This window comes from Elephas maximus, chromosome 16 (genome assembly GCF_024166365.1).
Source record: "Elephas maximus indicus isolate mEleMax1 chromosome 16, mEleMax1 primary haplotype, whole genome shotgun sequence".
Lineage (NCBI taxonomy): Eukaryota > Metazoa > Chordata > Mammalia > Proboscidea > Elephantidae > Elephas > Elephas maximus.
In genome coordinates this window covers 2925036-2996151 of record NC_064834.1, presented here as the reverse complement: position 1 = coordinate 2996151, position 71116 = coordinate 2925036, and the positions used below count along the sequence as shown (strand labels likewise).

Below are 71116 nucleotides of genomic sequence, written 5' to 3'. Positions count from 1 at the left end.
TTAAAGAGATAATACTAACACGGATAAAAATGTCAATTGGTGTAGGAAAAAAAAAAAAAATTACTGAACCAGAATAGAGCCCAGTAAGAGCCCAGGCATACACAAGGGAAATTGGTATACACTTGATGTGGCCAAAAAAAAAAAAAAATGAATTACTTCATAAATGGTGCTGGAAACCTAGATGAACATTTAAAAATAATAGATAATCATGTAAAACAAAATTTCAAATTAAAGAACCAAATGTTAAAAAAAAAAGGGCCTTAGGAGAAATCATTGAATGATTAATGTATAAACTTAGAATAGGAAAGGCTTTCAAAAGCACGACATACCCACTTACACAAAAGAAAATATAAAACACAGAAGACATAAAAGAAAAGATGGATAAATGTGACTGTTGAAATCTTAGAACTTCTGGACAACAACAGACACTAGGAGCAGAGAGAAGAAGAGGCGAGGTTGGGAAAACCTCTGCAACACCTACAACCCAGGATCTGTGTCCAAAATACGGAAACCCAGTGACGGAACGAGAAGAAAAAGACTAACAGCAGAGTGGGAAAAGGTTAGGTGCAGGCACTTCACCAACAGGAAAGTCCACATGGCTGGGTGCCTGAAAAGAGGCCCAATCTCGGCAGAGCAGAGACCACCGCAGTTGTGCGGATCTCCACGTGTTAGCTGCTACGTGGAGAAAGAGCAAAAGGTCGACAATTTCCACCACGTGGGGAAGAGGTGTGCTCGCTATCTGTTGAAAAAAAAAAAAAAAAATTTTTTTTTTTTTATTTGAGGGAAGCGTAAATTACACAGCATTTAGAATATAATTTTGCTATGTCTGTTTAGATTAAAAATGAACATGCCCTTTGGCCCAGCGGTTCTAAATCTAGGTTTCTGTTCTTGGTAATCACACAGACAAGTAATCAAAGAAGCATGTACAAGGGCGTTTATTTGAAAATTGTTGCAACCTACAGCTTACCAGTGTGGGAGCGATCAAACGACGGTTTGGTCGTGCTACTGAATGCTGTAACCAGCGACCAGCTGCTACGGAGTCGAATCTGACTCACGGTGACCCCGTGCGTGTCTGGTAAAACCGTGCTCCTTAGGGTTCTCAGTGGCTGATTTTCCAGAAGTAGACCACGAGGACTTTCTTTCTCTGGATGGACTTGAACTGGCAAATGTCGGTTAGCAGCACGTGAACTGTGTGCACCCCCCAGGGACTGCAGGACTGAATGCTATGCAGCAGTTTAAAGAAGACTGTGGTGGATTGTATCTGTTGTTGTCGTGTGCTGTCGAGTTGGTTCTGACTCATAGTGATCCGACAGGACAGAGTAGAACTGCCCCCTAGAGTTCCCTAGGCTGTAATCTTTAAAAGGGGGCCCTGGTGATGCACTGGTTAAAGCGCTCAGCTGCTAACCAAAGGGTCGGCTGTTTGAACCCACCATTTTGCTCCGTGATTTGGTTTGGTTTTAATCTTTACAGGAGCAGGTCGCCAGGTCTTTTCTCCTGTGAAGCTCCTGGAGGATCCAAACTTCCAGCCTTTAGGTCAGCAGCTGAATGCTAAACCATTGTTCCACCATCGCTCCTTAAACTGCTATTTACTGATGTGGAAATATCTCGAAAATATACAGCTAAGTGGAAATAAGCTTGTTGTGAAACAGTACCTGCAATATAAAACCATTTCTGTTATAAATAAATAAATAAAAACACTTTCTAAAAAAAATCTGTTCTGGGTGCTTCAAAAATATCGATCTCATGAAAGACAGAAAGACTGAATAACTGTTCTAGATGGGAGAAGACTAAGAAGACACAGGACTAAATGTCATGCAGGACCCAGGGGCGAAGGGAAACTTAACACTCAGATTTGAACACAGGCTGGACACTAGATATCAACGTCATGCCACTGTTAAATTTTCTGAATTTGACAGCTGGACTGTGAAACGTGTGCTGAACTGTTTCGGGGAGGCAGGTCACCTTCATGTCCACAGCTCCTTCTTAAATGACTGAGGAAAACATGGTGTGTGTGGAGAGAACAGGATTGAGTGACTTCTCCAAGTGGTGGCTTTGGGTGGGGGGTGGGTGGCAGCTTCGCGTACTTTTCTGGCAGCTCTTCCGTTGAGATTGAAATTGTTTCAAGATAAAACATTAAAAACTATCCACGTGCATGCACACAGAACTCCCTTCTTCCTTACGTACTTACGCGTGTGTGGCTGAGTCTGGAGAGTCCTCACCAAGCAACAACAGTGTTTACTTATCAGGAACAAAATGGAATTAGGACTGAGGGTTAGCAGACAAACATTTGTTTTATCTGTAAGGTTTGAATGCGTACATATAGATGTATGTATATTATTTAAAAAAAATTTTAAAGCAAAGACTGTTTGTATAGCAGCTGCCAGCTCTGGAGGAGGGAGCAGCTGTTATGACCATTGGTTTCCTGGTCAATACCACCAGGGGAAGGTTAGGTCACTGGGAATGCTGGTTGGGCATGTCCCAACCGACTATGGGAGAGAGGACAGTGCAGCGTTGTCCGCGCCACGTGCCAGACCACTCCTGTAACCACAGAGGCCTATGGATGAAGTCACCTGTCTGCTTGCCTGGCTGCTGTGAGCCTTCGTGGACTTGACCGTGAGTGCCAGGTACATACAGAAGTCAGTAGTGGTTGCTGCTAAGGGCAAGACATGGACTCGGAGAGCTCGGCTTCAAATTCTTGCTCTGCCTTGTATTTACGTTCAATTTTTGGCATGTGACTCACCTTACCATCCTCAGGTGCCGCGTGATGATGGTGGCAGGAGGTGGCCGTGTGTCTTTTCCTAATAGGACAGTCCTGGATTTGGAGATTTTGACCGGCCTGACTTTTGGTGTTAACATGGTCTTGCTTTTACAAAACAACAGTAATCATCCTCACACGCATTAGGAAGGAGGGGTTTCTCGTTGGTTCTTTCAAATTCCCTGACTTGGCAACATAAAAGTTTGGCAGACCTCGTTGGTCCTCAGTGTCTTTTAAACTGGCCGATAAAATCAAAGTCTAGCCCTCGCTGACTCAGGGGAAATATGGAAACTGTGCTGTGACTCTTGAGCTAATTTGGTTGAGTAAACAGAACGAGGTTTGGCGTCAGACAGACATACCTTCCTGTAAATTCGGGCACATGATCTGAGCTCAAACTCATCGTCTGCAAAAAGGAACGATAATGCTCTTATGAGGATTCATGGCCGCATTTGCCTTGTCCATCGCTCAAACGTGTTCTCTGTCAAGCACCTACCCTGTGAGGGTCTGGCGCTAGATTGGGCTGGGGAAATACCCAGGGTGAACGGTGGGCTCTGGACTCTCCTCCAAGCGACTGCCCCCAGGGCCAGGTAGGACTTCAGAGGCCCCAAGGACAGGACTGAAAATGGACCCCCCCCATAAAAAAAAAATATATATGGGACTTCAAATGCTAAGCCGTATTGTAATACAAGGAGGTGCAGGTTTTTTTTCTCAGGATGACAGCTCCATAGCTTTTTTAGAATACCAAAGTCATTCAGAACCTTTTCCTCTGGCAGGGCTTTGAGTGGCTGACTGGGAACAGGAGCTAGAGGTTCACTAGAAGCACCAGGAAACCTCTGTTGGTTGGTCTGGCTTCTGCCCTAATGTCCTGGGGCTGTCTGGCGCCTTAACCAACTGCAAGCCTCGGCAGTGACTTCATCCCGGAAGAGCTCCCGGCGGGGTTAGAGCCCTCGCCCCACTACTCACCACCGGCTGCACCTTGCCGGCTGTGGCTCTGAGGCATGGGCATTAGGCACTGGCCACTCCCAGCAGCTCCAGGCTCCACCCAGGACAGTCAATGCCCAGGGCTAAGAGGATGCTGGGCAAATGCCTCAGGGTGTGTGGGGTGGTGACAGGTTCCTCCTCCTGCCTCAGTGGTGAGGGTGGGATGAGGGCCCTGCTAACCCTGCGTGTTGAATCCTCTCTACAGCTCGGTGGTGTCTGCACTGCCCCAGGCCCAGGCCTCTTCCAGCTGAACTTTCAGAGGTTCTCTGGAAACAAGAGGCTGTTTCAGGCGATTTCCTCATGGCAAGAGCCAAAGCTGGGGTAGGACCAAGCCTCTTAGCAGAGCTGTAGACAAACCCTGCTGGCCTAATGCCCCTGGCAGACAGCTCCATCCCCACACAGCTGGACTTTGTCAAGTGGGTGGAGGAATGTGTTGTATGGCAGGCCTGGAAGTGAACAACTAGTCCCCATTTGGAAATGGAGAAACTAAGGCACAGCAAAGAGGGGTGACTTGCCCTCCACTGGTGGGTGGCAGAGCCAGGGTTTGAGAACTGATTTTGGTCACCAAGTCTGGACCCAGGACCCTCACCCCAGTTCTGCCTGTAGGGGTGACTCCTGTGGGCACTCCACTAATGCCTCCACGAGGGGTACCAAGACCCAGGGATTTTTCCGACAAGGCCCATAAGGACCCATAATGCCCCTTCCCTGCAATTAACTTCAAGATAAAAATGCCACTTAATGGAAGCATGGAGAGGCCCACACAGAACTAACCTGCCCTTATTCACTTTGGAATTTGTTTTGAAATATCCAATCTGAAATACTTTCAACTAGTTAATATTTGGTGCTTGTGTTTTGCTGGCATCCTGCTCACAGCCTCAGACTGCCCATCAGATACCTTCTGTAGCTAGCTTCAAGGGGCTCTTTGCCGAAGGGGAAACTGAGGTCCAGACACAGGAAGAGCCAAGGCCTCAGAGCATGCCCATCCCCACCCTGTCCCTAAACGAGGCAGATTCGCTTCTTCCTGCCAGGGATGGGTGGCCTGGCCCCTGGGCGTGGCTGGGTCTGCTTCTCTTGGGCCTGGGGGTGCTTGCCGCCAGGGACCAGGCCTGGAAGGAGGAGAAGCTGGCGCAGGAGATGGAGCACCTATTCATGATGGAGGAGCTTGGCCATGCTCAGGGCCTGCCCCAATGCCCGCCAGGCTTTATGCTTGACTTCTTCCAGAGGGTAGCTGACCCCAACGGGATCACCAAGGACCCAGACATCCTCATAGGCAACATGGCATGACGCTTCCAGGAGAAGGGTGAACTAGGTTGCAGGGGGGAAGGGGATTAGGGGGGTAGGGAAGCTGGGAAGCCAGGCCTCCCCATCTGTAGGGCCTGTAGCTACCCCTGGACCTAGCTCTTCTCTGCCCCTGGCTCACCACCGTGTATCTTATCCTTCTTCCCAAGCCACTATGCAAGGATGAGGCAAGGGCCATGGGCTCTCCCTGCCCTTCCTGTCTTCTGCAGTGCACAGAAACCATTCCCATTTTTTCTTCAACGTCTCTTCAGTGGGCAAGCAGGAGAAGGTTCTGAGAGCGGAGCTCCACGTGTTCAAACTCCAGCATGTGCGAAAGACCCCCACCCTCGACCGGGCTCACTGTACCACAGAGTGAGTGGGGCTGCAGAGTGGTCATGCCCGCCAGGGGCAGGTAGATGGGTGGGGAGACCACTCCTCACCTGCGTTGTCCCCAGGTGGCCAGAGAGAAAGTGTCTGGGAAGGGAACTGGCTTTAGCCTGTCTGAACGCATCTTCCTTGGAGTTTCCGCTTGGTCAGAGGGGGAGAGAACCACAGAGGGAAGTTTCTCTGGGTTTAGGGCCTCCTTCCAAAGTAGATGAAGGAGATGGGTGGGCTGGCCAGGGGTCTGGAGTAGGGCCTATGCTGTCTTCTGCAGTCTCCTCATAGAGCCACTCAGGGTGGGTGTCCGGGGTTTCTGGGGTGAATTTAAAAACCAGAAAACCAAGGTCGTTGCTGTCAAGGCTATTCTGACTCACGGCAACCCCATGTGTGTGGAGTAGGACTGTGCTCCGTAGGGTTTTCAAGGCTGTGACCTTCTGAAAGCAGATCACCAGGCCTTTGTTTTGAGGTGTTCCTGGGTGAGTTCCAAATGACGACCTTTTGGTTAGTAGCTGAGTGCTTAACCGTTCGCACCACCCACGGGTGAATTTAACTGGTCTCAAAATACACCCTTTCATTTCCCTCCCTCGTCCTCCGCCTCTCTCTGTTTATTGACTGTCAGCTGAACATATCATTAATCTATTCTCTGAGGATGAATAAATGAGAGGCTCTGTCCTCAGAGAAGTCCTAATCTGGGGTGGGAGGAGAGACAGGCTCAAAATGAACTATCGGGAGGCAGAACGAACCAAAGCTCTGGTGAGGGTCTCAGTGACAGAGGGATGAATCCCAGCAGGGGTTCCGAGGAGGCCTGAGGAGAAGGCAGTGTTTCACTCATTCATTTCACTGCCATCTCCCAAGCACCTGCTGTAAGTTAGGTATCGCCTGATGCTGGGAATACCAGCGAGCTGGAGCAGAGGTGTTCCTGCCTTTGGGGTCGAGCCTGATAGAGAGATGGTATTCTAGGAGTCCCTGAGTGGTGCAAACGGTTAACGTGCTTGGCTCTAACCTAAAGGTTGTTGGTTTGAGTCCACCTAGAGGCACCTAGGAAGACAGTCCTGGTGACCTACTTCCAAAAATTAGCCATAAAAAATGCTACAGAGCACAGTTCTGGTGACACACACACGGGGTCACCATGGGGTCACCATGAGTGGGAGTCGGCTCAGCGGCCAGGAGAGGGAGCAGCAGGAACAGGGCAGGTCGTGTTTCCAGGTGAGCTGTGGGCGGTGGTAGCCAGAGAAGGTCTCGGATGGCAGCTGAAGAGCTGGATTTTATTCTCTGGGGAAAGAGGAGACAGGACACATGCCCGCGGGAGTGTAAAGAATGAGTAAAAATGCTCATGATCGTACACCCCGTGTGCAACCCCGATTGACCTCTCCATTATTTCCTTCCAGTCTTTTATTCTTGTGAATATTTTTCACAGTAGATCATACTATATGCATTATTTTTTTTCACTTGGTGTCCTAGCTCAGTCATTTCTCACATTAGGAATGTTATTGGTCAGTAAGAGTGCATCATGCAGATGAACCGTAATTAACATCTCTGTCTCCCCCCTCTGCTGTGCATACAGTGCCTGTGGACATTCCTGGCATGAGGAGTTTCTTCCCTCTCTCGTCTTGGGTCAGTTTTTTGGAAGGATTCCCAGGTCAGAGATCCTTATCCTTCTCCAGAAAGGAGGAGGAGGCCAGGTCTCTGGTTGGCGGGTAGTAAATGGCTGTGACACCTCTTGGCATCTGGGTCTTAATGGCATTGTGGGCTGGTTCTCTCCTTCTCCCTGGGACCGTGAGCTCAATCTCGGCCAGTGGTTGTGTTCCTAGGTGGAAATGCACAAGGTTCTGAGCTCCACCGTTGAGTCCAAACGAGGGAGCCTCCTCTCCACCAGGTAAGGGGGGGGCGGCTCAGTGGTCCAGCTGGAGGCGCCTGGGGGTGAGGGAAGTGGCTGTCAAGGGCCTGCTATGTGCAGGCGCTCTCTTCTCTGTCATGTACATGGCCTTATGCGAGCCTCCGCAGACTCTCCACAACCTCAGGCCCAGGCTGACAGGCTCCAGTTAGCTCTGCTGGAAGCTCAGACCTGGAGAGCACAATCATGACCTGCCATGGGATTTGGCTCCGGGTGGGATTTGGCTCCTGGCTGTTTGCCATATCGTTTTCACTCTGTCAGGGTTTCCCAAAGCAGAGGAGCTGGGTAAGCACACAGTTAAAAACAAACAAACAAATAAACTCGTGGCCTTCAAGCTGATTCCTACTCATAGCGACCCTATAGGACAGAGTAGTACTGCCCCACAGAGTTTCCAAGGAGCGCCTGGTGGATTCGAGCTGCTGACCTTTTGGTTAGCAGCCATAGCTCTTAACTACTACACCACCAGGGTTTCCCAGCACACAGATAAACAGTAATAATTTTCTAAATCTTTTTATTTGACATAATTCCAAGTTTACAGGAAAGTTGTGGGAGAGGTAGAGAGAACTCTCCTCTGCCCTGGACCCAGATTCACCACCTGTTTATATTTCTACCAAATTTACTCTATCATTTGTTGTCAATTCCTCGCTCTATTTTTCGCCCCCCCCCCCTTGCCCTGGTGGCGCAGGGGTTAAGAGCTCAGGCTACTAACCAAAAGTTTGACAGTTTAAGCCCACCAGCCACTCCTTGGAAACCCTATGGGGCAGTGCTACTCTGTCCTGTAGGGACACTATAGTCGGAGTCGACTCAATGGCACACAACGACAACCCTTGCCTCTCTCTGTACACGCACATGTTTTTCCTAAACGTTTGAGTAAGTTGCACACATCATGCCTGTTTTCCCCTAAGTATTTCCTTATGTATTTCTTAAGGACGAGGACAGTCTCTTAGGTACCCACAGGGCAATTATCACCATCGGGAAGTTTAGCATTGGTACTGGTATCCAATACACAGTCCGTACTGGGACTACATACTGCATTCAGTCCCAAGGCTGTTGGTCTCCTTTAATCTGGGACAGCTCCCCAGTCTTTCCTCGGCCTTCATGGCCTTCTCAGTGTAGAAGACTATGCCAGATATTTTACAGAATGGCCCTCTGTTTGGGCCTGTCTAATGTTTCCTTGTGATTAGGTTTAGGTAGGGCATTTGTAGCCGGCTTGGTGGTGTACCCTTCCCAGGGCATGTATCAGGAGGCACGTGATATGGGCTTGTCCCATTGTTGGTGATGCTGACTTTGATCACCTGGGTAAGGCAGGCTCCACCAGGCTTCTCTGTAAGTTACTCTTTCCCCGTTTCAACTCAGTAAGTAATTTATGGGGAAATACATTTGAGATTACGTAAACAACATGTTCCTCATCAAACTGTCACCCACTGGGTTTAGCCTTCATTAATGATTTTTGCCTGAATCAATTATTGCTATGTTGTTTGCCAAATGATTTTCTAACTTAGTAATTCCTTCTACATTTATTATTGGCATTTACTGTCAGAAAGAGCCATCTCTGCGTGTTTACTTATTTATGTCAGAATGGACTCCTGCATTTTATTTTATTCAACAGATTATAATTCATTAGTGTAATCATTCACTTTGATGCTCAGATGTTCCCAGACTCAGCCAGGACCTCCACGAAGCTCTCTTGTGGACTTCCGACACGTTCCCGTCATTTTTTGGCCCCTTCCTTACCTTCTGGCACAAGAAGGATCAGGTTCATCTAGTACTTTCCCTGCCCCAGCTGGAATCAACCATTTCTCTCAGAAGTCCTTATTCCTTTTTTTTAACTCTGAAATAATGTCAAACCTACATAAAAATTTCAAGTCAGCCTCCTATTTTGGTGGGAAATGGCATTTGGAGACTAAGTTCTGAGTGTGCTCCTTGTAATGGAGTATCATTTTAATTATGTATTTATTTTAACTTTATCTTCATGGACACAAGGATACTGTTTTATGTTAGTGTTATAAAGTATGCATTTAAAATAAAATTTTGGTTACAAATGTGAGGTATTTATAGGAAAATGTTCCGTCAGTATAGAACCTGGATAAAACACTGAAGGTGCGATGAAGGTGAATGGAGTCGCGGAAACCCTGTGCTGTATCTGTAGGCTTGGGGCTGAATACCACGGGGCACTTTGACATCCCCCAAATGCTGATGCCGATACAGCCCAGCTGGGGGGAAGTTGGCTTGGATTAGGAAAGATGACTCATCCATTCTACATGATCTCATTTAATGCTCTCAGCAAGGCTACAAGGTTTATATCACTATTATTGCTATCGTACAGATGAGAAAACTGAGGCACAAAAAGGCCACTCTGCTAGTAAGAACCAGAGCCTGGGTCTGAGTCACGGCAGCGTGGCTGCAGGGCCATCCTGTTTAACTCCTCCTGGTTTGGACCCTGGTACTCAGATGTTGTTCACAGGTGGCCTCCTGGATCCAGGGCAGGGACTTGGCCAGGAGCTTTTTGGTGCTGACCACAAAGAACGTGGGTGAGCTGCTGACTTATGGCTATGATGGAATCGACCGGAGGCGGAATGGGAAAGACAACAGAAACTCCTTATTGGTCATCTATACCAAGAACCAGGACAAAGACCCCCCCACCCCGCAAGGACTACTCCCCCTGCCCACTGGTTAGGTGACTCCATGCTCAGCCTGAGTGGGAAGGGGCCCCAGGTAAGGCTGGGAAAAGCTCTGTTCACAGTGGGCTCCCCAGGCTCCTGGACAAACAGGGAAGGCATCAGACACAGGGTGCATGGTGGGGGTGTGGGGGGTAGGGTGGCAGCCTGGTCAGCGAGACCCAGGGTACCTACCTGAGCAACAGCCCTGCGATGCTGCCAGTTCACAGCCCACAAGGCAGCACCCACCATATTCCTTCTCTGAAGACATCAGCAACTAAATCCTACCAAGTAGGTAGTGCTGTCTGCATTTCACAAGTGAGGAAACTGAGGCACAGACAATTCAGGAGGAGACAGGACTTTGTAGGGTTAAGAACATAAACTATAAAGCAAGACTGCCCGGGCTCAGATCCTAGCTCTGCCCTTTGCCCCCTGATGACATGGTTAACCTACTCAACCACTAAGCCTTCACTGCTTTTCTATATAGCGGGTCGGTCTCAGTCCCTCTCTTGGTACACTGGGTGAATTGGATGAGTCAAGGCATAGGGAACACACAGACTGGTGTCTGGCCCACAAGTGCTATTGCCTGCAGCCACTCAGCACAGAGCAGTGGGGCCAGCACCCACGAAGCTGTAGATGTGCTTGGTCATTGGTCATGTCCTGCTCGTGGTCACTTCCCCCTTGAGGGCAGAGGTGACATGTGTGGGCTGGGAGACAGGGTGTGGGGAGAAGGGCTCAGACTACGGTTCAGTGCAGACAACCATGCTGAGCAGCCTTCTGGGTGCCCCCACAGTTCCTTGGCTGCACTCAGAGCAAGAGCATCTGTCACTGGAGGATCCGTCTTAAAACTACGCTGTTGGCCACCTCGGGCGGCCACGAAGCGTGAGACACAGGTCCAGGAGGCCTGTGGGCTGCCAGAGGTACCCGCCGTACGTGGACTTCCAGACCACTGGCTGGAGGAACTGGGTCATCTCACCTCCCAGCTGCCAGGTCAACTACTGCAAGGGCCAATGCCTGTACCCACTGGGCCACAGGAGCAACGCCTCCAATTATGCCTCCTTCATGTCCTTCCTCTGCCACGTCAGGGTGAACCCCAACATCTCCAGACCCTCCTGTGTCCCCAACCAGCTCAACTCCATCAATCTCCTGTACTTCAACGAGCAGGAGGTGGTGGTATTGCGGCAGTACACAGACATGACTGTGGACAGTTGTGGCTGCCACTGTGGGCAGCGGCTCCCTGGCTCCGCTGCCCAGGGGAGAAGGTGGGGACAGTGGGAAGAAGCAGTCTCCACGGGCTCTGATTTTAACAGGACGGCAAGCTCCTTACGGGCGGGACCTGGGGCAAGGCGAAGGCTCTGTCTGTGGGGCCTACGATGCTCATAGCAAGACGTGCGCCACGTATTGTTGGACTAAACAAACAAACAAGCAAACTGGTTACAGAAGGCTTCAAAGGGTGATCCTAGCTTTGTTTACAAATATTGCATAGAAAAAAACTCCGGAAGGAAATGCGTCCCAGTTAACAGTTGTTTTTCTCTGGCTAGTGAGATCAAGTGTGGTTTTTTTTTTTTTTTTTTCCCTCACTTAACTATGCTTCTAAATTTTCTAAAAATGAAGGCATGTTGATTTTATATAGGAAAATAAATAATTAAAATTACTTTTAAAAGAAAGCATAGTGGTGATCGTTGCACAATATAGTGAAGGTAACTAATGTCATTAAATCGTACACGTGAAAATGATTAAAATGGCAAATGTTTTGTTATATGTATTTCGCCAGAATAAAAAGTTAAAAAATACATACTCTCAGCCAATCCGCCTCACTCATAGCCACCACCCGTCTGTCAGCGGGGGCTCAGTGTCGCTATGATGCTGAACAGGCTTCAGTGGAGCTTCCAGACCAAGATAGATTGGGAAGAAAGACCTGGCGATCTATCTCTGAAAATCAGCCATGAAAGCCTGTGGTCCACAATGGAACACTATCTGGTCTTCAGATGACCACGGGGATTACCTCTGAAAATCAGCCATGAAAGCCTGTGGTCCACAGTGGAACACTGTCTGGTCTTCAGATGACCACGGGGATTACCTCTGAAAATCAGCCATGAAAGCCTGTGGTCCACAGTGGAACACTGTCTGGTCTTCAGATGACCACGGGGATTACCTCTGAAAATCAGCCATGAAAGCCTGTGGTCCACAGTGGAACACTGTCTGGTCTTCAGATGACCACGGGGATTACCTCTGAGAATCAGCCATGAAAGCCTGTGGTCCACAATGGAACACTGTCTGGTCTTCAGGTGACCACGGGGATTACCTCTGAAAATCAGCCATGAAAGCCTGTGGTCCACAATGGAACACTGTCTGGTCTTCAGATGACCATGGGGATTACCTCTGAAAATCAGCCATGAAAGCCTGTGGTCCACAATGGAACACTGTCTGGTCTTCAGATGACCACGGGGATTACCTCTGAAAATCAGCCATGAAAGCCTGTGGTCCACAATGGAACACTGTCTGGTCTTCAGGTGACCACGGGGATTACCTCTGAAAATCAGCCATGAAAGCCTGTGGTCCACAATGGAACACTGTCTGGTCTTCAGGTGACCACGGGGATTACCTCTGAAAATCAGCCATGAAAGCCTGTGGTCCACAATGGAACACTGTCTGGTCTTCAGATGACCACGGGGATTACCTCTGAAAATCAGCCATGAAAGCCTGTGGTCCACAATGGAACACTGTCTGGTCTTCAGGTGACCATGGGGATTACCTCTGAAAATCAGCCATGAAAGCCTGTGGTCCACAATGGAACACTGGTCTTCAGATGACCATGGGGGTTACCTCTGAAAATCAGCCATGAAAGCCTGTGGTCCACAATGGAACATTGTCTGGTCTTCAGATGACCACGGCGATGGCTCAGGACCAGGCAATGTTTTCTTCCATTGTGTATGAGGTCAGTGCTTGACGGCAGCTAGCAACAATAAGGTAGAAAGAAGGTAAGTCATAGGGTTAAGGCAGAGATTTACACGTGGTCCTGAAAATAGAAATAGATGATTAAATTGAAAAGGCTTTAAAATCCCATTTTAAAAGATGAGTATAATTGTTGTCTATTCTGGCTCATGGAAACCCCATGTGTGTCAGAGCAGAACTTCTCCTTAGGGTTTTCAAGGCCAGAACCTTTTGGAAGTAGATCGCCAGGCCTGTCTTCCGAGGCACCTCCGGGTGGTTTTGAACTGCCAACTTTCAGCTAGTAGTCAAGTGCTTAACTGTTTGCACCACCCTGGGACCCCAAACATGGGAATACTGAGACCTAAAGAAGTTAATCAATTTCCAAAGGTCACAAATTCATAAATGGATAAATCTTACAAGAAGAGGGTAGGTGTGTCTCTGGTCTGGGTAGCACAGAACACTGGCCGGGAGAGGCGTGTGTCTGAACAGGGAAAGCACGGAGGGCTCAGGAGGGACGTTCCTGCCCAGGCTGTAGAAGTTACAGCAATGAGGTTCTGCTTGGCCGCCGAGGCCTCTCCCGACTTGTGGTTCCCAAACAGCTTAAGATTCAACTTAAAGACCATTTCTCAGTGCCCTCAAGACCCAGCGATGAAGACAGTCAGGTTCCAGCCCTCCACACACTGAGGATGTGGTCAAAGACCTGTGTTTGAGCCCCAGCTCTGACACTAGCTGCTAGCTACACGGCCCTTGGACAATTCCTTCCCCTCTGTGAGCTGCAGGCCCCTTGTCTGTAAAGAGTGGGAATACTACATCTCTCAAAGGGTTTATGGAGGAGTGGATGGTGCAATGTTATTAAGTGCAGTCAAGTTGGTTCCGACGCGTAGTGACCCTATGTAAAACAGAATGAAAGACTGCCTGGCCCTGCGCCATCCTCACAATGGTTTTTATGTTTGAGCCCATTGAATGGTACAATAAGCAAATAGAAAAGAAAGAGACATCTCTAGTGGGGGAGACAAAACCAACACTCGTTAACATAAAAGGTGGCAAGGATGTTAGTGGGAGTCCAGGCTGCCTAGCAGTGCCCAGGCTGGCACAGAGCTGGGTTGGGTACACGTCTGTGAATTAATGAGGGCCTGGGGGAGATAATGGGACAAAGAGGAGGGTCATGGAGGCATGTTAAAGAGGTGACCTTGGAGCTGGCACATAGCTGACACTCAGCAAATCCGTGTTGGATGAACAATGGATGAATGGATGAGCTGGGCCTGGAACACAGCTGACCTTTTGAGCTAGGGGATTGTTACGTGTGTGGGGCTGTCCTGTGCAGTTAGGATATTTAATGGCATCCCTGGCCTCTACCCATTAGATGCCAGTAGCACCATCTCCCAAGTCATGATAATCAAAAATGTCTCCAGACATTGCCAACATCCCCTGGGAGACAAAATCACTCTGGTTGAGAACCACAGGTCTGGGAGGATGAGTAGGAGTTCTCCCAGGTGAGGGGTTGGGGGCGAAGGGTGGAATATGTGCAGGCCTGCTGTCTGAATTGCAAGCCCACAGCCCAGGCCAGGTGCTGGATGACTGGCAGCCCTGCTCAGTAACCTCCCCTCCCAGGGCTCAGATCCTCTTCTTTCTCCTGGTGTCTCAGCAGGGTCCTGCCAGACCAGCACATCGTTGTTCTGCCCCGACTCCTGGGCCTGGAGACCTGGGTTCTAGTCCCAGCTCGGTCCACGGTGATGGGGATGGGGCAGCGTTGGTGGGCCACTCTGCAGTCCTGTGGCTTTACCTGCCTCTCTGACTGTCTTGGGGTCTGGGGCCTGCAGAGCCTGTGGCAGTCAGAGGCCCCATGGTCCCTCAGCTGCTGGCCATGGGTGTTCCCTGAGCCCACCTGAGGGAGAGGCTGCATTGTTCTGCAGTGAAAACTCAACAAAGCAGGAGCGAGGGTGCAGGAGCATGGGTTGTCCTCGTGGAAGACATGGCAGCGGGTTCCTCAGTGGACCCACACAGTCCACCACCTGTCTCGGGCCTGGCTGGGCCTCCCGGGCATATGTGGTGTTCAGGGACAGTTTTTGATTGAATAAATGGAAGCAAAATTGATACTCATTTTCTCCAGATAATTCCAGGGCTAAGTGAGGAGCCAGACAGGCCCCCCAGGGCTGGCTGCTGAGTGCAACCCCTCTCTCCCTTCCCCAGCCCAGGGCCAGCCCAGGCAGAGTCATGAAGTCCCCAGAGAGAAGGCTCTAGCCCTCCAGGGTCAGGGGAAGTTTGGGAACAGCCAGATGCAGCTCTGGAAGCCGAGGTGGTGGCTGAGGCCTCAGCTCTTTCCAGAGTCCCCCGCCTTCTCTATAGCCTGACACACCCTCCCAGGTTCCACCCTCAGTCAGGTGGTGGGGTGGGGGAAGGAGCCCCTGTTTACAGACCCGGGTGGAGATCAGCTTCTCTCTCATGCATCTGCCACTGAGATGTTTGGAAGTCTTTCTACCAAAAACACCATAAACACAAGCAAAAGTCACAACGCCACATCAGGGGTGTCTCCCAGTATTGACCTGTGTGTTTGTTCCTACATGTTCCCTTGCCCTTTAATTCTCTCACTGGTACCCCAGGGCTGTGTTTTCCTCCCCCAGTCCCCTCCTAAAGCAGAAACAAAGACGCAAAGAATCCAGGAGCCTAAATTCAGGGCTGAAATAGTCCAAGATAGACTAGGAAGAAGGGCCTGGCAATCTACTTCCAAACATCAGCCAGTGAAAACTCTATGGATTAAAAAAACTCTATGGATTACAACAGTCCAATTCACAGCCATGCAGGACCGGGCAGGAACGTTTCATTCTGTTGTGCGCTTGGTCACTGTGAGTAGGGGGCCAACCTAACCGCAGCTAACAAGGCTGGAGAAGACGGGGGCAGGGGTGTGCAGGGAGGAGGAGGGCGACTGGGGGGTAAGGCGGGTGAGAGGGGGATCCCCCTGGGGGTGGGGGAGGAGAAGGAGGCCTCCCTTCCCGGGGCCCAGAGAACACAGTGGAAGGGGCTCAGTGCCAAGGAGTGAGCGTGCCGCCTCCCTCGGCTTGTGGACTATGGCCCTGGGGCCTGTCCCCTCATGCCGTGGGACCCTGTGGTGGCACAGGGGCCATGGAGCCAGCCTCTCGGCCCACAGCAAGTGACTGGACAGACAGCCACCACCACACAGGAAACTGAGAAAAACGTTTGCAACACAGACAAAAAACAATCAAAATCTTAGCAGGCAAAGGCTCTCCCAAACCACTCAGACAAACTCTTCTAGGCGCAGAATAAGAAGTACCAAAAAACAAAGAAGAAATACAAATCATTGGTATAAAATGATAAACTGCTTAACCCATACAAATGAAAGAAATACAAGGTAAAACAACACGATACCTTCTTGTGTGGCTTTTCAGGCTGCCAGGAATTATTTTAAAAAGTTACCAGCAGCTCCATGAGAATGGGGGTGAAATCCAGATGGGGGCTATCCACTCTGCCCATGGTCCCCAGGTGCCTGGTGGCTCTCCAGGAGGGCAGACATCATGCCAGGGTGCAGGCTCAGAGCCAAAGGCAGAGGTGGATGAACAAGCGATGGGGTGATGGGAAGAGGAGCCCGCATGGGGATCTGTGCTCTGCCGCTGTCCTGGCACTGGTGGACCCTCTGAGTTATCTCCTTTTGTGCACCCTTGCCATAGTTCCATTATGGACCATTAAACATCAATAATTAAAACAAGGGATATTGAAAGTGTTTATCCTAGAGTTTGTAAGGAAATGAGGTTTGCAGTATGAAGGTGCAGAGCTGAGGAAGCCAGGACTTGCAGCTAGAAGTGTAATAAAGGAGCATTGCCTTGGTAGTGAGAAGGTGCACTTCTCAGGGGTAATGAACTCTCCTTTGGAGGGGAGTCCTGCACAGGGCCACCTGGCTGGTGACCAGGGGCTGCCGACCATGAATGAGCAGTCTGCTGTGTGCCAGGCACTGTCCAGGCACCAGGAGGCACCATGGAGCCTGCTGCCACCAGGGAGGGAGACAGGAAAACGTGCCAATAAAATACCTCAGAGGGTTTCAACAGCTAAGAAGGAACATAAAGCATGAGAGATGGAGAGTGATGGGTGTAGGGACTGGGCCGTGGTGGTGCCAGTGGGTGAAAGAATGAAGGCCAGAGTCTTGAAGGACATCTGGAGGGGGGCTTCCCAGATAGAATAGCAAGGACAAGGGTGGAAAGGTGGCTGACAGGGCTGGTCAGGCTGGGGAGGGACTGGGTACAGGAAGGAGTTTTCTCTTTGATTGCCCCAGGGTAAAAAGCAGGGTGTGAGGACACCCCAGGGACTCCCTAGCACAGAGGGTAGACCTGGTCTCCACCAATGTGTGCAGCAAAGACCCTCTCCCAGGCTCTGCACCCCAGGTGGAGTCAGAGGCAGAGGTATCTGGGAGTGTCCTTTCTTGAGGTGGAGCTCTGTGGGGGACTCTCAAGCTCTATCAGCACTGCCTACTTCAAGCACTGTGTGGGAAGTCAAATCCTCCTGTCTGTCCCACCACCCATCCATCCTCATCCTCCAACTCACAAACATTTGCACGTGTCATGCGCCCCCACTGGGCCAGGGCCTTGGTAGGAACTGGGACCTGGCCTTCAGCCTTATGTGGCTGGAGAGGAGCTGCTCCCTTTGCAGTTTGGTGCCACCTGGTGGCAGCTGCTGGCTCTGGCTTCCATACACGGGGGCTATTCTCCTTGGCGGACTTCAGGACAGCAGTAGTAATATACAGAAACCAGTGTTCTTTGGTAGTTACCGGGGATGTGTAGGTCGGGAGAGGGGGAAATCACTCTTTAGGTAGTAGACGCTTGTTATTTTTGGTGATGGAAAATGTACCACCGAATGTGGGTGAAATGTGCACAGCTTGACCAAGATAAATGCTGTCACTAAGAAGAACACACACACACGCACACACACACGCACACAAGGACTTTTTGGTAAATGCTAAAAAAAAAAAAAAAAAATGCTAGGACATATATAATTTTGCAACAGCAACCAAAAAACATATGTGTGGTGACATAAGTATGTATGCATATGTGTGTAGAGGTATGTATATGTGTGCATGTACACATGTAGCTATATGTATATGAATGTACGTGTGTGTGCATGTATGTTCACATGTATAACAAACCACATAGGGGACACAGTTACAAATACTTCTTAGACATAACTGAATACCTCATGGAATTGGTTTTCTGAGTGTGAAGACTTAGGACCATAGTCTTGTGAAACAACTTGGTCAATTGGCATAACATAGTTCACAAAGTTTACATTTTAAATACTAGTTTGGTGAGTAGCATCTGGGGTCTTCAAAGCTTGTGAGAGGCCATGTAAGAGACAACTATCGGTCACTTCTTGTCCAGTGCAGAAGAGAAAGAAGAAAACCAAAGACTCAGAGAAGAAGTTAGTCTACAAGACTAACCAAAACAAAACAAAACCCGTTGGCACTGAGTCAATTCCTACTCATAGCGACCCCGTAGGATAGAATAGAACTGCCCCATAGGGTTTCCAAGGAGTGGCTGGTGGATTCAAACTGCTGACCTTTTGGTTAGAAGCCAAACACTTAACCACTGCACCACCAGAGCCCCAAGACTAACTATCTACATAAACCATGGCCTCATCTACCCTGAGACTGGAAGAGCCAGAGGGTGCCTGGTTACCACTAATGACCGTTCTGATCAGGGCCATGGGGGAGAAAAATGTGGAGCAGAACTCAAATTCTTAAAAAGTCCAGACCTAATGAACCATTGAGACTAGAGGACTCCTTAAGGCTACTACCCTCTCTAAACCTTGAACTGAAACTACTCATTGAGATCACCTTTTAGCTAAACAACAGAGTGGCTCGCAAAATGAAGAACACTACCAGTGAGTACTGTGCACCTTTACAAAATCATCTCCATGAGACCAAATGGTCAACAAGGACTCTAAAACAAAAATGAAAGGGTAAGGGGACAGGGAAACCAGGCTATCAGAAGTGAAACATCCAGAAAGGGACTAATGAGAATGTTAACACATTGTGAAAAATGTAACCGATGTCTAAACGACTTGTGTAGTAGTTGTTAAATGGGAACCTAATCTGCTGTGTAAACTTTCACAAAAAACACAAAATATTAAAAAAAAAAAAAAGTGGCCAAGTAAGTTGGCACCCCTTTCTCAGCCCACTCCAAGACTCCCCACATCCACTTCCTGCTTCCCAAGATGGGGTTGCCTACTGTTTCTCCTACCCAGCCTCCCTCCTCCTTCCACTCTCCTCCCTTTAAGGCACCAGTTGCTAATCTGAATTTACGTTATTATGGGGTTTATCCGGGGACCCAAGAAGCATGATACATAGAAGAGAGCCCCACCTGCTAACTGCAGTTCTCTAAAACCCAGAGGAATAAACTGAGTAGACTCAAAGGAGGTCCTGAAGAAGCTGCTAGATGACCCTGCCTTGGAGAGAATTCAGCAGGAGGTCTGAGATCTTGGCTCCCTTGCTATTTGACCATGTGAATGTCTCTGATGACACCCACCACTGCCTCCCTTGCCCTGGAAGAGAAAGCCTGACTTCATACCTGTTCCAGGACCTGCCTCCACAGCATTCCAGCTCCCAACCCCAGTGTCCTGTAGTCTCGGGTTTCCTGGTTGTGGCCTCTGCCCCCAACTAGCCTCTCTCCCCAGGTGTCTGCCTGTGAAGTCAGGTGCTTCTTTCCAGACCTCTTTCCTCACCCTGTGTCCTCATCAGCAGTATCTGACATCCCAGCTGTTCCTGAGACCCTGCCTGGCTCTAACCTTGCATCCCCAGGGGTAGAGGGCACTGACACAGAGGTCTGGGGGATATGAGTTATACATGTGGTTTTCAGCTCTAGGATACAGTCACTGATGTCAACTACACGTACAGGCTGGTCCCCCTATTGAAGGATGGTGAGCAGAAAGGCGCTCAAGGTAGAAAGGAAGCCATAAGAGAAAATATTTATGTAGATACCGGCCATCAATGGGCTTTCACAGATATGGGAAGCAGTGCACATCATTGTCGAGAGCCTTAAATATGGTTGTTCTCTGAATAAATCATTTCCTTATTGAAAACTCAAGAACGTAGCAATGGATGTATTAATATCCTATAATAGTTCCCCAAATACAACATGATTGTGGCAGATAATGACAGTTTTCCTCCAATATACTTCCTCCTTCCTCTCATAATAATAAAACCAGCACCAATTGCCATCGAGTTGATTCTGACTCATGGCGACTCCACGTGTGTCAGAGCGAAATGTGCTCCACAGGGTTTTTCATGGCTGATTTGTTTTTGAAGTAGACCACCAGGCTTCTCTCTCTAGGTGCCTATGTGTGGACTCAAACCTACAACCCTTCAGTTAACAGATGAGTGCATTAATAGTTTCCACCACCCAGGAACTTCCTTATAGTAATAGACTCCGTGATATTCATCCGGGCACAAAGACATCCAGTTACAAACCATGCTTCTAAGTCTCCATAATGGCTAGTTGTGGCCATATGACTAAGTTCTGGCCAATGGGATGAGAGTAGAGTGGCCGTGTGCAAAGTCTGGGTCTTGTTCTTCAAAGGAAGGAGTGAGTCTTCCACTCTCCTTCCTAACCTCCCTGTTAGGTGCAATGCGGACATGGTGAGGGGCATCTTGGATCATGTAGATGAGGGTCACACCCTAGGACACTGGAAAAGCTTGACTGAAGGAAGCCCTGCCATTCTTATGGGGTGGAGTCACCTTGCCAGACTGGACGTTGACCTAACAGGGAAATAAATGTGTCTTATTTAAGCCACTGTTATGGATCTCTGTTACAACAACTGGACTTACAGCCTAACTATGTATAGAACCACTAAGAATACTGTAGAAGAATATTTAATGACATGGAAAGACAGTCACAATATACTAAGTGAATAAAAACTACAAAACCAGGTAACGGTGTGGTACCTTTTTCTTTCTTTAAAAAGTATGCATATAATAAATTTATATAAAACATTGGTAAGCCACATAATAAATGTTAATGGTTGTCTTAGGTAGTGTGATTATGGATGATTTTAATTTTTAAAAAAACATTTTAACATTTAATTCTTTGATTATTTTTTGTTTAGGCTGCTTTTTCCTGAAGAGCACAATAAAAAGGAAAGTCAGCCCTAAGCCAAGTGCTTTAAAAAAAAAGTCTCTTCAGGGATTGTAAATTCAGATCCCTTCAGGTGTGGCACAGGAGCCATCCTCTTAGGAAGGGGCAAGATGTCACCAAAGGGTGGGGGGTGAACTGTAGTCACTGGTGTTCTGTACAATAGATCCCACATTTTAAACAATACAAAACAAAACCAATACCAATTCTGGCCAGACAAAACAACTTTTGGTGACCTCAGTGTAAAGTAAGAATGAGGGTCTCCTCTCCTTCTGCCATTTACCACTCCTTCCCCCTCTCCCCTAAGCACCGTTATCTGTTTTCAGAGGTGGAGGCCGTGGGGTCAGTGCCACTCAGATGTTCTAAGGTGAGCTACAGCAGAGAGAGGGGGAACTAGGCATCGCTCAGGCACAGCAGGGTTTAGCATAGACACTGGCAGATCTTGGCCAGGCGGTTGAGTGGGAGAGTTTTTAGGGCTGAGGGGAGACAGCCAGAGGAGAAAGAGAAAGAAGGAGAGAGAGAGAGAGAGAGAGAGGGAGGGCGGGAAGGAAGGAGGAAGGAAGGGAGAGACAGAGAGAGCCAGAAAAGAGGAGCATTTCTGGAATAAGGACAGAAGGGGATAAGTGGAAGGGCTGTCTTCCATTACCACATCAATGGAGAATATTACAGTTTCATAAAGTACTTTCACATACTTCTTCTAGGGTGGGAATTATTTCTCTTTTTCAGATGGGGAAAATGATATTGAAAAAAGTGAGATGACTAGAGTTGTAGAGCTGGGAAATAGCAGCAGGAACCATGGGCACGAACACCACATTCGTTCCACCACGTCAGGCTGCAGAGTGGGGGAAGAGAAGGGTCTAGAATGATTTGTGAGTAGTTTGGGGAAACAGGTTAGGAAGAAGTGTTTTCCCACGGTGGTGGCCTTTCCTGTTCACCTGGATAGTGTGTCCACCAAGATCTGCCAGCCTCGCGTCACTGTGCTCATTGTGGAGGTGTGTCCTTGTCATCCCCTTTAATTCACGCCTGTGTTTGTGCTCTGCCTCGTCCCAGAGAGGCCTACGGCCACAGGCTCACTTTCTCTGAAGGCAGAGGGGCTTGCTTCCCACTCTGTGCCAGGCACCAACAGCCGAGGTCTTTGCTCATGTCTCTGTCCTCTATGGCTTGAGGCCATGGGTGTTCTCACTAATTTATGCATTCAACGGGCATTTGTTGAATGCCTACTGTGTGCCAGTCATTGAGCTAAGTGCTGAGTCTATATAAGCCCAAACTGAACTGCTCTCTATCCTCAAGGAATCTGCAGTCTAGTTGTTGCTGTTGTGAGTCGCCATAGAGTCGGCTTCAGCTCATGGGGAAACCATGTACAATAGAACAAAATGTTGCCTGGTTCTTTGCCATCTTTGTGATCACGGGAATGCTCAAGTCCACTGTTGTGGCTGCTGTGTGTTTTGTGTGCCTTCCAACCTGGGGGCTCATATTTCTGCACTATATTGGACAATATTCTGTTGTGATCCATAGGGTTTTCATTGACTAATTTTCAGAAGTAGACTGTCAGTCCTTTCTTCTTTGTCTGGAAGCTGCCTAGTGACCCTGCTGGTATTTGAAGTACCAGAGGCATAGCTTCCAACTTCATAGCAACACGCAAGCCACCACAATACAACAAACTGACAGATGAGTGGTGGCAGTCTAGTAGAGGAGACAGTACTAGTAAAAAAAAATGCGCAAATATATCAAAAGGTTGTAAACACCGTGAAAGAACAGACACCTCTCTTCTCTTGCCCCATTGTAAGACTGGCCCAGACATGGTTCTCTGTAAGCATCTGCTGAAGGAATGGGAGGGTGAAGGAGAATGTGTGGGCCATAGGAAGGTCATCCGGGGGGCTGTGCTGGGGATCCCTTGTCTTAGCAAATATGGAGGCCAGGCCCTCCTCCTGCTGCAGTTGCCCCTGCCCAGCTGGGCTCTGGGATGCTGTGGAGGGGGGATGCTGCGGCCCCTGCTCTGCCTGTGACTTCGTGGGCCTGAGCTGCTGCGGGTTGTGAGGGCAGCTTCTGGACAGTTGGTGTCCTCTCAAGGGGTGCAGCCTGGGGACCCCTGCTTGCCACTGGAGACCTGGCTGTGGCGGCCTGCAGAACGCTGGCTCTGAGAAGCTCTCTCAACACTCCACCCTCCCTACATCTGAGTCACGCCCACAGGTGCATCCCCGACACGTCACCTGGCACTAAATTAGTGCTTCACGGCTATTTGTGGAGAGGATTAAGAAATGAGCCATGGATAGATAATGGCCTCACCAGGCTGGCCTACAGCGGCTGCAGGCAGATTGCAACTGGCTGGGCTGAAGGGTGGGGATTGCCCACACCAGGCTTCTCAGACACCAGTCAATTTCATTCAATAAATATTTATGCTGGACCTAAGTGAGCTTGTCTTAGAATCTGCTATTGGGTGAGGCTGAGGCCACTGGGAGGGGTGGGAGTGTGCTGAGAAGTCGCGTGCGCTCACATGGCCTACCCATGCTGGGCAAGGCAATGACTAACCAAATCACAGATAGGGAACCAGACAGCTGGAGTGTAGAGCTCAAAGGTGAAGGGATGCGTGCATGTTGCTGATCCCAGGTGAGGTTGGGGCCTGACCACGGGCAGGTGGGGCTGGTCAGATGGGAACAGGGAGGGCCCTGCAAAGCCAGGTTAGCAAGGTCATCCCAGAAAAGTGACAGGTATTAAGCACCTACTGTGTGTGTGAGACAGAGAAGAATAGGCAAATAAGCTACTGATGACTGCAGGTCAGGTACTGAAACCTAGGCATTTTCAACCCTACCTTGTAGACAAAGAAACTGAAGTTTTCAAAGGACCCAAATTTGACCCCAGTTCCTCCAATTTAAAGCCTTTCTTTCCACTGTAGCTGTTTGCGTGATTCAGATCTGTTAAAGGCTGGAAGACTTTCATCGTGTTTACTAATCATTCATGTATCAGACTTATCTCATGCCTTCAACAGTCATTTCAATTAAATTCCTGCCATTTATCAAGTTTTTAACATGGGCAATCTACTGTGTAGCTTGTTTCAGGGAAAGCCTACTTTACTGAAGAGGGTGTGTCTTGGGATTGGAGTCAGGGGGTGGGGACCGCTGAGTTCCAGTCCTGCTTTTGTTGTTTTCCAGCTTGGCAGGACTTCAACTCCCTGAACCCACTCCTAACATGCTACCACTCTGATCTTTAATTTGTACTCAGAGCTGTTTTGTGCCAAAGAACTGACCTTCCAAGTTAGTTTTCCTAGCTGTTTATTGGTGAGATCATTTTGATTTGGAGACAAAGACCTTTCTTCTTCTTTTGGCCTGATCATATCTGAGATTTGCTTGGATTGATTTTGTTTTCTTATTAGGGAATCTTTATCACCATCTTTTTATTTTGTTTATTATTGTAAAACATATGTAACACAACGTTTGCCAATTCAACGTGTTTCATGTGTGCAGTTTAGTGCTATCAATTAATCATGTTGTACAACCATCACCCATAATCATTGCCAAATTTCCCGTTGCCACAAACAGAACAGGGTCACCATCTTGTTAATAGTCAGCTACTCTTACTGACAAATGTTTACAGAAAGATTTGCTCCCAGTCAGCAACTTCAGCAGATATATCAGAATAGTCCTGGATGTTGGATCCTAGAGATTGAGTCCCCTAAGCCAAATGCACCTGTAGCCTGGATTCCAGACTCGTGTGTAGCCCAGCGCCCTGAGATTTTCACAGCAGCTAGCACTGAGAAGCAGGAGACTGATGGCTGAGCCCTATCAAGGTCCCTCAGCTCTGGGTGATGGCTTGCACACTGAGCAGAGAGGGACTGTTTACGGCCTCTGGGGAGAGAGGGTGTGACAGTCCCACCCCATTCCTGGGGGAGGGCTGTATTCTGAGAGGCAGCTGTCCTAGTGAATCCAGTGCTTTCTGGCGTGGTTTCCAGGAGGTGCCAGCTTCCCTTCTTCCTGGTACCTGCATTTCCTTTCCTAGCCAGAATCTCTAGGGGCTGGTCCTGAGGCCAAGAGCCCAGTTTGTGTCTCCTGCCCCAGCACAGATTAGGTACTAGGCAAGTGTTTGTTGAAATGGACTGAACTAGACCCTGAGACTTCAGAGGTGATGGACTTGGTCTCCCTCAATACACCCATTCTCATCCTAACACTTGGTAAAAAGTCATTATCAGCCAGGAAATGGTGACAGATTCACACAGAATTTATGTCAGGAGTGGGGAAGTCAGATGCCTGTAGGACCCAGGTAGGTCACACATATAGGACTGGTGAACTGGTGTAGGGGGTATGGAGGAGTGGGGCCTGTGGCCAAGTGGAGCTGACATGCCCTGTCTAAAGGCCATCAGTTTAAATTTCTACATTTCTATTGGCCAAAATACCTCTGATTCAGCCCAAAAGTCCTTCGTTTAGGCTTTCAAGCGTGAAGAATGGAGAAACGTAAGCAAGCAAGCATGGTGGCTGGCAAGCAGGGGCAGGATGAGGGAACACAGAGGAGCTCTCCTGAGGATGGTGCTGCTCCCCAGGGGGGCTCCTCCTTGCGATAGCCAGCAGTCAGGGGGCCATGGATAGGTATCCAGAGCACTCATGGTAGCACCTCTCCAGGAACATGGCCCTTAGTAGGGCCAGGAACCTGAGCGTTAGACACCACAGTAATGGACAGACAATAATAACAACAACAATAAAATAAAACAATCTTTGTTGTTATTAGCTGTTGAGTCGGTCCCTGCCTCAGGCAACCCCATGCACAACAGAATAAAACACTGCCTGGTCCTGCACCATTGCCGTGATTAGTTGCGGGTTGGACTGCTGTGATCCATGAGCTTCTCACTGGGTGATTTTCTGAAGTAGATCACCAGCCCTTTCTTCCTAGTCGGTCTTAGTCTGGAAGCTGTGCGGAAGCTGTGCCGAAGCTGTGCGGAAGCTGTGCAGCAGCCTGCTCGCGTTATAGCAACACACAAGCCTTCAACGGCAGACAGGTGGTGGCTGTGCATGAGTTGCTTCTTCTTGTCGTTAGTTGCCGTTGAGTGAATTTCAGCTCATGGCAACCCCGTGTGTGCAGAGTAGAATGGCTCCGTAGGATTTTCAAGGCTGCAGCCTTTCAGAAGCAGCTAGCCACACCTGTTTTCCAAGGCACCTCTGGCTGGATTTGAACAGCCAACCTTTCAACCAGTAGTCAAGGGCTGAACCATTTGCACCACCCTGAGACAACGCACATGAGGTGCACTGGCTGGGAACCGAACCTGGCTCTCCTGCATGGAAGGAGAGAGTTCTACTGCTAAGCCACCAAAGCCTCACTAATAAGACAACAATAAAGATAAAAGAGCAGTTGTATCTTGCGTTTACTGAGTGTTTACTATGTGTTAGGCATTGTGCCCAGCACTTTAATCTTTATTGTGTAAGTATATATATAAAACAAAACAAAACATTTTCCATTTCAACATTTTTCCATACCCAGTTTACATTCGTCATGTGCAGCCATGACCACTACCATTTCCAAGGCTTTCCGTCACCTTTGTCAGAAGCTCAAGCACCATCTTGGAACACGTCCGCTGACACTGCAGTTGGTAAGTCCACGTCACAGAAGGAGTCAGGAGGCCCTGAGAGAGTAAGTGACCTGCTCAAGCTCATACAGCCCGTGAGGACTGGAGCCTGCTTTGAATGAAGCAAGTTCTGTGTGGACTCTGCCCATAAACCAGTTGCCATCAAGTCGGTTCCGACTCATAGTGACCCTATAGGACAGAGTAGAACTGCCCCATAGAGTTTCCACGAAGCACCTGGTGGATTTGAACTGCCAGACTTTTGGTTAGCAGCCCTAGCACCTAACCATTACACCACCAGGGTTTCCACGGACTCCACAGTGGGGCCTAATTCCACCCTGCTGCCTCATGAGGATGAGGAGGCCTTGATCTCGGACAGGGCAAAGGGCTGGGGCTGAGGCTGTGGGATCCATGGGAACCACACGAGAATACACTCTGTCCTGTAGCCACTGGAGGTGAAGTGACTGGAAGGTGGCTTGCATTTAATAAACGCTATTACTTTTGTCTGGCAGTATAACTAGTGAATTATGGTGAATTTCCAAGATAATAAAATGCATATCTATCCCTTGTTGTATATATATATTTTCTCTTCATAAGTCCCCTGTTCATCTGAAATTTCAATTAACTGCTGTTTTTTCACATCCTCTATGGTGTTCAGCTACCCTAAGCTTTGGTTGGCAATTTCCAAAACTACAAAACGACAATAGATTTGCCGACAAGTCGAGAGCTTGTGGTGTTCACACTGAGCACACACACGCTGTCCCTCCTGCCTCAGGAAAGCTGTGGACCCCAGGGATAGCACTAGAGAGGCTTTTTGCTGCTTAACAACAAAACAACAACACAGCAAATCGCCTGGACGCTCTCAAAACACATAATTAGGAATTCAGTGTGGCTTTTTTTCTCCCTGAGAATTGAAGTATTTTGTTTCATTTATGCCATTATTATGGACTGAAACCATACTTACTACAATTGTTTCTGTTAATGGAAAGTTTAAAGGGGAAGGTTGGGAAAATCCCTTCTGAGCACAGCAGAGAGGTCAAGTTCAACATATATTCATGTATTTGGGCTAGAAAGATGTTGACAGTGGAGCCTGCAAATGTTTCCCCAGTTTTCCTAAAACAGAACCAAAAGATCAGAAATGACTACCATGTGTGATGTTTGAAACATCAGCCCTCCACCTAAAACCCCACATTTTCTAAGGAGTGGGATTTGCTTTGGTTCGATACTCTTTTCAGGAATCAATTTAAGATCTCTCATAATTCAGCCGAAAGACAATTTAGGGCTTACATGTATAGATGCTCCAATTTCCAGCATTTTATTGCTGCTCTCGGTGCTTTTGAGATGACAGCTTTCCCTTCCTAGAACAAGCTTAAAATTAGAAAAATCAAACACCCATCAGAGAAAGCAGATTCTCTCTCCTTTTAATTGATGTACAGCAGTAAAGCTCCCACCACCCCGGAGCCCAGAGCACCCTTTGCAGACATTTTCAGGGGCCGGAGCCTGCTGGTCAGCAAGCCACTTGGCCTGGGCCAGGACTGTCTGCTTTGATGAGCTGGGACTCAGTATTCTCAGCTCCAAGATGGATGGCACTAGAGGAGCTGCTTCCCCAACAAAATCTGGCCACAAATTTTGGGAGAAGAGAGTCACTCTTGATCCACTTTATGTTTTTTTTTTTAAGTGAACAACCTTGAAAGTTGAACTTCTACTCTGCCCTGCTGGACCCGAGGTAAATCAGTGCACCCTATTTAGTTCCAGAAAAGGATGGTTATCCAGACGGCAGCCTCTGCAGCTTTTGGGTGTTAAATACTCAGCAAAGGACTGTTGAGGACCACAGAATTGTCTCCTCAGAGGCTGGAAGCACCCCAGGTGGGGTGGGGAGGGTGGGGGAGATGTGAGGCTCTGTTGAAATCTGACATGACCATGGTTTTAACTTTAAATAAGCATTTCCATCCTAATGGAACCCCCCTCTAATGTCTCCTGCAGCTTTGATTTTGGGACACGTCACATTCCTCATTAAAGCAATCACTGTTAAAACATAAAGCAACACAGGATTTATTTCTTCATTAAACTGATGATCCGTATATGAAGCCAATTAACGTTATGAGTCTGGTGAACATCAAGTGTAAAGAGGTTAGAGAAAATTAAAAGCAGTCACCTTGGTCTTTAGATAAAGAAAGTACACTTTCAGGTTGTAAATTATCAGAGTGTCCAAGCGGGACAGATCGGAGAATTTGGTTAATTGGGAAATACGTTTTGCTGCACAAGATTTAAGAGGGAGAAAAGAACACTTTTCCTTACTAACAGCCTTTTTTGGGAGGAGGGGGATGATAATGAATATATTATTAGTCGCCTCCTGAGGCCAGAGCGTAGGAAGCAATTGGGAAAAAAGGGGGAATCGCGTCATCAAAGTTTCGTTTCTAAGGTTGTTTGGTTGCTTGTTTATTCGCTGTTTTTCAACAGGAAGGAGCCCAGCCTCCTAGCTCCCGGAGAGAGACGCTGGGCGAGGGGAGGCCGAGGGTCCCGAGCCGGCTCCTAGTCCTACGCGAGGTTGGTGTTTTTCTGGAGTACAGCCGGTTGTCGCGCGGGGGAAGCCGCCAGGCTCGCGTCGGAGGACCCAGGGAGGATCCGAGCCAGGCAGTGAGGGACCGCAGGATACCTCCCGCTGTAGCTGCGGGACGGGAGCCCTGCATTGGGCCGCGGAGAGTTCGGTCACTGCTGCGAGCGCTGAGCGCGAGTCCCAAGTAACTTTCACAGACTTGGATCGGGAGAGGACTGGAGTTGGTCCCAGAACGATCGGAATCGGGCCGGGCGGGTCCCACCGCGGTGCAGCGCAGGGCCCGGGCAGAGGTCTGGGAGCGTCGTCTTTCCGCGCTGTCCCGGTGGAGCCGATGCCGCTGTCCAGGGTTCTGACCGGTCGCAGACCCTGAGCCAGCCAGGTCCACCTCCGGGCCTTGATGGTGACTTGCTTCGGAGGAGGTCAAGGATGGGGAGCCGAGACTTGACTTGTGCCTTGCTGGTTTCTGGGGCCCAGAGGCTCCCAGTGTTGGAATGCGAGTGCGGAGGGCTCCCGCATAGATACCTAGGTGCGCCGTAGCATCTCCCCCGAGCCTGCCTGGACGCCTTCCTCACCTCACTTGCTCCGGAGCGCGCAGGGCACGCAGGCGGGTAGCAACCTGAGGAGGCTTTTAGAAGCTTCGGGCGCGTAAGGGCAACCTTAGGCTCTTGAGAAGGGCTCCAGAGAGCAGGGGTTCTCTGAGGGAGACAGGGAGAGACACCGTAAGCGCGAGCGCGAGCTGGACTCTTGGCCCGGACGGAGAACGCTGATCGGCTCCGGGGCTCCAGCCCTCTCTGCGTAAAGCAGAAACCGCGCTCTCCGCCCATCTGCCCCGCCGTCCCCCGCCTGCCGCAGCACTCGCCTCCAGGACCTGACTGCGTGCTTCCCCGAGTCCCGCAGCCTGGACTCGCGGAGTCGGTAGTCCTGACAGAGCTGGCGTCGCGGACTCCCTCTGCTCTGAACAAGCCCCAGTTTCCAGCCGGCTCCTTCTGCGCGGCTGGGCCCGCTTCCCTCTCCGGGGCGGGCTGACCCCGGGAGGGGCCGCTTCAGGTCCAACGGGCCTTGACTTGCCTCTGCAGGAGAGGCGCCTTCTTTCGGGAGGGTTCGGAGGGGTGCCCACAGCGCTCCAGCTCGACGCGCCTCGCCGGTGCGGGTGTCCACGTGCTGCCCGCCAGGCCTTTTGTTTCCAATGCGCTGTGTCTTTAAGATCAAGGCTGGCTCCCGGGCCTTGCGGGGACCCGACCCACCGCCTCTCCGAGGCTCCCAAACACAACATTAAAATGTTTATAAAATATTCAATTTATGCAGTCTGTCCAAGAAGCCATCGTCCCAAAATAAAATCAGCAGTCTAGACGGAACACAGACACCAGAACCTATCAACAGTTGTCTGACTTGCATCTTCTGATGCATCTTGAGTGGGTCATAATACCAACTTTATTTTCAGTGGTGCATAAATTAATTACACGCATTTAATAACTAAAATATCATTATATTCCCCCTTTAATATCATAAAGGCTTTCCGCCAGGGAAGCACTTAATAGTGCAGGGGGCCGTAACGGGCTATTATCCTGGTGTAATGCCATTACAGAACCAATTATACGCCATCAGACTTGCCTTTTTTGCAGTTTATGTGATTTGATCCAATCCCGCGCCCCGGACTTGAAAATTTCAGCCCGGCACTTTAGAGTTTAATTTTCACCCAGGCAGAGGGAAGGGCGGTCTCTCTCCGCTGAGTGTCTGTCTCGGATGCGTTTTAAAAGTAATTGCGAAGGGTCCCACCGCATATCATTTGCATCGAGAAACAACATAAATTCAGGGACCCCTTGCTGAGAACAAAATCAAACTTTCCTTTTGTACGATCGCTTGGAAAGGGAAGCCGTGTGCAAAGAGTCCCCCCAAAACCCATCCGGCGGCGACAATTAGCAGCGCTTTTTCAATTCGCAGCCCCACGGCCGCCGGGCCTCTGACAAGGACGAGCCCAAATTCAAGCTTTCCCGGAGAAAGAAGGTTTGAGTCAGAGGGGGCAAGGGAGGGGCCGGAGTGTTTAGAAAAGAATGCTCTTTTTTGGGAAGGGGGAGGGTGGAAGGGTGGTTATTTCCCTCCGCTTTAAAAGAAGAGAAGAAAAACCTTCCTGATGTTTGCTGAGAAATGACGTTTTTTTTTTTTTTTAACACCACGTGGCCCATTTGTAAGGCCCAATAGACCTATCCAAGTTACTCGCTGTAGACAGCGCTGGAAATAATCAGATTAAGGCCAATTATGCGTGAGATTATAAAGGCGAGTGCTGAGCGGCGGCGCGCGCTGTAGACAGACAGCAAGACATCTGGCCACTTCCCGAGTCACTTTCCTGATCCTGCGGGCGCCAGCCGCGCCGAGCCCCGCCCGCCTCCAGCAGAGCCGGGAGTGTCGACGGGAGGCGGTCACGCTCCGGCCTTCCTCACCCGCCGCCCGCCCGCCAGCCCGCCGAGGTACGCGCGGCTGCTGGCCGACCCGGCCCGGCGCGCCCGGGCCTGGGGGCTCGGCTGCCTTCCTGACCCGAGCTGCTGGGCACGCAGGTGGCCCTGCGCGCCCGCCGGCCTCGGCTGCCGTGCCCAGGCTGCAGGGCTTGTGGCAGCGACCCCTGAGAACGGGAAGCCGACCGCGGGAGTTTGGTGTTGGGCAGGGGCGGGAGCAAGGCTGGGGAGGTGGACCCCAGCAGAGGGGATCGGCTGGCGAAGACATTGCCACTTCCCCTCGTGACTCCGCAGTGGGTGAGGACTCTGGGAGAGATTTTTCCAGGAGATGAGCGTCCGGTGCGCCCCAGGTCCCGGCTGGGTCTCAGGAAGAGGGAGATTTAGGCTCTGTCGCTGTTTGCTTTGCAGCCAGGCCGGAGCTGCGCGCCTGTCCGTCCCGCGACCACCTCCGAAGACCCAGCGGTCGAGCCGAGCCGGCCGTCGGCGATGTTTTATTTCCACTGTCCGCCACAGCTAGAGGGTGAGTAAGCGCCGCGCCCGGGGCCGACGAGTCTCTGGGCGGCTCCGCTAGGCCGGCGCCGGCGGGAAGGGACCCGAGAGGCAGCGGGACTGGCGGGTGGTGAAGTCCTCAGCTCGCGAGGGACGCAGCCGCCAGGCGGTGAGCAGGGCTGCCCGGGCCCCCTGCCCACACCCGGCTCCAGCCTCCGCTCCGCCGCCACCTGCCTCCCACCTCCCTCCCCGCCTGGGCCGGGGCGGCCCTAGGCTACGCGCGTCGCGGGGACCGTCCGGATGCTCCCAGCACAGATGCTGGTGTCACGCCTTTAATCGGGGCCCCTGCCCAGGGGGCAGCATCAATCTTTCACGGGTTTTTTTTGCCAGCATCCCGGAAAGCCGAGACGGACTCGGCAGTTGGGCTGCCGCGTCCTGGGCCCGACCGAAAGCCGGGAACCTATTCCTGGGCAGTTCTCGCTGGGGGCGGAAGGCGAGACTGCTCTGGTCCCGCCAACTCGGCAAGTCTGGGCCACTCAACGGTCCATCCCGGGTGCCCGCCGTGCAGCCCCGAGCCGGGTGGTCCTTCCCACCTGGCTTCTCCTCGGCCCCAGATATCCAGGACTCCCCACCCTTCCTAACTTTCAAGGGACAGTTCATGCCATTGAGGGTCTCCAGGCCTTGGAAGAAATTTCTGCTTAGAAACCTGATTGTTAAGTAGGGGTGGGGTGGTGGGAAGGGGGTGCCCTAACCTAGGGCCTAGGGGGCCCTCCACCTGTGTGTGTTGGCGGGGGTGATTGTGGCTGCTGTAGACCCTTTAACACACCTTCCTCAGTCTGGGGATGTCTGGTGGATGCAATACTAGGACTGGACTTTGGTAACCTACCCTTTTGATTTATTTGTGGGGTGGGGGAATTTTGGAGTCAAAGGAGTGGAAGGAGACATGGGACAGGACAAAAAGGAAATGAGAGTGAGGGCCTGATCATCGGGTTACTTGCAGCAGAGCCTCACCTCAGCTGGCAAATGTGCACAGTGATTTCAGAAAGTTTGCGGGGTAGTTTTCCCGTAAAAGATCTTAAGAGTTCAGCAGGGTTTTCTGAAGAAGGATAGTGAGGACCAGTGTTGACGCTGCCAGCTCTGGAAACATCCTGGAGAAGGGAAGCCTGAGCACTTATCTGCAATTCACCCCTTTTGGCCTCCAAGGACCCAGACAGGTGGGTTTTATGAACAGAGAAGAGAGGCGCACCTGGGACAATGTATCCCAGGATGGAGGGGCCATCTGCAGGTGTACGGGTGAGCCTTCTCTGTGCCTCTGAACCCCTGGTCTGGAATGACTGCCCAGGGGGGCCCAACTTCTGGTCAAGTGGGAGGGCAGAGGCTTGGACACTTAGCAGGTGGCAGGTTTCCTCGTGTCTGAAAGTGAAGGCCCTGCAGGTTTCAGAAGTCACTTAGGGAGAGCCGGAGCACAGGGCACTAAGCAGCTTGCTGCTTCCAGTTCAGCCCACAGGGTATCTTCTATCCTCACCCCTGTGCCTTCCACCCAGGCACTGATTCTGATTGATATGACCAGAAGGACAGGAGATCGGTCTTCAGGAGCCTTTTTATCCCTTTACAGATGAGTTTCTATGCCGGTTTTGCACACTGCAGTGTTTATTTTAGGTAAATGCTGCCAGGGAGGAGGTGATCTGCAGCAGACAGAAAACCTGAGAGCAGGCTTTGGACGATGACAGCTCGCAAGAGCCTGTCAGCTGTTGGTTTTTATTTCTTATTAACATAGAGAGGCAGAAAGAAGAAAGCAAAGCAGGGCTCATAATCTCAGCCCTCAGATAACGTTGCAGATAGGAAATAAAAGCTACTGCACATACCTGCTCAGGGAATGCCAACAGTACGGCCTTGCCAGGAACGTTCTTGTCTCTCTATCTGGGCACATTTTAATAAGGACATTCATAATTAAATACTGTTTTTGATGGATATTATCAAATTGCCCTCTAAAAAGGTGGCACCAATTGATGCCCCCACAACTGGTGACTGGACTGCACGTTTCCTGCACCCCTGTCTGCTCTGGAGATCATAATACTCTCCATTTTTTCCCCCCAAGATGGTGAAAATAGTATTTCTTGTTGTTCTGTCTTGTTTAATTATCAGTGAGGTTTAGCATTTCATAACATTATCAAACTTATATTTATTTTTAAGCAAAAAGCCTATTCCCATTTTCCTTCAGTTTTATATTAGGTTGGTCATCTTCTTTCTCACTAATTTGATGAGCCATCAGCCTTTGTGAGGTAAAAATTGACATGTAGTGTTTCACTTAAAGGTGTTCTGTGTGTTTCTGTGTATATGTCGTGGAGCAATGTGGGCCACCAGGTGTGAGTTAGAGTTCTGGGAAGGACCGTGATTGGAGAGCCTCCGAGGTTGCATTCTGTCCTCACCAGCCACTTGCTGTTTCAGAAGGAGACAATTAGGTTTCCTGCAAAATATTGGCAATAAGATTGCTTTGAGGTGCTCCCTTGTAAGTTTTCCATGAGCTAGAGAGAAATGTTTGTGACTAGGGTTTTGAAGAAGAGTGTGATTTGGGGGGGAAGGCTTGGCAGAGAATGGGGGTGCCGTGGCTCTGAAGAGTACAACGACAAATAGGAGGGAGTCTGTTTAGAAGAGAGAATTTTAGAAAGCCGGAAGGACTGCTTCTCCCAGGCCGAGGTCCTTCTGAGGGATATTGTTCGGGCAGTTCGGCAGGTAAGCTCCTGAGGCTGGAAGTGCAGAGATCCTGATGACAGAGCCCCTGGCAGGTGAAGCACTTGCTGGTTAATGGAAACGTGCTCATTTGTTTTCCTAAGAAGCCATTGTGGACTATCAAGTAAATCGTGCACATTTGGAAAACGGTCTGAATGCACGTTTGGGGCCAAACTCCGTTCTGGCTTTACAGCAAGCTTTGGAGGCTGCCAGAGAGGACAATGCCTTTCTTTGCCAGGGAAGAGGGAGCTGTCTCTCCTTTATAAGGCCTGGCCAGAGGGTGGGGTGTCCTCTGAGAGTGAGCCCCACCTAAGTCTACTTGGAATTCAGGACAGCTGCTATTGGTGCACATCTTTTGTTAATTGACATCTATATAACAGATCCACTATGGTGCTGATGAGCTGTGACAAATGGTAATTAATATTCATTTATAAACTTCTTACCTCCTAGGATCCTGCAGTTCTAGGGGGAAAGTACTGCAAACTCTTGATGTTTTCTTTGCTTCTCCATCCTCCTCAATTCCCAGCCTTTAACTCTTGCTGCTCAGAGAAATAAGGGGAAGTGGACTCACAGGTTGGCCAAGGATACAGATGCTCATATTCCAAGGTCAGAGGCAGGGGGATGAACTAAAGGAGCCTGGGGCAGGGGTGCAGCTGGGAGCCAGAGGACAGACAAAGGCTCCACCTCAAACCAATGGCCCTCCTGGCTCAGAATCCAGAATTTCACAAGAAGTGGCCACCTTGGGGGTTAAGGCCACCACCTTTTCTAAGAAGTAGGCATCCAAACCAAAACCAAACCCACCGCTGCTGAGTCGATTCTGACTCATGGTGACCCCACAGGACAGAGTAGAACAGCCCCATAGGGTTTCCAAGACTATAACCCTTACGGAAGCAGACTGCCACATCTTCCTCCCACAGAGCAGCTGGTGGGTTCAAACCACTGACTTTTTGGTTAGCAGCTGAGCACTTTAACCACTGCACCACCAGGGATTCTTATGAAGTAGGCATAGCTGGGCCTAAAGTCAAAGATCTTTGGGAAAGAATGAAAGAACAAGAGGGAGAGAGAACATGAAAGGGATGAAAAGAGGGGGCTTAATAAGAGGACGAGTCCCTGAATGATGCATGGTTAGTGCACTTGGTTGCTAACCAAGAGGTCGGAGGTTCCAGTGAACCCAGAGACACCTCAGAAGAAAGGCCTGGCAATCTACCTCTGAAAAATCAACCATTGAAAACCCTGTGGAGTGCAGTTCGAGTCTGACACGCTTGGGGTCGCCGTGAGTTGAAGTTGACCCCGCAGCAACTGGCTGCTCGCAATAACAGGAGCGGAGAGCGCAACTTTGGGAGCGAGAGAGCTGGGCGAGCTGGAGGGCTGCGGTGGGAGCCCCCGAACACCTGCATGGCCTGGCCGCTGGGGGCTGACCCGGTTTGTTCCCAGTAGGCACTGCGTCCTTCGGCAGCCACTCGACGGGGGACTTTGACGACGGGTTTCTGCGCAGAAAACAGCGCCGGAACCGGACAACGTTCACTCTTCAGCAGGTAACAACGCCTCCCCTTCTGAGAACTGCCTACTTCCTGCCTCCACAAACATCCGAGTTTGAGCAACGCTTATCTTTTAAAATAAGGCCAACTGATTATGTTAGCTGGATCTTTGTTTTCTTGAGCAATGTATATGGCAAGGGATCTGTTTGAGGGGAGGGCAGATGGCTGTCCCATTTGCCTTAGTTTTATACCTGGGGAATATTTCAATATCAGCGATATAATGTGAACCTCACAATAAGCCAGGGCTCTGTAGACCAGCCTCTGTCCTAGTCCTGGAGCAAACTGGAGCAATTGGGATGAGGACCCAAATATCCCAAAGGGATTTCTGTAGGACTGACACAGTGAAGGCATCTCGGGTTTTTTCCATTCTCCACCCGACAGAGGAAGTTTGCTGAATGACTCATTCACAATGCTATCCTTAGATTCCTGATTCCTACAAATGGGTTTAAACGGAAATGGGTATAACTACCTACTCCTCTCTCATTCCTTCTTACTCAGAGAGCACCGAGGTTGTTAGTAAGTCCAGCTCCTTCCTAAGTCATCCGTGGTTGAGATTTTCATTCTGTGGGATCTTTTCAAACAGCCCTTTCCTTACTCCCCTTCCCCCATTTGACTGTGGAACTGCTTCCTCCTCACTGGTAGCGCCTGGAATACGCATCTGCTTCCCTTCACCCAGCCACAGCTCTCCCCAGTAAATAGGCTTTCCTTTTACCAGCTGGAAGCTCTTGAGGCAGTTTTTGCCCAAACGCACTACCCAGATGTCTTCACCAGAGAAGAGCTAGCCATGAAAATAAACCTCACAGAAGCTAGAGTGCAGGTAAGCATCCTTGTTAATTATTTAACTCTCTCATATTAAATCTGGCAAACTTTTTTTTTTTTTGACATCATGACTGCAGAGTGCACATTTGGCCAAAGAAAGCAAATGAAGACTATCTGTCATTTTCATGATGCACTTTAATAACATCAACATAATGTGGAATATTAGATTAGGTTGATTAATCGGTCATTCATAATTAACTAGTGATAATGTTCTACACTAATTTGTCCGCGTCTCTAAGGTACTAAATTACATCAATGCACATCCATTTCCTTGCTTTGGAAAAAAAAAAAAAAGAGCTGAGATGCTCTTCTCAAAGCAGCCCTGACCGCTCTAGGGTAAGGCGGGTCAGCGTAGAGAACCGAGTTTTCAGATGGGAAGCAGGGTAGGAGCTGTTTTCCAGAAATTGCATCACGGCCAACTTTTCCTCAATATGCGATGGTTTCAACGAAGTGGATCCAAAGGATGTGTGCAATTTAAAACTCTTTAAGGGGCCATAGTGCAAGGGAGGGCCCTGGAGATGAGCCTGGCCCACAGTGACCGTCTGGAAGCAGCATCTCTTTACAGGAGCTACACGGTGATTACGTTTAACTGCACAAACCCGTCGAGCCCAGCATCTGTGCCCGAGCTCGGGAGGAACCGATTCACAGAGCCGCCTCTCCCGGCGAGCTGTTCTTTGAGCACAATTATACATTCACTTTATTTATGGGGTTTCCTCCATGCTGTTTTTATTTTATTTTTTTATGTAGGGGCTTGGGGTTAAGGCTATGCAAAGATCTAATTGTAGGAAATATAATAGTTTGCTTTCGGCTCCCCTGGGTCACGTTAGTATCTCTTAAAAACCAATGGCTGGAGAGAAATAATGGAATTCTGAGCAGTAAATTGGGGGTTGTAAACAACTTATTTCCCCTATAATCAGATTATGCGATCCTGATTATTAAATCAGAACATGAATCATTGGTCAGAGGCAGGCAAATTAAACTGATTATTATTTGGAAATGAAAATCTCCTTTGGCCAGGACGACGTCTCTCCTTTCTTTTTTTAATGCCAGCTTGCCAATAGCTGCCTAAAGACTGAACTGCAAATTGAGATAAATGACACAATTATTGAGCATTCAGAAGTGGAAGACCATAACTTCTCCCTGAAAGGTGCAAGGGTGAGATAGGGGTGGTGACAATTCAAGCGGGAATTGTTGTTCAGGCCGTTGTTGGCTATTATGCAAACAGACAATAGCTGTGAAGCGTTTGTTTAGTGAGCTTCCGTGTGGGGACAGGGGCTTCGGGCTTCCGCGGCGGGAAGGGAGATGTGTTTACATTTCTACCCCTTGCTCATTCAAACATGATTAATGTTCTATAAAGCAGGGTCTTAATCGAAGCTGATGTTGTCAAACAATAACTAAATAGGGAAATAAACGACTCCATCACGCTCCTTCCTCAGAAGCAGGCAAACTGTCAGTGCAAAGTCATTAGAATATGATAATGAAAAATAGCTCAATTAAATGTTGTTATAGCTGTGACCTTCATTCAATTAAGACGCAAGAAAGTGTCTGCATTTTGCTTTGCATTTAACTGCCCTAAATTTAGAATATAGATAAAATCATTATTCAATGGTTGCTGATATGTGCAATTAAAAGCAAACTAAATTAAAAAAGAAAGACACCCAGTTAAGGGAGAATGAGAATGAAGAGTGGGGTGGGCTCAGCCTGGGGACCCAGGTTTTCACCAGGGTGGCTGACATGTCGGCATCCATCCAGGGGAGAGGAGAGGATCTCCTGAGGGAACAGGAGGGAAGTCTGGCCAAGCCTTTTTTTAAGCCGGGGGTCATCTTCCAGGAGTAGAAGGGAGAGGCTTTGCTGGATGGGACAAAGAACAGCGGGATTTCACTGACCTCTAAGCAGGGGTGGGGTGTTGGGGGTAGGAGGGGGGGACACCTCGGGGCCGGGCTGCCTGACTTCTAGTAGGCTGCCCTTCTGCAAAGGCACTTTTGGTTTCCAAAGCTTAAAGCATTTCACGCCAGCCTTTAAGACGGTGCTTAAACAAACCAAACCAAACCTGACTCGTAGCGACCCTATAAGACAGAGTAGAATGCCCCATAGAGTTTCCAAGGAGTGCCTGGCGGATTCAAACTGCCGACCCTTTGGTTAGCAGCCGTAGCGCTTAACCACTACGCCACCAGGGTTTCCAAGAAGGTGCTTAAAACCAACACCCAATGCCGTCAAGTCCATTGAAGGTGATTAGGCCAGGTGAATCCAAAGCTGCCTCCTAACCTGAGGATGATGGAGATGGTTGATTGGTGAGGGCTGTGTTCAGTGTTTTGTGTCATCTTCCTAACAATGTTCGGGGTGACCACTATTATCCCTCAGCAGTTTGGATCATGGTTCCCAGCCAGGACACAGGGCTTCAAATCCTGATGACCTCAGGCAAGTGAATTAGCCTCTCTGCGCTTAATTTTTTCATCTGTAAAATAGGGATATTAGAACTACCTACCTCACAGAGTTGCAGTGGGTCTACACAGGCCTGGAATTCTGGAGTCGATGTTTCTAGTAGGTACACTGGGCTGATGGTCATGAACTTGTCATGATGTGTAATTGGGTGACTTCAGGATTAAATCCCAGGTGTGAGGCTTGACACACAAGAGAGCACTCAGATAAAGCTTGCCAGAAGAGTGAATGAGGACTTTTGATGAGGAAACCTTAGGGCAGTGTTTTACAAACTGCTTTGACCGTGACCCTAGTAGGAAATCCATTTCACATCATATAATCTACTTCCATGAAAGTCAGTGTAGATAGTTTCCACAAGATGGAACACTTTTTTTTTTTTATTGTACTTTAGATGAAGGTTTACAGAACAAAGATGGAACATTTTTACCCTTCCAATGAGAAATATATTTGAATGCTTTCAGTTTTTTTTTTTTTTTAACACTTCTTAAAACAAAAGACAAAACCTGCTGCAGCCTTCTAAATTGATTTTCTGACCCACTGATGGGTCAGAAGCTGCAGTTCCCAGAGCCCTGCTTTGGGAGGCCTTTTGGAGCAAGAAGGTTCTGCTTACCATGCACCTGGCTGCAAGGTGCTGCAGAGCCCTGGGGAGGGGTCAAGGACGTGTGCTTCGGGCCCTGGCTCCTTTCTCTGTCCGGTTTCTGTCTCTGTTGGGTATGTCTCCACTCTTGTCCCCTCCTCTGTCTGGTTTCTGCCTCTGTTGGGTATGCGTTTCCACTCTTGCTCCCTCCTCTGTTTTCTGCCTCTGCTGGGTATGTGTTTCCACTGGGCACTCAGGTTTGGTTCCAGAACCGGAGAGCCAAGTGGCGGAAAACGGAGCGAGGGGCCTCAGATCAGGAGTCCGGTGCCAAGGAGCCCATGGCAGAGGTGACACCTCCACCGGTGAGAAACATCAACTCCCCGCCCCCTGGGGACCAGGCCCGGAGCAAGAAGGATGCCTTGGAGGCCCAGCAGAGGTGAGGCTGGCTGCGGGAGGCTGTCGTCAGGGGCTGCGTCATGGGTCAGGGACTCAGTGTGATTTTCTTTCTCTGCCAGCCTGGGGCGAACAGTGGGTCCCACGGGACCTTTCTTCCCCTCCTGCTTGCCAGGGACCCTCCTGAACACAGCCACATACGCCCAGGCCTTGTCACACGTTGCTTCCCTAAAAGGTAAGTTTTGGGCCGGCTGGCGAGAGGGGCTGGGCTTGGCTGGCTTCGCTCCAGTGGGGATGATGGAGATGGCCGTCTGACTGTCCCACCTTCTGGGTCAATCTTGCACGCCTAGACAGCGCAGCCCCTTTCTCTGCTGTAAATCATAGCCAGAGTTACGGACAGCACGGGTTTTCACACACGAGACTGTGTTTGACTTTTCATGGCCAGTGACGTAAGTGGAAGTAGAAAGCATGGTTTCACTTGACCAAATGGCTTGTCCAGGAGGCGGTTATTTTAAAAACTGCCACTCTCCTTGTTCACATAGTCCTTCCTCTAACTGGTAGTGGTTTTAGGTGCTAAGCAGCACCTCCTGGTGAGGCCTGAGCTGTCTTGCCCGTTTGCTGTTGCCGAGGACTCCTGATGTCAGGGGCCTGAGCCGTCAGTGTCCGTGGTTTCCCAAGGTTTGCTGTCTTCTTAGTGCCTGTTACTGTCTGAAGGTTGGGAATGTTTAGGGGCTTTTTGTCAGGCTCAGAGTGAGGAACGCTGTAGGCTGTCCCCTGGGGTTTCTGGGGAGCTCTACTGGATGAACGGGCCCATCCAGTGTCTCCTAAGAACATTCCTCCTGTGGCCAAGACCAGGCTGGGCCCCAGGTGGGCCTGGAGGAGCAGGTGCTGGTGCTCCCACGTGGGGCTCCTGTCTGCAAGGTCTGGGAAGTGGGGTACAGATGCAGACTGTAAGCGTTTTCTCTGAGTAAACAAATGAGTTTCCTGAGACGTAGGCAACGGGATTGGCATCCTGCAGGATCTCCTGCTTGTCCTGTGTGAGGGCCTGAGGCCTCCCTGCCTTTGAAGAGCTCCTCCAGCTGGTGGGCAGATGTACACGTGGAGCATGGTAGCCTACACTGCAAATGTGGTTTCTTCAGTCTGAATGAGAGCCTGACCGAGTCACCCAGGGCCAGGTGTCTACAGGATGAAGGAGGCAGGGGGCAGTGTGTGCCGTGTCACCCAGGGCCAGGCATCTCCAGGATGAAGAAGGCAGGGGGCAGTTTATGCTCAGTGCAAGAAGGAAGGCGGAGGGTGTCAGGGCAGGGCCCTGAAGGCCAGGCTCCTGGCTTTGGGCTTTCCACAGCAGCAGGCTGGGCCTCTGAACTTGGCCTCCCCGGGGCCTGGAGCCACTTGTGAGCCGTCTGGGGAGTTGGGTGAATCTCTTTGCTCCATAGGCTGGGTGGGCAGCCAAGTTCAGCTCTGCCCCAGACTAGACCCCAGGGTCCCTCCTTCTGCTCCAGGGTCCAGGTGCTTGGACAGGGGACAGGTGGAGCCCCACGGAGCGGCCTGAGGACATGACCTCAGGACAGCGGGCTGATGGGCACTACAGAGGTGGGCCATCCCAGAAGGAGATGACCAGTGGATTTGGGCATCACCTGAGGGGTCAGTTTTGGCAAAGGGGCAATCCCAGCATCCCCCATCAAAGCCTGCAGGTGCAGCTCCTGAGAGTAACCACTTCTATAAATGTGTTTCGCTCACCCTACTCCAGCCCCATGAGTACCCCAGGTCTCTTTGCTGCGGGAGCCCATGGGTGGAGGCCCGAGGTGCTGAAGGAAGGGCTGAGCCAGACTGCCAGGCAGTGTGGGCGGGAGAGCAGCTGTGGCTGGGAGCAGGGGCACCCAGGGCAGTGCCCGGTCGGAGGCAGAGCTGGGGGCCAGAACCACACTCCTGACTCCCTGTGCAGTTGGTGCTCCCAGCTGGGCACCAACCCAGAAGGCAGAGAGCCTTGGGCTGGTGGGAGGGGCTCGCGCGAAAAGTCTCCTGTCTGTTCTGCCCCAGCTCCCTTCTCTAGCCCTTCCCCTCCTTTCTTCTCCCTGCTGCCCGCCCCTTTCTTAAGCCTTTCTGGTTGGTCTGTGACCCTGCGCCTGTCTCGCTGGGACCCACACTTTCCCTTGATGCTGCCTTGGCTGCCCATGGTCTTGGGGCGTGTGGACCCTGCAGATGTGGCTGAAACACCAAGTGCGTCTACCAACGCGTGGGTACATCTTTGTGCGTTGTGTGGGGCCGCTTTGGCATTGGGGGCAGACTTGTTTTAGAGCTGGTGACACTTTCAGATGTTTCCAGACCAGGTAGGTACCGACCACGAGTGCAGTGAGTTGGTGTGGAATGGCCTTTGCTTCCTCAAATCAAAATGAACTCTTGCTCGTTTCTCTTTAAACACACGGCCCTCTCGGCCTGTCTTTGTTTTTCCCACTGCTGATGGGGGCCTGGGTCAGAGATATATTTCTCTACTGTAAGAAACAGCCAGGCAAGCAGGGCGGCCGGGGCGTGGCGGGGGGCGCGGTGCTCTGTCCAGGGGGCCGGGGTGCTCTCTGTCTGGGCCAGGGTGAGGCAGCGGAGGGTGGGGGCCCTGTCCGTCTCAGGGGCCAGCTGCTCAGCTGCTGCTCCGCTCAGCAGACTGGCCCAGTGGAGTGAGGATGCCGTGTTGCCAGATTTCCTGACTTTCAAGAGAAGCTGGAAATGTGGATTTTTACTGGAAATAGTCCCATTTTTAAAATGTTGTCTTCAAGTCTTTGGGCCAAACTGGCAAGCCTGGGCTCAGATGCAGCCTGGCCTGCAGGTCTGTGAGCTCCATTAAAACAGCAGGGGAGCTGCAGCCTTCCCCGCCCCTCCATCCCCACTTTCTCCCTTGCCTTCACCTCCTCAGGCCCTTCACCCCCATGCAGTCCTGCTTGGCACCCTGGTCTGGCCCCTCTGACACCCTGGCCTTGTGGCCTCGTGGAGCAGTTGGCCTCTTAGTCTCTGGCAAACTAGGCCATGTCGGAAGGGAGGGGAGATGGACAGGCACTGGAAAGCTCGTCTGTCCCTGCAAGGCCAGCTAAGCTGTGATCTCACGGAGTCTGCACACAGCCCAGTGAGCTTCACACAGAGGAGGAGGTGCAGAGAGGCCTTGCTAGGAGGTGCAGCTGGGGTCTCTGCGCTAATGGTGGTGACGGCTGGGATCTCTTTACGTTGTTCTAAAAGCCATCTGACTCACGTGGGCATTTCTGCAGGGAAGGTACTCTGAGCTGGAAGTCTCTGGCTGCCTCTGAGCCGGCTGGGCCAGCCCAAGGGTGTTTGCTGGAAGGTGCTGGGAGACCAGGCCCCCTCAGGTCCCAGGGGACGAAATGTGTGCCTCTGCCCACAGCCAGGTTCATGCGCCATTGTGGTATGGAACCCGTGGGTTGGGGCCAGGACGGCCTTGTCACCATGCAGCCTACTTCTTCTCCTAGGCTTCCCCAAGCTGCAGGAATTAAGGTCATAGCTTGGCCTAGGCCCCAGACAGGAGTGACCCCCATCTTCAGAGGCAGCCACCCCTCTCTCTCTCTGGCCTGGACTGGGGCTGCTGGCCAACAAGGGACAGCCTCTGCTTGCTGGGAGGAGCCTCAGCCACTCCAGTGCTAGAAGGCACCTGGCTGGTCTGAGCCCACTCTTCCTTTCACAAATGAGAAACTGAGGCCATGTGCTCAAACTCGACTTACTCAGCCAGGTCTCCCCTTTGAGGTCTAGGCTGCTCACCACGGGATCCCGATGGGCCCTCACCCCCTCCTTGCCTGGCACCCAGACACTATTTCTTCATTCATTCCTCTGGGTCAGCACCTGCTGGTGGAGGGACAAAGAGGGCACTTGGACCCACGCCCTTGTCCCCAGCACACAGGACAGCTGTGAATCTACCTGGGTGGGAGCCCTGAGCGAGGGCCTGGACTCACCAGGACCACCAGAGTCCTGGACTAATGTGAATTGAGTCCGGGGCCCCTTCCAGCCCAGGCATCCCAGCCCACTTATCCAGGTCTGTGGAAACTTGCAAACGACACAGAAGAAGTGAATCAAAACTGATTTCAGTTCTCAGGTCCAAACTAGAGTTTCTAACACCCTCCCTAGGAGCGGTGGTCCTGGTGGGGAACACAAGCATGAAGGCAGCAAGGGTAGGCCCCTGCGGTTCTGGTCCAGCCCTAATAGCACTCTGGGTGTGGCTCTCCTGTGACTCCAGGCCAGAGGCTTGGGATGCGGGGCAAAGGCTACCCTGTGCAGCCTCCCAAGCAAGGCTGGAGGGGAAGGGCAGACGCCCAGTGCTCCAGAGTCGAATAGTCCCAGAGTAATGCCTGAGGTGTGTTATGTGTGTTGCACATGCAGGGTCTCAGTTGGGGTGCCTGACAAATGCTATTATTGTTAACATGTTCCTTCTCCTTGCCACACAGGTCCTACTTAACTTTAAAGGACTAAAGAAATGACTGCTTTCCCCAAACTTCTCCCATTTCTCTGCATTTTATTGCAGCTTAAGACTCACCATTTCCTTGTTGCCCCCGTTGCTTCAATTTTTGGCAATGTTTGGAATTTTTTCTGTTGCGATAGGATTTTCTGCTCAGAGCACCCATTTCCTCCAGGGGCCTTTATGTGGGCAGTGTGCTTTGCCCTGAGGTTGCTTAGAGAGCACCCAGGCAGGGAAGGGGCTGGGCTCGCTGCAGGTTTTATGACTGGGCGTTTCACGGAAATGCAAATAAAAAGGCAGCAGACCTCTACCCCAGGCGGGGAGGGTTTGCATAACAATAATGTGTGCTCAGAGAAAAAGCCTTGCAACACAAAGAGTTTTCCTGCCCTGCCTTATTGGCCAGCCCAGTGCTCACAATTCATTAATGCAGAGGAGATTATTAATGGCTGGGGGAGGCGCTGGGGCTTGTCCCGGGGAAGTGCTGGCCGCCGGACAGGCGGTGCGGCTGGGAGACTAGAGAGCCACAGGCAGCCAGGCTTTCACCCATGCACTTAGCCGGCTGCCTCTAACCTGTGATTCGCAGTGCTGGGTGTGAGGTGGAAATAATTACAGCTGCCAGGGGAGAACTTCCAGGATGCACTCCGTTCCCCTCTGTGGGCTCACATTCTGCTCTCCTGCAGGGGGCGCAGCAGTGGGGAGGAAGGCAGAGGTGGTGGGTGTGGGAGAGAGGAGCCCTTGTCCTTTGTCAGGGCAAGTCCCTAGAGAGAACGGAGACTGCTTTATTTACCACTAAATGTTCACCCACAAAGGCTAAACCTGGACTTCAAACTGGTTCTTTGCAGTGTGAACTCCTGCTGAGAATTTGCATTTCCACCCCAGATACACTGAATCAGAATTTACATTTTAACAAGACCCCCAGGTGATTCTTACAATAAAATTTGAGAACCGCTGCTCTACTAAGGGAAACCCTGGTGCCGTAGTGGTTAAGAGCTACAGCTGCTAACCAAAAGGTTGGTGGTTCGAATCTACCAGGTGCTCCTTGGAAACTCTATAGGGCAGTTCTACTCTGTTCTATAGGGTCGCTATGAGTTGGAATTGACAGTAATGGGTTTGGTTTTTGGGTTTTGGCTCTACTAGTGGTTCTCAGAATTGGTCCCTAACCAACAGCATTGGCATCACCTGGGAACTTGTTAGAACTGCAAATTCTCAGCAGGGGTTGGAACCAGAGCTGGAGGCGACAGCTTCCTCCTCAAAGCCCCTGAAAGCATTTTCCTCCTCTTCGTTTAGTCAGAAACCCTGGTGGCCTTGTGGTTACGTGCTATGGCTCTTAAACATAGGGGTCGGCAGTTCGAATCTGTCAGGCGCTCCTTGGAAACTCTACAGGGTGGTTCTACTCTGTCCTATATATAGGGTTAGGTCAACTATGAGTCGGAATTGACTCGGTGGCAGTGGGTTTGGTTTTGGTTTTTCTCTTTAATTGGATTTTTCTTTGTGTTGTGAATTTTAAAAACTGCCTTATTGTGAAATATAACATTTGTTCGAAAAACTCATACAACATTAATATAGAGCTTAATGAATGATTTTAAACACCTATGTAAGCACCGAAGAACCCTAGTGGTGCAATGGTTAAGCACTTGGCTGCTAACCAAAAGGTTGGAGGGTCAAACCTACCAGCAGCTCCTCAGGAGAAAAGACCTAGTAATATATTCCTATAAATATTTCAGCATAGGAAACCCTATAGGGCAATTTTACTCTGTCCTATAGGGTCACATGAGTTGAAATCGACTCGCTAGGGACACAACAAGAACATGTAAGCACCATCCAGGTTGAGAAATGATCGCCTTTCCCCTTCCATCTCTTTTACTCCCCAAAACTGAACCCCCATGCTGGTGTTTAAGCCTTACCACTTATCTTAGTCATCAAGTGCTATAACAGAAATACCACAAGCGGATGGCTTTAACAAACAAATTTATTCTCTCACAGCCTAGTAGATTTTGAAGTCCAAATTCAGGGTGCCATCTCCAGGGGAAGGCTTTCTCTCTCATTTGGCTCTGGAGGAAGGTCCTTGTCATCAATCTTCCTCTGGTCGAGGAGCTTCTCTGCACAGGAACCCCAGGTCCAAAGGACACGCTCTGCTCCTGGCACTGCTTTCTTGGTGGTATGAGGTCCCCCTATCTCTCTGCTTGCTTCTGTCTTTTCTGTCTCAAAAGAGATTGATTTAAGACACAATCTAATTTTGTAGATTGAGTCCTACCTCATTAACATAACTGCCACTAATTCCATCTCATTAACATCATAGAGATAGAATTTACAACACAGGAAAATCATATCCGATGACAAAATGGTGGACAATCACACAATACTGGGAATCATGGCCTAGCCAAATTCTTACACCTATCTTTGGTGGGGAAACCCTGGTGGTGTAGTGGTTAAGTGCTACGGCTGCTAACCAAAAGGCCAGCAGTTCAAATCCACCAGGCGCTTCTTGGAAACTATGGGGCAGTTCTACCCTGTCCTATAGGGTCGCTATGAGTCGGAATCAACTCGACGGCACTGTTTTTTTTTTTTTATGGCCTCTTTTGCTCAGCATTATGTTTTTGAGATTTACGTGTGCACGTAGGCTTTGCTGTAGGTCCTTTATGATAGTCTACGCACATGATCATATCATCTGCAGATAAACAGTTTGTCTCTTCCTTTCAAATCCTTACACTTTTTATTTATTTTTCTTGTCTGTGCTGCTGGCAAAGACTCAGTACATTGTTGGATAGAGGTGATGAGAACAGGCATCCTTGCCTTATTTCTTCATTTTTTTTTATGACAGCTTTATTGAGATAAAATTCACACATCATACAACTTATCCATTAAAGTGTACAATTCAATGATCTTTAGTTGATTCACAGAATTGTGCAACCAGTTACCACGGTCAATTTTAGAGCATTTTTGTTACCCCAAAAAGAGACCCTGTACCCATGTACAGGCACTTCCCATCTTTCCCCAACTCCCCCAGGCCCCTGCAGCACTAATCTGCTGTCTGTCTCTATGGATTTGCCTAGTCTAGACATTTTGTACAAACGGAATCATAAAATATGTGGTCTTTTGTGACTGACCCTTGCCTTTTTCTTTTTTAATTTACTTTTTGGGAATTAAAAAAATTTTATTGTGGTAAAATCTACAGAATGAAGCATTTTTACCATTTTCAAGTGTACAATTTGGTGGCATTAATTGCATTCACCATGTTGGGCGACTGTCACCCCTGTGTATTCCCAAACAATCTCCATCATCCCGAGCAGGAGCTCTGTACCCCTTGAGCGGTAACTCTCCACCCCACCTGCCCCCAGCCCCTGGCCACCACTAGTAAACTTATGTCTATGCATTTGCCTATCCTAGATATTTCATGTAAGTGGCATTGCACAATATTTATCCTTTGATGGCTGACTCAATGTGCTCAGCATAGTTTTCAAGGTTCCTTCATATGCTAGCATGTATCAAGGACTTCATTTGTCCTAATGGCTGAATACTATTCCATTGTATGGGTATGGCACATTTTGTTTATCTGTTCATCTGTTGATGGACACTTAAGTTGTTCCCACCTTTTGGCTACCATGAATAATACTGAAGATACCATCGGTGTACAAGTATCTGTTTGAGTCCCTGTTTTAAAGTCTTTTGGGAATATGCGTAGGAGTGGAACTGTTGGTCACATGGCAATTCTGTTTTTGACTTTTTGAAGTAGCTTGTCTTATTCTTGGTCTCTAGGGAAAGTGCTCAATATTTCATCATGTTTGCTGTCTTTCTTTTTAGATACTCCTTTTTCAGGTAAAGATATTTTCTTCTTGTTCCAGTTTCTTAAGAGTTTTAACTATTATTTAAAAAAATCATGAATCTGAGTGGATGCTGAATCTCATTGCATACTTTTTCTGTATCTGTTGAGATGATCACATCACATAATTAAAAAAATATATTAATCCGGTGAATTACATTGATTGATTTTTTAATGTTAAACCAATCGTGCATTCCTGGAATAGACCCAAATTAGATGTGACATGTTATCCTTTTAATATATTGCTGGATTCAGTTTGCTAATGTTTAGAGTTTTTGCATCTGTGATCATGAGGAGATTGGCCTGTAATTTTCTTTTCTTATAATCTCCATTTCAGGTTTTGGTATTGCTTTACTTAACAGTGGTTACCCCAAAACTTGGTGTAAGAAAACAACAGCTGTTTTATTGCGTCTCATGAGTCAGAGGACTGACTGGGCTCAGCTGGGCAGTTCTTCCACTGCTTTTGCTTAGGGTTTCTCTCAAGGTTGAGGTTGTAGTCAAATGGCAGCTGGGACTCATACATAAGAGAGGGCTTCACTTACAAGTGAAACAGGGATGACTGGAAGGCTGGACCTCTCTTCCTCTCCACGTGGTGTCTTCCCATGGCTAGCTTGGGCTAGGGATGGATAGCAGTTGGGTCCCAAGACTGCAAAAGCAGAAGATGCCAGAGCTTCTTGAGGCTTAAACCCAGAACTGGCAGTGTCACTTCTGCTGCATCTTATTGATAAAAGCAGGTCACAGGGTCAGCCTAGATGCTAGGGAGGAGACTGCACAAGGGCGTGAAGACAAGGAGGTATGGTTCACTGAAGGCCATCTGTGAGACTAACTGTGGCAGGTACCAGAAACCCTGGTGGTGTAGTCGTTAAGAGCTACCGCTGCTAACCAAAATGTTGGCAGTTTGAATCCACCAGGCGCTCCTTGGAAACCCTATGCAGCAGTTCTATTCTGACCTATAGGGTCACTATGAGTCAGAATTGACTCGACGGCAATGGGTTTGGTTATTTTTGGTGGCAAGTATCAAAGCCACAGTGGCTCCATGATATGAGTTGGGAGCATATGTTTTGAACCACCTTACCTTCCAGTCCTGATTACAAGTACTGTAATGGTAGTGGCCATATCTAACCCACCTCTAGGTCCTTCCAAGCCACTCTCACCCTAGCAGAGTCTAGTATAGAATGAAATGGAACGAAGTTTGCATAAACTGGGCCTGGGAAAAACACTCAGTGGGGACCGGCCTGGCCCTGTTGCTGCTGGCTGCCTGCTGGACCCCGGAAAGCATTGGGACCTCTTGTTCTTCACTCGGCCCCCTGAGCACTGCGCTTTGTCAGACTCTGAACCAATGGCTGGGCATCCACCAATGGATTAGACACATCTCTACTGCAAGGGGCTCACAGGCTGGAGGCTGGGCTTGGAGAAAAACAAAGAATTTCTGTCTAATGGGTCATAGTCAGGTGCTCTTCTAGAGGCAAAAAAAGGCATGTGAAGTTTGGGGAGGGAGCGATGCTCTGTCTTTAGGAATGGGGGGGTGTTCAGGCTGAGCTTGAAGGCTTACAGGAATGGCTGCTGGGTGAAGGCATTCTAGGCTGAGAGTGGCATGAGCATAGTAGAGCCTGAGGTCCGGATGGAGCACAGTTCTGGGGGAGGAGCACCTTATATCCTGGGGGAGCCCAGGCTCTAGGGTCAGACCAGCCGTGGCCCAACCCTGCCTCCCCTCTCGGGAGTGGCTAAACTTAGAGTCTGCCTCAGTCTCCTCACCTGTAAATGAGGATCACGATAGCCATATCTATGGCAGGTATGTGCCTGTGGCACGTCTTGCATGGCTCTGTGCCACACTGAAGTGTCCAGTAAACGCTGTGTGTTGTTATGATGGAGTCCAGGAGGTCTCTTGGGATGGTGAGGGTTTGGGTTTCTAAGGTGGCTTCTCTGGAGCAGAGCATCCTGGCTCCTGCTGGTCTCTGCTCCCCATGGGAGAGTCTCCCCATCTCTGAGGCACAGTTCAATATGGCCTGTGGTGTGTGGGCAGCTCAGATGCACCAGGGAAGGAGCACAGCGCCCTGGGGTGCTGACTCATGTCTGAGGGTGAAGATATTTGGGGAGCAGATGAGTTTTCATGGGGAAAGTGGGTGGGGTAGCACTAACCCCACTATGCCTTGCTGAGAAGCCCTACACCCACATCTTGATGTCCAGAGGACAGGGCTAGAGAATCCCAGAAGTTAAGATTTGTAAGGAATCTCCTCATCAGCATGTTACCATTGCTTCTGCAGGACACAGTGGGAGAAACTGAGGCCCAGAGAGGGCACGGTCCTACCCAAAGTCACACAGTATGTCTGTTAGAGGACCCAGGTGTCCCACCTTCCAGTCTACCACACCTGGTATTGATTCTATTCCTTTTCCAGCACCTACTGTCATTTTCTGGCTTTAAAAACTGCAACTCACTTTCTAGAAGCCATTTCCTATGGGTGCTGATGGGTTTGCCTTTCCTGCTGATCAATGGGGCCCTGGAGCACAGGGAGCTGAGCAGAGGCTCTGGCTCCTGCCCAGAGCCGGCAGAAGCAGCAGCCAGGATACGTCCAGCGTCCTGGCTGAGGCTGGAAGGAAGGGGCGTTGTACTCACTGGCATCATTCTGCACTGCCCTGATGGGCTCCCCAGACCACGTGTTCCTGCCGCTGTGCCTACTGTGCTAGGGGTCTTGGATTCAGGTGCTGCCATTATTTATTTCAAAGACAGCCAAGCAAAATAGAGCCACTTGCACTGGCCAAGACCGTATCAAAGCCCAGGCCTTGGCTGGGATGGTTGGCTGAGCCAGCTCCTCTCCTTAAGTGTTTGCTGAGCTAATCCAAATGACCAGAAAGCGAGCGTCCTTGTGAGAGAGCAGAATGCAGGGTCAAGCCCATCAGAGCAGCTGCCCAATTAACCTGGGGGTTTTGGCATTAATCAGGTTGGATAACTTTGCCATGGCCACAGCTTTTCTTTCCACAGGCCATTGAGGAAACTTAGAACCTGATGATGATGTAAGGAATTAAGGTACACCAGCTCCTTAGGGAAAAAAGAGGGTTTCTCTCCCTTCCTTCCTCCTCCAGGTTTTGGTTGAATGTTTACTTTGTGCCAAATCAGGACAGCTTGGTCCTTGGATCAGGAATGTGGGGCGAGGGTGGGGTAGAGACCTTACACGCAAATTTGGGAGAGAGGCGTATGCAAAACAAACACAATTCACAGTGAAAAGGTGATACAAAGCCTCAAAGAAGGACAGGAAAATGTACGCCAGGGTCTCCGAGGTAGATGATGTGCTTCCTGTTTGGGATTTTCCTTTTGGGCATTTGATTAATTCCTGTGTAAACACTCCATGCAAGCATGAGGCACTGGTATTGTGACTCACAAACATGTTTGTTTATTTTTATTTTTTTCCTATAAAGCAAAAAGAAATGGACTATGGTATTCATCTTGAACAACACGTAAATTCAGGGACTCATGTCCTCGTTCCACTGTGCTGCCCTTAACCTTCCAAAGAGAAAGCAGTGCACAGGGTTCCTCCTGAAACGAAAATTGTTGTTCACCTACCTTTCCGGGGAAAATATGCCGTCGGCAGAGACGAGACAGAGCTAACTTGATTTTTCCTGTCAGTCTCTGTAGTAGATCAATTAAACTGCCAATGAGATCAAATATTTCAGACTGTATTTATTACATTAAGTATTTATGTTCAGGCCAACCTTTAAAGCATGATGTCAGATAGGAAGGCAGGCCGATTAGATCAATTCAGCAGAATTTGCTGTAACTTAATGGAAATCTAATTGTGTGTTTTAATTTAACATCCAGAAGGTAGTATGTTCTCCAAACAGAACAGTTCCTAGGCTGCATATAAGGGCCAGGACTATCAGACTTTGGTGATGGCAAATGCTGGCAGAGACAGAGGAAAGAAGGTCTTTGCTGGCTGGTGAGTTGGTCAGGTCCCATGCAAAGGTACTCAACGGCTTTGATCTCCCCAGACCAGGAGTTGGGCGTAAGTGCTCCTGGGTAAGTTCTTCCTGGTGAGCCCTCAGCCCCTTGCCTGCCAGTCAGCACCCACTCTGGGAAGTCATTAGCCATCTTGGAGTCTTAGCTGACGAAGACACAATATTTCCTAGCGAGTTCCGTGCAGCTTTGTTCTAAAGGGAAACATCTATTCCCATCATCTGATAGAATCGAGATCAGAAAACGGACATCCGTTTTATGAGAGTAGTACCTGGTCAGTTTAGAAAAACCGGAAAATACAATAAACCACAAAGGAAAAAAAAAATCATTCATAACCTTAGCCCCCAGAAACCACTATGGATGTTTTTGTGTCAGTACTTCTCTTTTCCATTTTAAAATAGATATATTCATATATATATAACAAATAAATTTGTTTTAATAAATTATTCATAAATTTAAACTTTTTTACATTTTCTATTTTTAAATATGAATGTATATAAATACATAAAAAATATGTATACACAGTGTATACAAACATGCATACATATTATTCCATCTGGGTACGCGTATGTGTGTGCACACATGTACGTATATATTTACGTACACGTACAGGTAGCCCCTGACTTACGACAGGGCTCTGTTCTGAGGACTGTCGTTAGGTCAGTTCTAACTTGAATGCCCCCTTTTTTTGGTTTTCATTATTATTGTGTTTTATTGTCAGTATCTTTATAAATCTGATTTTTGAACATCTGTGAATGAACGTCGGAGAATGGTAACATTCGCGAATTATGCAACATTGTATGTCCTACCTATTACTAACCCTAAGATGTACAAAAACAACCATAAACCAAAAAAGAGACAGCTGTAAGTACAGTTCGTTGTCACTTGAATATGTCATAAATTGGGACTGCCTGTATTTGCATGTATGTGCGTATACATATTTTATACATACACACATCAAAATGAGACCATATTGACTTACTGCTTCTTAGCCTGCTTTATTAACATTTCCTCATGGCACTCAATGTTCTCCTGTAATACAATTTTGCAATAGCTACCACACGTTCTATATGGGTGATGAGTCAGCAAATTTCCCATTATTAGACCATTAGGTTATTCACAGTTTTTTTTTTCTTGCTATATGTCATATCTCCTTTGTACCTAGTTTAATTTTCAAAGTATTCATGATTATCACTTTTTGACAAATTAAAAAAACAGAAAACTGCTACTCTCTTCTGAGCGCCTAGTTTGGGCATCTAGTAATAACTAAACGACAGGCTTTTAAAGTTTGTTTGACGTACTTCTCAGCATTCTGATGGCAGAATGAGTTATTCTTCCTGGTCAGACAGGAAAGGCTTCCCAAGGAAGAGCTGTGGAGAGAGGTGTAGGGATTGTGTCTAATGCAGGCTGACTTCTATAACGTTTTGTCTCTCATATATCCATCATTGTGTCGTCCATGAGCAGCCACATCTCCTCCTAGCTTGTGGCGGTTTTGTAAGTCAGACAACCTGTGTTAGAAACGTGCTTAGCGTAAGATTCTTTAAGCACTTCGCAGGCTGGTAGAATGGTTATTGCAAAAAAACTTAGCTTTGTTGCAAATTTCACCAGCCGGTTCTGGGTTTACTCCTTGAGGACACTCAGAACAATCTAGTTCTTCAGCTGGTTGTTGAATCAAATGGAAAATTAGAATAAGCTATGAATTGTGACTTAAAATTTCTCTTTGACTTGCATGTTGTTGCTAGTTGCCAGCAAGTTAACTCTGACTTGTGGCAACCCCATGTACAAGAGAATGAAAGATTGCCTGTCCTGCACCATCGTTGACGATCGTTGGTGTGCTTGAGTCCATTGTTGCAGCCACTGGGTGTACTGAGTACCTTCCAACCTAGAGGGCACATCTTCCAGCGCTGTATCTGACAATATGATTGGCTATTTTTCAGAAGTAGATCACCAGGCCTTTCTTCCTAGTCTGTCTTAGTCTGGAAACTCTGCTGAAACCTGTCCACCATGGGTGACCCTGCTGGTATTTAAAATACTGGTGGCATAGCTTCCAGCATCATAGCAACAGTCAAGCCACCACAGTCTGACAAACTGACAGGTGGGTGTTAATTTGCATAGGGTTATGGAAGTAACGGCTCCCTGGGTGGTGCAAGCAGTTGAGTGCTTGACTAGCCAAAGGCTGCCAATTTCTCCAAAGACAGGCCTCTCGATCTGCTTCCAAAAGGTCACAGCCTTGAAGATCCTGTGCAATAGTTCTTCTCTGTAACACGTGGGGTTGTTGAGAATCACAATCGACTCCATGGCAACTAAAAACAAGCTTTATACACTTTAGCCCCGAAGTAGGTGCTATAATCTCCGTTTTACAGATGAGGAAATTAGAGTTTGGAAAGAATGAAAGTAGCCCCATGGCTGCTTAGCGATGGGGCCGGGGAGCAAATGTCAAAACGGCCCCCTCCGCCACCCTTCATCAGGCTGTGCCTAGCTTTTGGGCCTAGAGACTTCCTACTGTTACTCTCATTTTATAGGATTTTTTTTTTAATTACTCTTTTGAGGTTTTATTCATTTCGATTGTGGCAGTATAATGAAAGTTTTTTTTTAATATAATTTTATTAATTTTGTTATTGTTGAGGATATACACAGCAAAACATGCATCAATTCAACAGTCTCTACATGTAGCATTTAGTGACACTGATTGCGTTCTTGGAGTCCTGTAACCATTCTCACTCTCCTTTTCCAAGTTGTTTATTTTATAGAATTTTGACAATGATGACTTGGTTTCAGGTGGACATTTTCTAGAATGTCTTCTTCAACATCGTGAGGCTCTCGGTGGCAGACTCAGCATTGTCCCCAACACAGCTGCAGGGCCGTTGTGGTTTCAGAATACCATCTCTTGTTATAATTCTGATGAGCAGTCCCTGCTGTGGGTCAGTGAGGCCTTCAGGTCATGCTAAGATGTGTTGCATTGCTTGTCCCTACACTAAATGGCCTTGGGTTACTGTGCATTTTGAGATTTTTGATTAAGTTTTATAAAATTTTGTCTTTTCTCAATACCATGTTTTACACAAATAACGTGTACCTTCTATGTTTGTTTGCCAGCTCCGCCCCACCCCCGGAGGTATTTTCATAAGCACTGCTATACCTTTTTTTTTAACATGCTGTAAAAAAATGTAGCATAGCATGTTTATGAAAATACGTCACAGGGGGAGGGTGTGGCTGGCAAATAAATGTGGAAGGTGCGTGTTATTTTCATAAACATGGTATATCCATCATTATGTCTGTCACGAGCAGCCACATTTCCTTCCAGTTTGTGGCAAGTCAGACAACTTATGTTAGAAACGTGCTTAACGTAAGACTCTTGAATTACTTGGTGAGGGCCTTGAGCATATTTTTATGGGCAAAGCACATGAGCTTCAGGCTCTGGATTTCTACTGGGAAAATAGTTGTTAATAAACCCCCTGTAAAATGGTGAGAGTAGGAGCAGTGTCACAACTTGTTTAACTTCGGGGGGTATAATTACCAGGATCAGCCCAAAAATAATTTCCATGGGGTAAAGGTCAAGATACCTCTACTTTGCAACTTCTTTATCATTTCTGACACCAGACATCCACCCATAGCACTTTCTATTTCTCTGTTGGCTTCAATAATTCATTACAATGGCCACACGGAACTAACAGACCATACCTACAGTTAAGTGGTTTACTAAGGAAGCAACAGGCTTCAACTCAGGATCTAGATCAGGGAGCATGCAGGCAAAGTCTCCCTTCTTCAGTGCAGGACAGCTCTCTCAACTCCTCTTGGCCACGCAGGCCTCCTCTCAGCCCCCTTAGGACAGGCTTCTCTTGGTCCTGCCATCTGCTGCCACTGGCTCTGCTGCTGGGCCCCTTCTGGGCCTGTTGCTATCTTCAGCTTTACAGTCCTGGACACTTCTTACAGCTCTTTTAGAAAGTTCCTTCCCTTCTCTTGTGCGGCTTTTTCTCTCTTCTTTCTTCCTTTTATTTCTTCCTGCTTCTTTCTGTCTCAAAAACCTCTTGGGCCTGGCTGCTTAAATATAGGAACTCCTTGTCAATTTCAAGACATGGCACTCCCACCAGGACCATGAACTGACCAATTCCCCCTCCCTAAGCTACAGATACTTCATTTGCACAGTAAGCTAAAGCTTACCTCATGCATAGTCTATTGACCAATGCCTGCAGACCGCAGCCCAGGACTGGACAAAATGTATCAAAACCAAGTTGTTTACACTTACCCCGGAAATGTCAATCAACCTGGACAAAAGTAACAAACCCTCTGGAGTAGAAAACTAGGGCAAAGGTAAACTCCTCAGGGCTTGTGGGAAAAATCTCTCAAACTGGTTTTCTGAAGAACCAAGGCAAAAGGCTACATAAAGGAACTCATTTCACCACACCCCCACTGGATGCCACCAAAGACTAAGCTTTCTTTTGTTAGTCGTAGTTTTTTAGTAGTTGCTCAGGGTAGATGAGGCTGTACCAGCGGGTAGCGTATGGAGAAGCCTAATGATGCTATTGGTACTGTGGGATAACGGAGAGCAAGCGTTAGCTTTACAGGAATCCTGTTTGTGGAATCATTTTTCATTTGTTAAAAAAATGGTTATAGAATCTAAGGGACATGCTGGTCATTGGACATTTTAAGTTAGTTGCAATGAATGGAAATCCTGAAAACAATATGCTGAAGTTGTAAGTAGAACTGGAGTTCATAATTCACACCCCGTTGTAAAAACACAGATTTTGTTGTTGTTGTTGAAAGGGATTTTAAAAATTGTCAAATAGTCCATATACTTCTCCATGCGTGAAGATTCTCGACAGCATCCTTACCAAGGGGGCAGGAGCTCCTCATCTCCGGAGAGCCCACAGTGTACGCATAGCATGCTGGTGGCGAAGTAAAAAAAATCCTACTTCCTTTAGCCCCCACCGTTTGCTTCCATCCCACTCTGGGCCACCTAGAGAGAGCACATGACTTCTGAAAAACCACCTTTAGATACTTGGAGGCAGTGACCACATAGCCATGTGGCTGGTGACTCCCTTTCACCAGCCTCAGGTCTTTCACCTTTTTAGTCCTTTGTTCCTTCTTTCCTTCCTGTCTTCCTTTCATACTCCTTCCTCTCTCTGTCCTCCATCTAGTTCTGGTCTCAGGATGATGTAGTCTCTGGTTCATGTGCCCCTTTCTGTCTCTCGGGCTCATAATTACCTTGTGTCCTTGGTGTTCTTCATTCTCCTTTGATTCAGGTGAGTTGAGACTCATTGATGCATCTTAGATGGCTGTTCGCTAGCGTTTGAGACCCCAGATGCCACTCTTCAAAGTGGAAGGTGTTTGCTTTTATGGGATGAGTTAAGAGAAACAACAAAAAAGAAAATAAATGGCTTGTATTGGATGTGAGAAGTGCAGTGAAGGGTCTAACGAGTGTGTTGGGGCCCTCGTGGTGGGGCACTTCACCTGGGGGACAGGGAAGGCATTTCTGAGGAAGGGACATTTGGGCTGAGAGCAAGGTATGTGAAGATCTGGAGAAGAACGAGGCAGGCCCAGGGGCAGGAAGCAGATGGCTTGGGTGGGAATGTTTTGATCTGTCTGGCAATGGACATGGTTTGGGTTCCAGTCTTGGCAGTGGATCTAAGGAAAGTCTCTTAAACCCTTTAATCTTTGTTGTTGTTATTGTCAGGTGTCATTGAGTCAGTTCTGACTAGTATGTACAAGAGAATGAAACGCTGCCCGGTCCTGGGCCGTCCTCACAATCGCCGCTGTGTTTGAGCCCACTGTTGCAGCCACTGTGTCAAACCACCTTGTTGAGGGTCTTCCTCTTTTTTGCTGACCCTTTACTCTACCAAGCACGATGTCCTTCTACAGGACTGGTCCCACCTGATAACATGTCCAAAGTATGTGAGACCAAGTCTCACCATACTTGCTTCTAAGGAGCATTCTGGCTGTACTTCTTCCAAGACAGATTTGTTAGTTCTTCTGGAAGTCCACAGTATATTCACTATTCTTTGCCAACACCATAATTCCAACGCATCAATTATTCTTTGTTCTTCTTTATTTATTTAATTTTTAGTGTGCTTTAAGTGAAAGTTTACAAATCAAGTCAGTCTCTCACACAAAAATTTATATACACCTTGCTACATACCTCCAGTTGCTCTCCCCCTAATGAGACAGCCTGCTCCCTCCCTCCACTCTCTTTTTTTGTGTCCTTTTCACCAGCTTCTAACCCCCTCTACCCTCTCATCTCCCCTCCAGGGAGGAGATGCCAACATAGCCTCAACTGTCTACCTGATCCAAGTAGCTCACTCCTCACCAGCATCCCTCTCCAACCCACTGTCCAGTCCAATCCATGTCTGAAGAGTTGGCTTCGGGAATGGTTCCTGTCCTGGGCCAACAGAAGGTCTGGGGGCCATGACCACCGGGGTCCTTCTAGTCTCAGTCAGACCATTAAGCCTGGGCTTTTTGTGAGAATTTGGGGTCTGCATCCTACTGCTCTCCTGCTTCCTCAGGGGTTCTCTGTTGTGTTCCCCGTCAGGGCAGTCATCCGTTGTAGCCGGGCACCATCTAGCTCTTCTGGTCTCAGGCTGATGTAGACTCTGCTTTATGTGGCTCTTTCTGTCTCTTGGGCTTGTAATTACCTTGTGTCCTTGGTGTTCTTCGTTCTCCTTTGATCCAGGTGGGTTGAGTGAGACCAATTGATGCTAGCAAGATGGCTGCTTGGTAGCATTTAAGACCCCAGATGCCACTCTTCAAAGTGGGATGCAGAATGTTTTCTTAATAGATTTTATTATGCCAATTGACTTAGATGTCCCCTGAAACCATGGTCCCCAAACCCCGCCCCTGCTACACTGGCCTTGTAAGCATTCAGTTTATTCCGGAAACTTCTTTGCTTTTGGTTTAGTCCAGTTGTGCTGACCTCCCCTGTATTGTGTGTTGCCTTTCCCTTCACCTAAAGTAGTTCTTATCTATTCTCTAATTAGTGAATACCCCTCTTCCACTGTCCCTCCCTCCAGCCTCTCGTAACCATTAAAGAATATTTTCTTCTCTGTTTAAATTAATTCTTGAGTTCTTACAATAGTGGTCTTATACAATACTTGTCCTTTTGCAATGGAATAATTCCACTCAGCATAATACCTTCCAGATTCCTCCATGTTATGAAGTGTTTCCCAGATTCATCACTGTTCTTTATCGATGCATAGTATTCCATTGTGTGAATATACGATAATTTATTTATCCATTAATCCGTTGATGGGTGCCTTGGTTGCTTCCATCTTCTTGCTATTGTAAACAGTGCTGCAGTGAACATGGATGTGCATATACCTGTTTGTGTAAAGGCTCTTATTTCTGTAGTATATATTCCGAGGAGTGGGATTGCTGGATCATATGGTAGTTCTATTTTTAGCTTTTTAAGGAAGTGCCAAATCGATTTCCAAAGTGACTGTACCATTTTACATTCCCACCAGCAGTGTTTAAGTGTTCCAGTCTCTCCACAGCCTCTCCAACCTTTACTGTTTTGTGTTTTTTGCATTAATGCCAACCTTGTTGGAGTGAGATGAAATCTCATTGTAGTTTCGATTTGCATTTCTCCAGTGGCTAATGATCGTGAACATTTCCTCATATATCTGTTAAAAAAAAGCTACCTGAATATCTTCTTTAGTGAAGTGTCTGTTCACATCTTTTACCCATTTTTAAATTGGGTTATTTGTGTTTTTGCAGTTGAGTTTTTGCAGTATCATGTAGATTTTAGAGATGAGGTGCTGATCAGAAATGCCATATCTAAAAACTTTTTCCCAGTCTGTAGGTAATCTTTTTACTCTTTTGATGAAGTCTTTGGATGAGCATAGGTGTTTGATTTTTAGGAGCTCCCAGTTATCTAGTTTTTCTTCTGCATTGTTAGTAATGTTTTATATAGTGTTTATGCCATGTTTTAGGGCTCCTAACCTTGTCCCTATTTTTCTTCCATGATCTTTATCATCTTAGATTTTATATTTAGGTCTTTGATCCATTTTTTTTTTAACCTTGTCCCTATTTTTCTTCCATGATCTTTATCATCTTAGATTTTATATTTAGGTCTTTGATCCATTTTGAGCTCGTTTTTGTGAATAGAGTGTTTCATTTTTTTTGCAGATGGATATCCAGTTATGCCAGCACCATGTGTTAAAAAGACTGTCTTTTCCCCATTTAACTGTTTTGGGGCCTTTGTCAAATATCAGCTGCTCATAGGTGGATGGATTTATGTCTGGATTCTCAATTCTGTTCCATTGGTCTATGTATCTGTTGTTCTACCAGTACCAGGCTGTTTTGACTACAATGGCAGTATATAGGTTCTAATGTTCTTCTTTATTCATTTTTCAGCTTTCGCATGCATATGAAGCAATTGAAAATGCCATGGCTTGGGTCAAGTGCACATTAGTCCTCAAAGTGACATCTTTGCTCTTTCACACTTTAAAGAGGTCTTTTGCAGCAGATTTGCCCAATGTAATACGTCACTCGATTTCTTAACTGCTGCTTCCATTTGAATGATAACACCTACTTTCGGGGTAGTTGAGAAGCCTGAATGACATTATACACTTGTGTGTGTGCCCCGTACACTGTAACTCCCACCCCTTCCTTTTCCTGGGGTGGTGATGGACAAATCTGTTGATGGGAGACGTTAGGAGTGGTTGGAGTGGAGGAGACTGTAAACCAGCTGCTGCGAAGTTGACTCTGACTCGTGGTGACCCCGTGTGCTCCACAGGGTATTCAGTGGCTGGTTTTTCAGAAGTAGGTTGCTAGGTTTTTCTTCTGAGGTGCTTCTGGGTGGACCTTTCATTTAGCAGCTGAGCATGTTGACCGTTTGCACCACCCAGAGAAGGCCTTACTTTCTGCAGGTTCTGCCTCTGTAAGGCAGCTCATGGTGCCTGGGCCACAGCACGCTCACCATAAAGCCCCATTTACCACATGCAGGGCTGCTGAGCTGCATCTCCCTCTGAACAGTTGTACTCTAGGAGGCAGATGACGGACTTTCCACGTTCCCGGCTCAACGTCATCCCATTAAATTTGTCTCCTCACTTGCTTCTGACCCTGTCTAGTATACAGGTCAGTCTGTCTCTCTCAGTCTTGCCTGCATCTGTATCTAATCAGCATGTCTTCTATGTCCTCACGTGGGGCGGGGCAGGGTGGGCGGGGCACGGCGTGGAAGGGAGTCCTCTGGAGACCTCCCTCCAGACCCCCAGTGCCCCAGTACCGTCGTTCTTGGATATGGCTGTTTGGATATTTACGAGTCTACCTGTAAGCGTCAGTCCCCTTTGGGGGACACTTTGATCGCTGTTCAGACTTGGGCAGCAGATGAGGAAAGAAGGTACACCCTGCATGGGGCCCTTAGAGCTCTGACACTAGAGCCTCCCAGAGTCATCAGGTTTATCCGGTCCTCAGTTTCCCTCCCTGTATGGGCGGCGGGTGAACTAGGTCGTCTCCACAGACTTGTCTCCCTTCCTTATCCTTGATTCTGTGAGTTAGTACGTTTCTCTTAGCCTCTGAGTCTGGGCCTTGGGGGCCAGGAAGGTGGTGTCCTGGGAGCTGGCTGTGGTGTGGCCTATCAGACACAGGGCTGGAGTCCAGAGGAGGAGGCCCTGTCTTGTCCACATGGCACTCTGCCCCTGCAGAACATCATGTCCATCTTTTGGTCACAGACCACCTGACTCACTGGTTGATGTTCACGCAGGAACGGGACCTTGGCTGGGGCAAGGATCAGCCTAAGATGCATGGAGCCCCCTTTCTCGGCCTGGCCTGACTTGGCCAGCTGCCTGGGGCTGACCGAGCTGTTGTTCCCCTCAGGTCCCCCAACAGCTCCCAGCCTGCTGACCTTCCCCATATGTCAGCGTGGAGCTTCCCAGCCCTTTCAGCCCACCCCTCACAGTGCCAAGGAATTCGTCTTCAGTCTCCCCTCTTTTAAATGTTAACTTGAAATAAAATTTATGCCTCTGTATTTTAAAAAATTTCATGTTCATTGTAGAAAAACAAGAAAAATTCTGAATAAACACAGTGAGGAAAATAGAAATCTTGGGCAACACCACTCCCAAGAGATATCTCTATTCTTAATATGTTGGTCTTTTCGTCTGAAAATGTCTTCATGTGTGAGCTCATTTGGGAGGGAGACTTGGGGCCATGGTGTGTGTGTGGGGAAAGGACCTTCCCTGTAAGAGTGCAGCCCTTGGCCTCAGAATGGCCGCTGGGGCTCATGGTGATAGACCTTCCTTCTCAGCACAGTGAAAACTTCCACCCTCCTGTGTGGCTGTGGCTGTGTCTGTGACTGGTGTCAGTGTGCATCTATGTCTGTGACTTGTGTCAGTATGCAGCTGTGTGTGTGACCTGTGTCAGTGTGCGGCTGTGTCTGTGACTTGTGTCAGCGTGTGGCTGTGTCTGTAACTGGTGTCAGCGTGTGGCTGTCTGTCTGGTGTCAGCGTCTGGTGTCAGTGGGCGGCTGTGCCTGTGTCAGTATGCGGCTGTGTCTATGACTTGTGTAAGTGTGTGGCTGTGTCTGTGACTGGTGTCAGCATGGAGCTGTATCTGTGACTGGTGTCAGTGTGTGGCTGTGACTGTGACTTGTGTCAGTGTGTGGCTGTGTCTGTAACTGGTGTCAGCGTGTGGCTGTCTGTGTCTGGTGTCAGCATCTCGTGTCTGTGCAGCTGTGTGTGTGTGACTGGTGTCGGTGTGCAGCTGTGTCTGTGGCTGGTATCAGTGTGCCACTGTGTCTGTGTCTGGTGTCAGCGTGTGGTGTCAGTGTGTGGCTGTGTCTGTGACTGGTGTTGGTGTACGGCTGTGTGTGTGACCTGTATCAGCGTGCAGCTGTGTCTCTGTGACTGATGTCAGTGCATGACTGTGCCTGTGACTGGTGTCAGCATGCGGCTGTGTCTGTGGCTGGTGTCAGTGTGCGGCTGTGTCTCTGTGACTGATGTCAGTGCATGACTGGGTCTGTGACTGGTGTCAGTGTGTGGCTGTGTCTGTGACTGGTGTCAGTATGCGGCTGTGTCTGTGGCTGGTGTCAGTGTGCAGCTGTGTCTGTGACTGGTGTCAGTGTACTACTGTTTCTGTGACTGGTGTTGGTGTGCACTGAGTCTGTGGAATTGTCACCAGGAGAAGTGGAGGAATTGAGACTCAGGATTTAACAAAATTCAGCCTCCTGTGTGTCCCTGTCAGTGGGACCAGGCCTTAGTTGTCTTCCCCTGCCTCTCACCAGATGAAAGGCCAGCGGGGAGTCCTGGGGGTGTGGATCTGGTTCGCAGTTCCCTGTCAATTGGCATCTGTTTTCCTTCTCACAGTCATCTTTGTATCTGCTATCTACTGCATCGACCCCTCATCAGAACTGAGGCAGGAGACAACAGCTGCATCTAAATCCCTGGCCACCCTGTAGGAGAGCAGAAGCCGCTGGAAGGTCCTAGTCCCACCTCTGCATAAACTGGGCCATCCTGGGCCAGTTCCTCCCAGAGCCTTGGTTTGCCATCCTGCAAAGTGGGAATGAGTAATGCCTACCTCTTAGGACGCCATGATGGTGGTGGGCAACATGATAAAGCGCCAGTAAAGTGAGCTTCCTTTTGCCTCAGAGCAGGCTTCGAGAGCAAGAGAGAGAGGCCTGAATGTGCTTGAGGGACTGGACAGTGCTGGAGCCCTCACGGGAAAGCCTGTCCTGGGAGAGGAGTGTGGGGACTTCTGGCTGATGCTGCTGAGGTTGGTCTCTGCATGTGGGTGCTAGACCCAGGTGGCCTCTCAGGCCCCCAAATCATGATCACAGTAGTAGATGGGAGGATTCTAGACCATGCTCAGAATTGTGGGAAACAGCTCAAAGCTCATTTGCTGAGGGAGCGGTGGGTCTGGGGCCCAGGCACTCCTGGTTCTGAGCCTGGTGTGGGGCCCCTTCAGAAATTTGTAACCAGAGTGGCATTCTACCATGTCTGCCATGTCACCAGCCAAGAGTGGTAGAGAGAGGCTTGGCCTGGGCCTGAAGTCAGGGGCTCCGGCTTCAAGTCCACTGACTCAGTGTCCGTGGCATGCCACTGGTTTGTTGAAGGGGCTCCGTTGTATGTTCTGTGAGCTGGAGCCATGGTGCCACTCGCCTCCACCTGGGGTCTTGCTGTGGTCTACTCATTCATTCACATACAAGTTGTTTCTGGTGCCAGGGCGGGCTCTGTGCTGGGCCCTGGGCTGCTGAAATGACAAGACACTGTAAGTCCCGGCCTGGGGGCTCGTGTCTGGGGGGAGATAGGGTGCAGGGAGAATGCAGAGGAGGGGCAGAGCAGTGAGGAGGCCAGGGAAGCTTCCAGAAGGAGATGACAAGGAACCCAGGGGCCTGAAGGACAGTGGAGGCACCTCCATGGGCAGTGGAGTGCTGGGTGTGGAGGGTGCTCTGGTGGGTGAGGGTCAGAGTCCCCAGGGAGCTGTAGATATTCAAGGCTGGCTGGAGGCTGGAGGGGGCAGTGTGGGGGTCAGGTGCAGAGGAACAAGTCTGGGGAGGCTCGCTGTGGTTAGAGAGAGCTCGCAGATAAGTAGCTGCCTCCACTAAGTCAGGAGGAACCAGCAGGATCCGCTATGGAGACAGGGGAAGAGGCCAGCAGGGGTAAGTGGGCAACCACAAGCAAGTCTTTGTGGCTGGAGCAAGTGGGCGGGGGGGAGGTTGGGGATGAAGATGATTGGACAAGGAGGCAGCTGTGGATAATGGGGGGTGTTGTATACCACCCTAAGAGGTTTCATTGTTCGTATACCCAAGCAGGTAAATGAGGGATGCTCTCCAATTCCAGCAGTGCTTGGAAGTCAGGGTCACAGAGCTGAGGTGAAAGGGCTTCTGGGGCTTCTCCTCATGTCAGTCCACAGTGGTTCCTTCTTGCAGTTCTAGAGTTCACCCTCTAGAGCCTCCTTCCCTCTTCTCTCTCCCCTCGTTCCTTCTCCCTCTCCTCCCCTCCCCTCACTTCCCTCCACACACATACCTCCCAGGGGCTTGGCTGTGCTCCTTTTTGGGGATAAAGTGTGAACAAGACAGAGAAGGAACCTCCCTGGTGGGAGCCTACAGCCATGAGTGAGGCAGACAATAAACAAGTAAACAAACCATTAGAAACCCAAGCACAGGCTGTGGCCAGTGCTGGGACTGACATGAGCAGAGTGTCCTGATGGAGCATAACTAGGGGCCTGACCTGGGATGGGCGCCACCACGGGGATCCCTGAGAGGGGATGATTCAATGGGGCCCTAAAGGGGGGAGGAGCTGGCCATGGAAGGGTGGTCAGGGCTGGAGTGCCCATAGGTGAGCCCAGCAAAGTCCCCAGGTGGGGAGCACGTTGTCCTCTTTAAGGCAGAGGAGCGCAGTGATTGGGGGTGCATGGAGCTCTGCTGACATGAAGTCCAGCTCTGCCACTTTTGACAAGGAACCAGCCATCTGACCTCAGTCTTAACATTCGCAAAAGGGGATCACAGTAGAACGTACCTCACAGAACTGTGAAGATGGCGCCTGGTGCACACACATGTGCTGTAGTTAGTAAAGCTCCACTGTGAGGGTTTGCTGTGTGATGGTGATCACGGTGATGAGGAGGATGGTGATGGTGAGGAGGGTTTGAAAGAGGGTCTGTGTGGTACACGAGAAGGGACTGTAGAGGGCGATGGGTCCTGACCATGCCAGGTTTTGGAAGCCACAGGGAGGAATTTGGTTCTCATTCAACAGATACAGATTTTGGTCCCAAAGTCCTCCCTATTTGCACTGCGGCTCCTTCCCAGCCTGTGAGCACTTACAGAAAGAGCCAAGGGCTGGGCGGAGGATGAGGCTGGTCTGGCTGCCCCTCCCTGGCCAGATGGGAAAAGTGGTTGGGCTCTCAGGAACAGGCACAAAATTCCAGGTGTCATTGGAAGGCCAGGACGTACCATCTTCTTGCCCTGGTCAGAGCTTGCTCGGGAGTTGTCCACCCTGGTCAGGACACCAAGGCTGTGACTATGGGCATCTCCTTCAGAGACTGCACTTGGAGGCCTGCGCTTGACCTGCCAAGAGGGCTAGAGAATCTCTCCAGTCATGTCATGCTGGCAGCTGAATCCACCTCCTGGCCTGGGCGAAGGTCTCTGCGGCTCCTGTAGTTGCTCTCGTCCACACCTGCCTGGTGGTGAAATGGCTGCAGCCCGTGGGTATCCGGCTAAGGACAGGGTGACGTCAGCGCTGCTGAGCACCTATGGCCAGGCCAACAGGACTTCAGAGTTCCTGGGCCCAGGCTGGACCCTTGACATCCCCCTCCCCCACAACCTTTCTCTATTTTTCCCCACTTTGAAAGTGGTGCCCCATTAACTCAGATGCTCAGGGCAGGGTCTAGGCACAACTGTGAGTCCTTTCTCTCGTTTGCCGCCTCTAGGCCCTCAGCAGTGCACTCAGGCTCCAGCCTTCAGCGTGAACCCAAACCGACCACCTCATACTACCTCACTCTCGCCATTTTGGTCCACTCACCATTGGCTGTGCCTGCACCCCTGCCACCCTCCACTCTCCCTGTTGTGGATAAGATCAGACTCTTTTGTTCAAAACCTGAGAAGGGCTTCCTTTCCCTTGTCTGCCATGACTGCACAGCATTCTAACCCTGGTGACCCTTTGACCCATCTCCACCCCTCCTCCCCTGCCGTGGTCACTAAACTCTGGTCAGTGTGAATCTCCCATTGCTTCTGGAACAAGTGAGCTCTGTTTCACTCCATGCTTTGACACCCTGGATGCCTTCATTCTGGACATCAACACTCCCCCCGCCCAGTCTGCACTTTTCTGTACAGCACCCAACACCCTGAACTTCGAATCATGGATGTCTCAGGACTGGGCTCTGGGGGACTCCCTGCTGTATGCTTTCTTCAGGACTCCTGCGAGCTCATCAAGGCCTGACACAGTGCCTGGTGCTCACAGACTTCTCCTTGGATAAATGTGTGATGGCACGAGTGAGTGAACCAGCACTGTTGGGGACTCCTTGTGCTGGTGTGGCAGAGAGGCCTGCAGCTCTGCTCCTGAATGGCCCACACGGCACTGCTGCCGGGCTCAGAGCCAGGCAGTCTCTCTTAGGCCCATTCTACACATCAGACCTTGTGCAAAGTACTTTCCAAACTGGTTCTTTCAGAGGTTCTTAAACCTCCTCTGTTTGCAGTACCTGTGGGAGCTCAGCTATCTTTCATGACACTCCTACCAGTTGCTGTCAAGTCACGCGACCCAATACGTGTCAGAGTAGGTCTGTGCTCCGTGGGGTTTTCAACGGCTGATTTTTCGAAAGTATATCCCCAGGCCTTTCTTCTAAGGTGTCTCTGGGTGGACTTGAACCTCCAACTTTTTAACGCCCTTGTTGTTGTTGTTGTTGTTAGGTGTCATTGAGTTGGTTTTGACCCACAGTGACACTATGTACCACAGAACAAAACAGTGCCTGGTTCTGTGCCATCCTCACAATCATTGTTATGCTTGAGCCCATTGTTGCAGCCACTGTGTCAATCCATCTCATTGAGGGTCTTCCTCTTTTCTGCTGATCTTATATTTTACCAAGCATATGTACTTCTCCAGGGACAGATTGCTCCTGACAAAATATCCAAAGTTTGTAAGATGCAGTCTCGCCATCCTTGCTTCTAAGGAGCACTCTGGCTGTATTTCTTCAAGACAGATTTGTTCATTCTTTTGGCAGTTCTCGGTATATTCAGTATTCTTCGCCAACACCACAGTTCAAAGGCATCAATTCTTCTTTGGTCTTCCTTATTCATTGTCCAGCTTTCGCATGCATATGATGCCATTGAAAATACCATGGCTTGGATCAGGCACACCTTAGTCTTCAAGGTGACATCTTTGCTCTTCAACACTTTAAAGAGGTCCATTGCAGCAGATTTGCCCAGTACAATGCATCTCTTGATTTCTTGACTGCTGCTTTCATGGCTGTTGATTGTGGACCCAAGTAAAATGAAATCCTTGACAACTTCAATCTTTTCTCCGTTTATAATGATGTTGTTTATTGGTCCAGTTGTGAGGATCTTTTTTTTCTTTTTTTATGTTGAGGTGTAATCCATAGTGAAGGCTGTGGTCTTGGATTTTCATCAGTAAGTGCTTCAAGTCCTCTTCACTTTCGGCAAGCGAGGTCGTGTCATCTGCATAATGCAGGTTGTTAATGAGTCTTCCTCCAATCCTGATGCCACATTCTTTTTCATATAGTCAAGCTTCTTGGATTACTTGCTCAGCGTATGGATTGAATAGGTACGGTGAAAGGATACAACCCTGACACACACCTTTCCTGACTTTAAACCATGTGGTATCCCCTTGTTTTGTCTGAACAACTACCTCTTGATCTATGTACAGGTTCCTCATGAGCACAGTTAAGTGCCACTGCCCTTGTTTTACGTGCCCCTTGAATTTTGTGTGATGCTGGCAGAAGTCAGCTTCAGAAGATGTGACATGGTTAAAAGGAATGCAGTGGGCCCTAATGCTGAAGCTGTGAACTCCCTCAAGCTAGTAGTTTGTACTGCATGGTGGTTTGCGAATGTGAAATATTCCTGTAGCGGGTTTTTAGGGGTGCCTCTGCACATGGTTTGGGGAGTGAGAGATTGCTTCATTGAATCCTTATAATGATCCTGGGAAGTAGGTATTACCCCATTTTATGGAAGCAGAAGGTGAGGATTAGAGAATCCAAGGAATTGGCTCAAGACCATACAGCTGTTCGTGAGGGAGCCGGGCCAAGCCCTAGGCCCTGATAATCCTTGGGATTATCAACTACATCTCTTGGGTTGTGTGTCTGTGGGGTCTTGAACACTTGTTACCTCTCCCATTAGTGTCTGGAACCTACCAGAATAAATCTGTCCCTCCTTCAGGTCCCCAGATGCTCCTCTGTCCACCCCAAGCTCCAGAGATAGTCTGTGGACGGTGCTGAAGCCTGCTGTTTTTTTCCTTTCAGGGGGCCCACTATGCTCTTGCTGTGTCCCGGACCCCATGGGCTTGTCCTTCCTCCCCACCTACGGCTGCCAGAGTAACCGCACGGCCAGTGTGGCCGCCCTGCGTATGAAGGCCCGCGAGCACTCGGAAGCTGTCCTGCAGTCGGCCAACCTCCTGCCGTCCACCAGCAGCAGCCCCAGTCCCGCGGCCAAGCCGGCGCCCCCAGATGGCAGTCAGGACAAGATCCCTCCCGCCAAGGAACAGAGTGAGGGTGAGAAGAGCGTATGAGGCCCAGGATGTGTGAGCCTGGGGTGCCCTCCCTTGCCCATGCTTCTCCCAGCCTCAGCCCCTGCGGAAAACTCTCAGAACAGCAAGGAGGAGCCTGCTGCCCCAGGGCCCTCCTCTTGGACTTGGAAAGAGAAAAAGAGACCCACAGTTAGCTCCCCTGGTCCTGTCCCAGTCCATCTGAAGTCCTGCCATAGAGCTGTGCTGCCCCTGGGTGGCTTCTTGGGTGACAGCCCATTTCTTGCTGGGCTACCTCAGTGGCACTTGGGGCACTGGAGCCCATTATGGTGTGACCCCTGGAGTTTCCATTCAGACCCAGGAGCCTTAGGGGGAGGTGGAATTGCTTACTCCACTCCCCTCCCTGGCCCCATCCTGGGCCTCCCTCTGAAGGTCTTGTCAACCCAAAGGACCCTGGCATGGGCCAACCTTGGGAGAAGGCCCAGTGCTGAAGTTCTCACAATATGAAATGGGACTGTCCCTGATACACCAGGACACTGGTGTCATCCCAACCAACTCTTGTTCCCCTCCACCCAGACGAACAGCATTGTCCTTCCTTCTCTTCTCGGGGGATGTTGGTTGTGGCTGGTTTGAAGGCAGCCTGAGAAGCTGTAGGGTGAGGAGGCCAACAGGACCCAGCCTGTCCCAGAGTTCCCACTGGCATGTCTGACCAGGGCAGCCAGGCCAACCAGACAGGTCATCCTTCCATGAACGGCAGCCACGCGCTTGACACTGCAGCACATGCGGGTCCCACAGCAGAAGCTCCCACCTCCAGACCCTGCCTCTAGGTCGGCGGGAAGTTGACTAACTTGAACGCGGCTCCTCTCCATCTGGAGTCATTATGCATCTGGACAACTGCCTTTCCTCAGCTCTGGCATGGGGAGGGGGCTCTTCAGTGGTGTTTTTTTTTAATTGGAAAACAATGTAGGAAAATGAGCTGGGCACAGTGTGTCTGCAGAAATGGAGCGTGGGGAAGAGGGCTTCCTTGTGATGTAAAGAGCAGTAACTCTGAAGGGCTGGCTTTCATAGACTGCTGTTTTGGTCTAGCGTGTCTGCCTCCGCTCTTGTGATAGTAAACGCGAAGATGGAAGGGAAAAGTGCAATAGGGTAAGCTCGGCCACTCCCTAGCAAGGGGCCTGCTGCCTGGGTGGTGGCCGTCCTGGGCTCACCAAAGGTGTTTCCATCCAAACAGCGATTGTTACTG

General features: G+C 49.3%; 1 protein-coding gene across 1 annotated transcript; it reads left to right on the top strand.

The window, feature by feature from the left end:
- Positions 1-32047: 32047 nt before the first annotated feature.
- On the top strand, positions 32048-69918 carry DRGX (dorsal root ganglia homeobox). The gene is made up of 6 exons (XM_049855946.1): positions 32048-32081; positions 36218-36315; positions 37034-37135; positions 40411-40589; positions 40669-40781; positions 69653-69918. Exons 1-6 carry the CDS (start codon positions 32048-32050, stop codon positions 69916-69918), a joined length of 792 nt encoding a protein of 263 aa, XP_049711903.1.
- The last annotated feature ends 1198 nt before the right edge of the window (positions 69919-71116 follow it).

Coding starts and splice junctions, on each gene's coding strand:
- DRGX (XM_049855946.1), top strand. CDS start 32,048: ATGTTTTATTTCCACTGTCCGCCACAGCTAGAGG. Junction 36,316..37,033: donor CAACGTTCACTCTTCAGCAG/GTAACAACGCCT, acceptor TCCTTTTACCAG/CTGGAAGCTCTTGAGGCAGT. Junction 40,782..69,652: donor ACACGTTGCTTCCCTAAAAG/GTAAGTTTTGGG, acceptor TTTTCCTTTCAG/GGGGCCCACTATGCTCTTGC.